General features: G+C 36.0%; 1 long non-coding RNA gene across 2 annotated transcripts; it reads right to left on the bottom strand.

Moving 5' to 3' along the window:
• Positions 1-47,704: 47,704 nt before the first annotated feature.
• LOC107843068 lies at positions 47,705-60,481 on the bottom strand. Of its 2 annotated transcripts, none has more exons than XR_001666250.2 (2): positions 59,614-60,481; positions 47,705-49,453 (listed from the first exon to the last, which is right to left on the bottom strand). It is a non-coding gene; the product is annotated as an uncharacterized LOC107843068 (long non-coding RNA). The 2 variants fall into 2 exon arrangements; XR_007044416.1 differs by lacking the exon at positions 47,705-49,453 and adding an exon at positions 59,021-59,243.
• Positions 60,482-62,135: the final 1,654 nt, after the last annotated feature.

Below are 62,135 nucleotides of genomic sequence, written 5' to 3' on the forward strand. Positions count from 1 at the left end.
CTTATGTCTCCATCCTTGATATTTAAAACATTAAAAACCTTTTGGATTGAGATTCCGATATTTGTTACCTTCAATCCTATGTGGGCACTTTGGAGTGGTCTTCTTTATGGGCTTCTTCTCATTGGACTTGTAGTCCTTGTTCTCGTTCCTACCTATTTACTCTTACTCCAGGTAATGGTAGATGAGTACCCTTTTTTTCTGTAAGTTTCCCTTTCTTTGATATCCCTGTCAATCTCCAAGGCAGCTTGGACGATTTATTCTAGGCTATCAAACTTGTGGATAGTCATGCATGAAGAGATATCTTTGCTCAATCCAACATTGAATCATATGATGTCATGGTTCATTTTCTCTCGATGGTCGATCTTCAAGATCAATTGTTGGAATTCATCATAGTAGGACATAACACTATTGCTACCTTGCCTCAAGTTGTACAACTTGGCAAGTAGCTTATGTCTTTAACTGAAATGATCCGGGACTACCCCATAGTCATAACACGGTTCTTATAGTCCTGAGGGACCACAAGCTAACCCATGAGGTGGTACCTGCTGTGAGAACTAGATAACATGATCATAAATGTGGATGAATACTGATATTCTGTAAGGTTTTAACAATTGAATTTAAAATTGAAATATTAGTTTATAGGAACAACTAACTGAATCTGATAAAACAATGATAATATGGATAACTGACTGTAATATCTGAATATTGTATAACTGACTCTAATGTCTGAAAAGTCTCTAAAACTAACTAACTAAATATGAGTTGATGGGACAGGCCCTAACTAACTACAACTAACTACTAACTAATACATGAATAAAGTAAGCCTATCCTCGAAGTATGAGGACTCACCACTGCTACTACTAATGATCTGATAAGTTTAATCGTGAGCTAGGAACTGAGCGTCAGAGCCTATGATATAATACATTATAGTGCAAAAGAAAAGGTATGCGATAAGTACTTTGAATGTACTGGCATGCTAAATGAGGTAGGCTAATATGCATGGTTTCATAAACAGAACTAATAATTAACTGGGTACGCATGTAAAGCATGGATTACTGAATAAAGAGCATGGAATTTGTAGATACTGAAAATGCATGAAAATCTGTAAATACTGAGAAAGCATGACCAAACATATAACATGAACTGATTAGTATCTATAAAATGAAATACTGAAATAACTGAAATTTGTATGCTTTGGTCAAACAACACTAAGACTAACTAACTAAGCTAGGACTGTAACTAAGACTATATCTGAGACAGTGGGAGATATTATCTAACTGACATTCCCTAATTTAAGCTAATCAGGGTCCAACCTATAACCACAGTTAGAAGGGTGTTAATACTATGAAATGGGTACTAACGATGACTTTTTCGATCCACCAAACTAATATTATGTGCAAAGAACTAAAGGTGTCCAGCATGAACTGACAGGTGACCCCTGCGAGATAGTTAAGCCTAATTTGATGGGTGGACTCTCATAGCCTACGCTGGCAATGTAGCTCTGGAGCATAGGTACTACTACTAATGAGTCTACCTATTTGATGGGGAAGCCTCCATTCCAAAACTCGCTCGGTGCTAAATCCTACTCCGAACTTAAAGACACAAAAATACGAGACTCTTCTGAGTTTAATGACGAATATCTGACTCTTCTAATAATGCTCATAGTATAATGTGAAGACTATTTTATAATGTACTAAGACTAGAATAAATAAATAAATAGCTATGGTTTTTGGGTAATCAATACCCCCAAGACTCAAAAACAATAATAATAAAATGACACTAAAACTTGGAGATTAGAACATGAAGACTTTTATTAAATCAATCACTCTTATAGGAATTTTATCAAACACTTGTAGTTCATGGTTTAAAACAATCATAGGAAGGTCATAAAACATATAGAAATAGCATGAATCCGACATAATAGAGTTAAATCATGGTTTTTTCAATAAATAACAACATTAAAACATGGAGGATTAGATAATAAAAAAATTTCATGGTAACATGGTATAGAATCATAGTTCATGGAGATTCATAGGTGAAACCTATAAGACCCCACAAAAATCCTCGTCATCTAAGTCTTACAAAACATGCCAAAATAGGTCCTATACTCAAAAAAATTCAAGCTAAGTTTTAGGGCTTAGCCTTTTCCTAAGAATTCGAACTTTGAGGATTTCATTGACAACCTTCCTAACCTCGAAAAACTAATTTTTGAGTTAATTCATGATCGGGGAAGTTCATAGTACATATTGGGTGAGTTTTAGGTGTTTCAGACAAGTCTAAGGGTGATTTTGGACGTCCAAAATAGTGATGACTCGCAATAGGTCCGCATAACGAGGGACAATCAACCCAGATAGGGTTCGCGATGTAATGGCTATTTGACTTGATTCTGTGTCATAGGGCCACTTGACCCAAGCAGGGGTAACGACATGAGGGCGGCCCTATTCGACATTATTTTATTCGGGTTTTTAAGGGCAAATGAGTTATTTTCCCCACCCCAATCCACCCAAACACAAGATTAAAGCCTATTCTAACCACATTAGGCTTAGTTTTCAAGATTTGCAAAGTGTTTTGTTTTAAGTTAATGAATTTGTAAGGGATTTAAGACTTGAATTTTATGTTTATCCCACCTATTATGCATTTAATTGAGGATTTATATTATGAATTGCACATCCCTATTATGAGTTGATATTTTCATGTGTTTCATAGATAATTGTTGAGAGTTAAGTTTTAATATGAAATTGCGATCATTTAAGTATATATGCTTTAAAACCTAAGTATGAATATTGATCTTTCATGAAGAGTACATTATTATCATGCTTAAACAAGCAAGCATTCAGATTTTTAAATAAAGTTGATGTTTTGATCCTAAGCTAAGATAGGAATCCACATTATTCTTACAGTTTATGATTTAACGCAAAGAGAAGCATAATTGCTTTTCATTATAGACCCTTGCGCTTATTGAAGGTGGATTTCCTAAATGTACTGAGTTATAAGTATGAGAGTAGTATTTAGCACTGAGTTAGGTATGATTCCAAGGTCTCATTCTGAAGAATTATGTGCCACTGTAGGTTTCTAATTTGCCCATAGTTGCCTAAGATAGTAATCACTAAAGTTAAGATTCTATTACAATGGAAATGGTAGAACAACTCTCCCCAACGTGGGCAAAATGTTGGACTCCATGTCAGCTCACATGGTTTATGTCGGTTAGAAGAAACTCCAAGCCAAGTCCCAAAGTTCTTTAGTCCCTAAGTCCAAAGGTTCTTAAGTCCTAAAAAAGAGATGAACAGAAAAACTTTTTAAAAACTAGGTGTAAAGGCTCACGAGTTTATTCAGATTATGTTTTACAAAAGATATTAACTTTCAAATTTCAAATTGAAAGAGTTGGTCCTTTCTATACATAGAAAGTATGTTTTAAAGAGAAAATTTAAGAACATCTTTTAGAACCAAATGTGACGGCTAACAAGATTTATAAGGTATGAATTGCTCTTATTGTTTTGTATTTTAGTATTTTAGACATTCTAGTTTATGTCAGTCATTTATGTTCAACATGCATTGAGTTTGTAAAGTATGATAATGTTTTTTATACATTGCACCCCTATATACTCAGTGTGTCCTCAAAGTACTGATCCACATATATGTCTATATGCTACATTATCTTATAATGTAGGTGCAGGTGCTCAGTATTAGCAGCGTGAATAGTTCAAGCATTTCTATCTACCCTCCCACTATGGTGAGTCCTCCTGATTCGATGACCTATATCTTCTGATTTCCAACTTTCATAAGTAATTGAGTTATCATTTTCAGTTTAGTCTCAGTCCATTGGGGTCTGTTCCAATGACTCTTTAGTTCTTTAGCAGTAGAGGCTTGCCGAACTATTAGTGGATTTCCATACTATCAGTATTTTGTCATTTAGATATTGTTTTTAGTTATTTTAGTCCAGACTTGCTCAAAGGGTTAGCTTGGGCCTACTTCTATCCATGAGCATCTTGTGACATCTCGAGATGAGATTTTAGGGTGTTACAAAATTTGAATCATAGACTAAGGTTTAAAGAGTCCTAGGGAGTCAGAAAAGTCGCATTACGTAAAGTCTTGATCATGGATGTGAAGCACAATACATAGCCAGAGGCTATGGATTGTTTTAGCAAAATTATCTCTTTATTACATAATCCATCATGCTTACAACTATCTCTGCCTGCTATTAAATCATGCTCTTTCATGAAAGAAAATGCCTCCTTGCAGAGCTAATGCACATAGGAAGGATAACCAGCCACCTCAGCTTATAGATCCCCTGAATGAGCATATGTCTCATGCTGAATTTTGTTCTTCCTTTCATGCACTAAACGAAGTTGTGATCGCTAATGTCAAAGCCAGTAATCAGGCTGCAGTTTCATGTCAGTAAGAAAGTGATTTAGCCATAACCATGCTTTGTGACTTTATGAGGATGAATCTGCCCGAATTCTTTGGGTTGAAGGTAGGTGAGGACCCATAGTTGTATCTTGACGAGGTGAAAAAGATCACCCAAGTTATGCATATTATTGAAGAGGAGAGCGTAGAGTTGGCCTCTTGTCGGTTGAAAGATGTTGCCTATGATTTAGTTGTTGAATGGAAGAAAGGTAGGGGTGAGGATCCAGCTCCTATGAGTCGGCAAGCATTTTAGGATACTTTTATAGATAAGTTCTTTCCGTGTGAGTTGTGGGAAGCCAAGGTTGAGGAGCTGATGAACCTGAGGCAGGGCTAAATGATAGTGAAGGAGTACTACCTTAAGTTCAACAAGTTATCTAAGTATGCTCCTGATTTTATAGCTGACACCAGATCTTTTATGAGTAAGTTTGTTACTAGAGTATTGGGATTGGTAGTCAAGGAGTGTAGGACTGCCATGCTTATTGGAGATATGGACCTTGCTAGGTTGATGACTCATGCCCAGCAAATTAAGGCAAAAAATTTTAAGGGAAAGGATAGAGAGAAATAAGAAGACTAGAATTGGGCAGTTTGAGTATGGCCAAGCTAGATTTCATGGAGGGAATCATTTGCAGTTTCAGAATCGTTCGCCTATGCCAGCGCCATCTTCAGCTAGTGCCCCACACCCAGAACCAAGAAAGAAAAGCAGAGTAAGTCTTCCATGTCTAGTTCCAAAAATAGTATGAGTCTTAAGTGATACAAGATAGACAGGGAAACACAAAACAAAAACGAAAATTAGTCCACTAGCCAAGAAACCAAGGACCTCTTTTGATGACCCCTCTTGGATTAGCTACCAACGAGAAGAATACAAGGAACCATGGTGTAATAACACCAAAGAGGTAGAAACACAACAAGAAAAAGATGAAAAATAGACTAATTTCGGATTCCACATTAACAACACAAACTCACGGTTACAACATCAACACTACAACACGATTACAAAGAAACAAAAGGATAGATTATTAGACAAATTGAAGGTGTAATATTAACAACCCAAAAGACTATTCCACTCTTGGATATTTAACATCACACACATCAAATACCTAACTCTTACATTGGCACAAGAGTGACCCCGATCTCCAAAGCATCCAACGTTTCCAAGGTTGAATCCAACACGTGCGATTCCATACTCAAGTTGATTTCCCTTGTAACAATTTTGGGTTGGTGGTCTTCTCTCCTTAGAGAGGAAATGTTTCAAGTGTTATAAACTCATAATATTCATCAAAATCTAACTAATGAAACCCTACATTATCTATTTATAGGGTATTGAAAATAATAGGTAAAATGACCAAAAGGCCCTTAGTGATGAGGCACCCCTCTAGTGTATGTAGTCAACTGATTTGGCCCGTTTAGTGTATGTAGTGCACTATTTTGGTGTTCATTTAGGTGATCCTTTACACTTCATTGTACACACCAAGCCTTGGGTCTAACGTACACCCTCATAAGTCCATCTACGTGATCGTACTCATATCATCCTCCCCTTCTTGAAAAGGATTCGACCTCGAATCCATACCTTGCAATATCAAAGAGGAAACAAACAAGTACACATCCTCATGGCATGAGGGTTAGGGTTAGCAAAATAAAAAATTAGCACTCTCATACCAAGATGATACACACTTGAAGTGCAAACAAGGATCCTTTGTGTTAATTATGAAAAACTTTTGTACAACATCACAAACAAAAGGGCTCAGATTAACATCAAGAATTAATGGACAAAAATTGAGACTACGCCTCTCATACGATGTATATACAAAAACACCATGAATATCATCATATTCATATAGGTAGTGAAGAAAGCCACCAAAGACACAATTCTTATCTAAGATGTATTCATAAGTAGGAACGCACAATGAGAGAAAGGGACATTGGAAGCACGTAGAACCTCTCTTCTTCCAACCACTTACCGAGGGAAGGCATTCCATCAAGAGAGTCATACCAATAGGGACAATAGGGAAACTACTATGCAAAAATCCAATCCGAGGAAAGTACTTTTCCTAAGAACTCAGCTTCCCTCTACAAATGATGTAAAGCATGCTCCCAAGAGTCCCACAAGATACTTAAACTTGTCCAAGCCCATGAAGGTGACAAGAAGTATTTAAAATCCTTGGAACCTTTCACAAACAAGAATATAACTTGGCATCCTCAAGCTGTGGTTCACATAAATACAAGTGTGTCAAACATGGATGCACGGATATGAGCAACACCCTAAAGAGAAAATGATACATTTTCCCTATGGTCCTCGAGTAGACACAAACCACCATTAACATCAAAGGGATCATAATTCAAGTCTCTATATTTTTCAAGCACGGGTGGGGTGTCATGCCAAGGAGTACAAGCAAAATCCTTTTTCAAAGATATTTCAAGCACATGATTAACCCTATGAGCCAAGAAAATATTAGAATCTTTAAAACAACATAGGCTCACGGGTTCACTCCTTTGTCCTTAACCAACATCTTCAAATTCTTCACTCACTTGAGATTCATTAATCACATCACACATATTCTCATGTGGTAGGCAAGTTATACACACAATTTGATCAACACAATTTTCACATGACGATGTACTTTTATTCAACATAATAGCTTTAACACTAGGTGGACATAAATTAATCTTACTAGAAGAGTCGATTCGGTCATCTATAGGATCAACTAATGCATCCACTCGCACAGTATGTACATCATCCACAAGTGGTAAGCAATCAATATACGCATATGTAGGTAAGATACTACTCACACTCAACGGCTTATTAGTCACATGTTCATCATTCACATGTACAAAAGTATAAGAGTTAGCTATTTTTCCTTGGCGTTCATGAGTATGTTCATCTTTACCTCGGTGTGAAAGTCCTTCACAACTTTTTGGCTGACGGCACGATACGGTTTCATGGAGCTTCACTGCAAATTGACAATAGTCATTTACGCTACCTCTGTGATGTGCTAAGGGTTAAAATGATGGTGTTCAATGACTGAAACTTAAAGTTGCCATAATTTCTTACCAAGTTATCGGATTTAGGCGAATTTTATATCCTTGGAAAGAAAATTCAATTTCCTACGCAATGATCGGCACTAAACTGGAAAATAATGTGTTTCAACAAAACTATGTACAAATACTCATGTATAGGGACTTAGATTATGTTAGGGAAATATGGGGTATTACAATATTTTCCCCTTGGGATCATTCGTCCTCGAATGAAACTAGTTAAGCTGAGGAAAATGATGGACTAAGCTTTCAAAATGAACATGCATAACTGATATATAGAATGCATGATTGAAATTATTTGTATGCACGATTGACATGAACATGATGTGCAACTGAAACTAAGCATGATAGAGAGAAATCATAAGAAAGTTAGTACCTTATACAGAATCTAGATTTGTGGAGAAAAGATGAGGGTACTTGGTCCGCATATCTTTCCCTGCTTCCCAAGTGGCTCCCTCAACGGACCGATTCTTCCAAAGAACTTTGACTATTGCAACTTCTTTGTTCCTTACTCTACGAACTCGATGATCAAGAATTTTGACTGGAACTTACTCAAAAGAAAGACTATTTTGAATAAACACTTTCTAAGGGAATGACTACAGCTGGATCACCAATAGACTTTTTCAACAATGAGACATGGAACACTGGTGACCTGAGACTAAATCTGAAGGCAATTTAAGATTATAAGCTACCTTTGCAAAATGACTGAGAATTCTAAAGGGATCGACGTATCGAGGACTGAGTTTCCCTTTATTTTTGAATTTCTCCACTCCTTTCATGGGAGAGATTTTCAAGTACATGAAATCACCAACCTCAAACTTGGGATCCTTTCTCCTCAAGTATGCATATGATTTCTTTCGGCTCTAGGCATCCCTATGCCTTTCCCTGATTAACTAAACCTTCTCTAAAGCATCAAATACCAAGTCATGCCCTACTACTACAGCCTTACTAACTTCAAACCAACCAATCAGAGATATATATCTCATACTATAGAGAGCCTCAAATAGAGCCATACGAATACTGGAATGATAGCTGTTATTATATGCGAATTCAATCAAAGGCAAATGGTCATCCTAACTACCTTTAAAATCAACTACGAATGCTCTCAGTATATCCTCAAGAGTCTAAATGGTCCTTTTTGCTTAACCGTCTATCTGATGGTGGAACTCTATACTAAGGTCGAGTTGGGTACCAAGACCCTTTCATAATGCTTCCCAGAAATGAGAGGTAAATTAGGTACCTCTGTTTGAGATGATAGATAAGGGAACATTGTGTAACCTAACCAACTCTCTGAGATAGAGTTTGGCATAGTCTTCAGCTAAATAAGAGGTATGGACAGGCAATAAATAAGCTAATTTGGTCATCCTGCTTATGATAACCTAAATAGAATTATGCTGATGATGGTTATGAGGAAAACCTGTCACAAAGTCCATGTTCACTTCTTCCTATTTCCATATGGGAATATTAAACTCTTGAATGGACCCACTAGGCTTCTGGTGCTTAATCTTAACTTGCTGGCATGTAGAGCACTTAGCTACAAACTTTGTGCAATCTCTTTTCATCCCACTCCACCAATAGATCTCTTATAAATTGTGGTATATCTTAGTGGCCCCTTGATGAATAGACTAACGCATACCATTCGCTTCTACAGGAATTCATTGCCTCAAATTATCTACACCAGGCAGAAACAATCTACCCTGACAACGCAAAATATTGTCTTCTCCTTAGGATAAAACCTCCACTTTCTGATCTCTGACTGATTCCTTCAACTTAACTAGATTGGGATCTCTATCCTCCTTTTTCTTCACCTCGAAAACTAGAGATGAATTGGCACTACTCTGCATCCACACACTACTTTATGTTTAAATGACTAAGCAGATACCTAGTCGAGCAATCTGATGATCTTGCTGAGCTAACTTTTTCTTTCCATTCTCAACATGAGGAAAACTGCCCATACACAATATACTGAGAGTATCGACCACTATATTGGCCTTGTCGGGATGATACAGAACACTCATGTCTTAATCATTCAATGACTCTAACCACCTTTTCTAATACAGATTCAAATCTTTTTATAAGAACACATACTGAAGGCATTTGTGATCCATGAACACATCTACATGCACCCATACAAGTAATGACTCCAAATCTTTAAGGCATACATTATAGCTGCTAGCCCAAGATCATGACTTGGATAATTCTTCTCATGGGGTTTAAGTTGCCTGGAGGCATAAGCTACGACCTTTCCTATCTACATGAGGACACAACCCAAACCTACAATAGATGTATCACAGTACACAACAAAACTATCTGAATCATTTGGTAGAGTCAAGACTAGGGCTGAGGTAAGTCGAATCTTCAACTCCAAAAAATCTTTTCGTATGAATCTGACCACTAAAACTTAACTTTTTTCTGAGACAATCTGGCCATGGGGGATGCAATAAAAGAAAACCCTTCAACAAATTGACGCTAATAGCTATCCAAACCTAAGAAACTTCTAATATCTGATGGAGAGATGGGTCTAGGCCAGTTTTTCACCACCTCAATCTTTTGAGGATCGATTCTAATGCTACCACCAGAAATAATATGGCAAAGAAAAGCTACTAATCTTAGCCAGAATTCACACTTACTGAATTTAGCGAATAAATAGTGAGCTCTAAGAGTCTAAAGTACTACTCTAAGGTAGTCTGTATGATCATTTTCTCTATGAGAGTAAACAAGAATATCAACAATAAAGACTATGACGAACATGTCCAACTGCTGCTTGAACACTCGATTCATTAAGTCCATGAAGGCTACTAGGGCATTTGTAAGACCAAAGGACATGACTAGAAATTCGAAGTGGCCATACCAAGTTCAGAAAGATAATTTTAAAATGTCACATTCCCTGACCCTAAGGTGATGATAGCCTGATCTGAGGTCTATCTGAGAAAAATAGCTAGCACCCTGAAGTTGGTCAAACAAGTTGTTGATTCTAGGAAGTGGATATTTATTCTTGATTTTGACCCTGTTCAACTAACGATAGTCAATACACATTCTAAGTGAACTATCTTTCTTATGCACTAATAGAATAGGTGCACCCCATTGGGAGATGCTGGATCTGATGAATTCCTTATCTAAAAGATCCTTCAACTGTTCTTTCAGTTTATCTGGAGCCATTCTATATGGTGGAATAGATATAGGCTGAGTATTTGGGAGAAAGTGTATTCCAAAGTCAATTTCCCTTTTGGAAGGAACTCCGAGGAGATCTTCAGAAAATACATCTGGGAATTCATTTACTACTGGAACTAATTCAAGATTTAAAGTTTCTGAGTTAGAGTCTTTGACTTGAACAACAAGGTAAATGCACCCCTTTGATATCATCTTTCTGGCCCTAAGGTACGAGATCAAAAGACCCCTAAGCGCTATAGTAGTACCCCTCTATTCAAGGACTAGTTCATTTGGGAACTAAAAATGAACTATTTTGTTCCTACTATCAACTGAGCTATAGGATGAGTTGAGCCAATCGATGAGAAGAATAACGTCAACATCTGTCATCTCTAACTCTACGAGATCAACTAAGGTAACTTTCTAAAATATTGTGACCGAACAGTTCCTGTATACCTGTCTAAATACAATGAAAACACCTACTAAGGTACACACTAAAAAGGGGTCTGCTAGCTTTTCAAGAATGACTCTTAAGTTGACGGCTATATATGGAGTTATAAAATAAAGAGAAGCTCCAAGGTATAGTAAATCATAAACATGTAAGTGAAAGACCTACAACGTACTAGTAACTATGTTAGGAGAATTTTCCTAGTCTAGGTGGGACTGAAGAGCATATAATCTGTTCGGACGCTGACCACTGGTATTACTGAAAGTGGCACCCTGCTGAGTCGAATGGAACTGACGACTGATGTGATTGGCCTAGTTGGTACATATCCCTTTCTTTCTGAGCAACTACCCTACACTCCCAAATCTGATGGCCTGATTTGCCACACCCAAAGCATACATCACTACCCGCTCTACACTTACCCTAATAGTGTATTCCATACTTCTGACATAAAGGATTGGTCCAAGCACTGCTAATACTAACCTTGGACTTAGAGCCTGGTGCCCTATCTCTGTTGTCATTTCTAAATTTGGGTACTGAAGCACTAGCTGAAGAGGGTGTTTGGGATGAAAACCTCTGATAAAATTGAGGACGGTTCCCACCTTCTAACTTTGGCTGATTGAAATTTAAACTACCTGTCCTAGCACTCTTATTTCTTCTCTCTCTTAATCTTCTACTTATCTATCTGTTGAGCATGAACTATCAGCCTAGACAAGTTCATCTCACTAGTCAGCACTGTGGTCCTACACTCCTTGACCACACTATCAGATATACTAGACACAAACTTACCCATCTTGGACAAGTTATCAGCTACCAGATGAGTATCATACCTAGCTAACTGAGTAAACTTAAGGGAATACTCCCTCACACTCATGTTGCCTTGACTTAAATTAATGAACTCTAACACTTTGGTCTCTCTCAACTCTAATGGGAAGAATATGTCTAAGAAAGTTGTGGAAAACTCTTTGCATTCTATAGGCCCTGCATCTACATCCCTATAAACTTTCCACTGCTTAAACCAAATATGAGCTATATCCTATAATTGATATACAGCCAACTCAACACTCTGACTAGATGTCACCCCCATAGCATCTGCTACCTTTTGAACCATATCTAAGAAGTCTTGTGGATCCTTTTCAGACTTGGATTCCGTGAACGAAGGAGGATTCATTTGAGTAAAGTCCCGAATTCTAGTAGCAGTATTATTGGCCACTAGGTTGCCCTGAACAGTGATTGGTCATTAATTTTGTGCTTCGATGGGGTTTTCTGGAGTAGTAAACATTGCCCTGATATATTTATGACAGACGTGACAGACGTGCTCTCTAAAGGATATACCTGGATGGGCTAAGGGGCTGGCTGAGTTCCTGTTCTTCTTGGGATGCATGTTCTACAAAAGGAAGAAATTGATTAGACTGAGAGTTTAACTTGAGCTCATGCTCAATCGCCCGACATGAATACTTGAAAAAAGAGAAATTTTCCTAAATGCCTTGTAGCCTCTCATCCATAAGTGTGGCGCATTACACACCCATACACAAAACTCTAATTGACGCGGCTTTCATACTTCCTAGGACACTTTAAAACCTTAGGCTTTGATACAAATTATTTAAAGACCTGAGACTACCCCATAGTCGCCACACGATGCTTACAGTCTCGAGGGACCACAAGTTAACCCATGAGTTGGTACCTTCTGTGAGCACTGGAAAACATAATCATAAATCCAAAAAAATACCGACATGCCATAAAGTTTTAATAACTGAATTTAATATTAAATATGAGTCTATAGGAACAACTAATTGAATCTGATAAAATAATGATAAACTGGATAACTAACTACAATATCTGAATACTGAATAATTGACTCTAATGTCTAAAATGCTTCTAAAACTGACTGACTGAATATGAGTTGATGAGACAAGCCCCTGCTAATGCCAACTAATTACTAACTAAGACATGAAATAAAGTAAGACTATTCTCAAAGTATGATAACTCACCACTGCTACTGCTGAGGATCTAATAAGTGTAATCGCAAATCGGGAACTGAACATCAGAACCTATGATATAATACATCATAGAACAAATGAAAATGTATGCAATCAGTACTTTGAATGTACTGGTGTGCTAAATGAGGTAGGTAGATATGCATGGTTTCATGAATAGAACTGATAATTAACTAGGTGTGCATGTAACCTATAGACTACTGAATAAAGATCACGGAATCTGTAGATAATAAAAATGCATGAAAAAATGAAAATAATAAGGATGCATAACCAAGCATATAATATAAACTTAGTAATATCTGTAAATTAAAATACTAAAATAACTGAAATTTGTATGCGTTGATCAAACAACACTAAGACTGAATAACTGAGGTGGGAATGTAACTGAGACTATATCTAAGGCTGTGGGAGGTATTATCTAATCGACATCCCTAATTTGAGCTAATCGGGGTCAAACCTATAACCCCTATTGAAAGGTTGTTAATACCATGCCACGGGTACTAAAGATAGTTGTGTGGATCTACTAAACTAATATAATGTCCAAAGGACTAAAGGTGTCAATCCTGGACTGACGGGTGACCCCTGCGAGATACTCAAGCCTAATCTAATGGGTGAATTCTCATATTCTATGTTGTCTATGTAGTTCTAGAGTATAGGGCCTACTACTAACGAATCTGCCTATCTGACGGGGAAGCCTCTATCCCTACACTCGCTCGGTACGAAATCCTACTCCCAACTGAAAGACACTACAATACTAGACTTTTCTAAGTTTAATGACTGATATCTGACTCTTCTTATAATGCTCATAGTATAATCTAAAGACTATTCCTTAATGTACTGAGACTAGACTAATAAAAAACTATGGTTTTCGAGTATTCAATACCCCTAGGACTCAAAAAAAAAATTGTAAAATGACACTTAAACTTGGAAATTAGAACATGAAGGCTTTTATTAAATCAATCACTCTTGTAGGTATTTTATCAAACATTTGTAGTTCATGGTTTGAAAAAATCATAGCAACGTCATAAAACATATAGAAATAGCGTGAATCTGACATAACATAGTTAAATCGTGGTCTTGTTCAATAAATAACAACATTAAAACATTAAGGATTAAATAATAACAACAATTTCATGGTAACATGGTATAGAATCATATTTCATAGAGATTCATGGGTGAACCCACAATTTAAAACATAATAACATGAAAAGATCACAATTTTATAATTTAAAAGGGTTGCTTGGACACCATGGATGAAAGGGGATCCTTGGATGAATATCTAACATACCTTAAATCATGGATTTCTTTAAGTTCGTGATGAGTTCTTGAGGAGTGACCTTGAATTTGAGAGTTAGGGTTCTTGATTAGGAGAGAATCTTCTTTGATTTGGGGGAAAAGATTTTAAAATAATGAAATAATGGGTTAATTAGGGTGAATTTCATGTTAAAGGCTAACTGGGGTGAGGGGAAAAGGACAGTAATGCCCTCAGAGTTAAAACTCAGAATTACTGAAAAACTCCTGATTTTGTGAGCTGACGCGATGCGGCGCTATCGGCCGTGTCACTGGAATTGGACACCTGGGATCTGAGGTCTTTGCATGACGTGGAGGAATTGCGGTGCCATTTTAATTCTGGCATTCACCCTTGGCGTGATGTACCATTCTCGTGACAGGACACTGGAAAAGGACAATTGGGATTTTGTATGATGGCGCGATGCGGTGGTTTCGCAGAGCTTCACTATAAATTGACAATCGTCATTTATTCTTACTCTGTGACGCGCTAATATTTAAAATGATGGTGTTCAACGATTGAAACTTAAATTCTCCATAACTTCTTACCTGGTTGTTGGATTTAGGTGAATTTTATATCGTTGGAAAACTAATTCAATTTCTTACATAATGGCAACATACCTTTGTCTTATGAATACCTTCAATGCATCCCATGGAGGGTGTTGTCCTTCATTCAACACATTTCCATATCTCTTGACATAATCCCACCATGTATTGGCATACACTTCAAAATGGGCTATTGCATAGAAATTCTTCTTCTTTTTGGTGATATCATTAGCTTGGAAAATCCTTTCACAAAAGGACTCCCATGAGAGATAATCTTTGAGATCACTTTCGCTTTTCAAAGTTGGAAGACTAAACTTGATTGAATTGATACCGACATCTTGATCCCTATTACCTTGTTGGTTCAATTGATGATAACCTTGAGTTTGGTTTCCTATGTTTCCTCTATGATTAGGTGCTGGACCAAATCTTCCACCTCGACCTTGACATCCTCATTGATCAATTGGTCTACCTCTTATTCACTCTACCAATATGTTAGCTTCATAGAAAGCTCCAAACTCTACTTGTTGTTCTTTCCTTTCTTCCTCATCTATTTGGATGGGTTGGTTTTGGTTAAGGGACGTTTGTAATGGGGGAATTTGGTTAAATGAAGGTTGGGGTATTTGGGTTCGAGATTCATAATGTTATGTTTTGTTGAATTGAGGTTGGAGTGGTCGAATGGGATTTTGGTTTTGTCGTTATGTAGTGTCTTGAGGAACGGAATCATATGTTTGTATTGGTGGATTGATCATTTGGTGACGGTTTTCTGAGGAAATATGAACTGAAGGATTTATAGCGTGCCCACTAGTTGAAGCATTGAACTGTTGAGGTGTGGATAGGGATGTGTTTTGTCGACCTTCCATGACATCCACTCTTCCACCAATGGGGGATACACTCCCTTCAAGAGAATCCACATTAAGATCAAGTGAATTTATCTTGGCGTCCATAGAATAAATTTTACGACTGAGAGTTTCAATAGCCACTAAGATAGAATTTGTTGAGTGGTTATCCATGGCTTGTGGAGTTTTGCCTTATGTAGCCATTGTACCTATGAATAAAGACACTCAAAACAACAAACATGTTAGTGTTAGATAAATTTACCTCACAAACTCTTCACACCTTTGTTTACCTCACATTTGGATCACAAATGTTGAAAGATGATTTATACTTCGTGTTGTAATCAAGGTGTCAAGTTCTATGCTTGATCGGGTTGGATTCTTGTTTGATGGACTCAAATAAAGATATAAGGACTTAGATCAAGAATTATCAATTATATTAATTGAGAAAATCTTGAAATAAATGGGACGATGAATGAATTCTGACTCAAGAACTAAATGTCCAACTTAGTAGGTGGATTACTAGTTGTTGATAGTTTTAAGAATCAAGAGCTTAATTTATGAATCAAGGAATTAAACTAAGAAATCAAACCTGAGTAAATTGGATTTAGAAGTGTTATAAAGAATTTGGAACTTGAATTGGACGTTTGCAAGGCTTGACATGCATTTGGGAGGTGTCACACACCTTAGGCGCACCTCTAGAGCACTTCCAGTGCAGGTGGGGAAGGCTGCTCACTGTTTTGAGCTGTGGTAGCAGTTCTAACGCACCCCCAGCGTAGGTTGGATGTTGAAGAGCCCCTAAAAACTTCGTTGAGGTGCGGAATCAAGCTGGGAGCATCTGCAGCGCACCTTGGATGCAGGTTAAGGTCAAGTTGGCTGCCCCTTGCTTGTTCCAACGCCAAAAATGCCCTTCTTGATGCCCTTTCTGTAATTTTCTCTTGGAATATTCTTGAAATCTTTTTAGATGCTCAAACACAAACACACTTTAACTCTTTTTATTCCTTATTTTATGGATCAAAAACCTTCTTTTGGATGAATTTCAATATGAATATACCAATCTCCTCAAGACCACACCAAGAACATCAATCTTTCTAACTTTTTCTCCAGAGTTTGGAATGAGTTGAAATTTTGAATGTGGGTACTTCTTAGCCTTCTAAACTTATTCCAAACATAAATTTCTCCAAATTCTTCACTAAAATATTCAGATTTTCAATTCACTTCAAATGTATTTAACCAAAGCTTCCAACAAGGATAGAACTCTCAAATAAGCTCCGATTTGACTCAAATTTAGTTTAATGACTCGTATAGTGTTAGGGAATGCAAATCTAACACTAGAAACACAAAAATCAAAAACTCAAAATATGACCTAAGACCTAAAACATGAATAGCAATTTTTTTTGTGATTTTCGATTTTCTAAGATGACTAGACCCAAGATTGACTTCATAGGAACGAAATCAAGCTCGGCCCTGATACCAAATGATAGAAATCGAACTATGAAAACTAAAGACGATACGAAAAATTAAAGATAATCAATAAGATAGTTAATTAGACACAAGAAAGGAAGTAACCAAGAACAAAAGAGTATGTCAAACTCCCGTACCCTCAATTAAAATCTAATCGAACACGTAATTCCTACGGTGACCAAGAGGGAGAAGTATCACGACCCCGTTTGGAGTCATGATGGTACCTACCACATCCTACCGGTAGGTAAGACAATACCGTAACTTAGAGCTATGGCAATGGTTTACCTAGGTAAAAACGTTCAATATGGACTCTATTTATGAACACAATATACAACAACAATATTTCACAACTAAGGACAACTGATATTCAAACATAAATCCCACGACCTGCTAGTATTAATACAAGAGCTTTTAAACTTAGCAAGAGGAATTTACAATCCCAGTATCTAAAATGTCTTAAATAATCTAATACATTTGTCTCAAAACCAAAACACAAATAAGGATAGAGGGGAAAGAGGGCAACTCGATCTCCAAGAGCTCACCCTGTCTTCAAATAGTCAACTCGCACGAACTAGCTCAACGGCGGCAACTAGAACCTAGGTTTGCACCAAAAAGGTACAGAAGTGTAGTATGAGTACCAAAACATGGGTACTCAGTGGGCATCATCGATCGACTGAGCTCAACTATAATGTAAAGATGATATAAGGTAAGACAAAGATCTTAAAGTCAAGGGGGGTAGGATCGGACCTAAATCTTCTTCAATATCACTATATAAATACTAATCAACCATATCAATAGTACGACATTCCATATCTGCATATGTCATAACTTTCATACAACATGAGTAACCATTTCAGAAGCATAAAGCCACATAAATGTACAATAAAAACCATGAATTTGTTGTAATCAACACGAACCATCATTAGAATTTATAGCAAAGGAACTTTCAACGGTGTCCCATACTGCCTGGAAGTACACGCAAAAGAACACAACGAAGAACTCATTACAGTATCCCATACCACCGAAGAGTACACTAAAAGAATAGAATACAATAATTCATCACGGTGTCTCATACCACCGGAGAGTACATCAAAAGATCAAACCATTAATATATAAAGGCATCATTACACATCCACTAACCCAAAACTGTGGGTCCACATTCCCAACATGGCCTCTTACTGAGGTCTATAGTCATCATCAAAACTGTATTTACATACAATGAAACCGAGATCACCATAACATAGCTATATAGTCACTTATTCTCAATTTTATTAATAAACTTCAAGTTTAGTCTATATTAGCTAATCACCAAATCCATGAAGCACCATTTTACAAGTCTTATAGTTTACTAATCATTAAATAAGGAAAAGCTACAAGTTTCCAACATCAGTATTTATTTACCTATCTCAAGGCCATTATCTAGTTAGCAACCTCATTATTTAAGTCATCATTTAAGCCAGCACAGTATCATATATTAGAAGTCAACTTAACTATTCATCATACAATCTTAAAACCAATATCATTAGGCATATTATAAACTTAAGAACTAGTTTCAATATTTTAACCGAGTAAGATCCACCAACTAGTTTACTAGGTTTTTAGCCCACAAGCCATAGCCATTTATTAGAAACAACTTGTTGTCACGTAAGCTACTTTACTAGGAGAAACTCCATAACATAGTCATTTATTCAAGTCAAGAAGATAACTAAGTGAGCCCTAAATTTTACACATGATTATCCTATCAAGTGGAATTAACCCAATTTTAGCATAACTTATCACTAGTTACTAATTAGTGTCAACAACGGTCACACCCCTTATTTAGGGATTAGTGAAAAAGAATGAGTATCAATTACCATGAAAGACATCATGTCTTGAGTACAACAATGGTTAGCCACACACGGCATAACCTCACATATATACACATCCACTTATATGAAGTTGCCCCACACGGCCTCATAACATCATTACCTCTTTCGAATTCACCGGGTATCATCATAACATCATTACCTCTTCCGAATTTATTAGGTATCATCATAACATCAACATTTTCTCCGAATTCATCGGGCATCATCATAGTATTAATAATTTTGTAGGATTCACCGGGCATCATCATAGTATCAATATTTTCTCTGAATTTATTAGGCATCATCATAGTATCAATATTTTCTCCAGATTTATCAGTCATCATTATAGTATCAATATTTCGTTCGAATTCATCGGGTATCATCATAGTATAAATATTTTCCAAAACAACAACATACGCACATATATGGCCTTAATTAATAAACATACATAAGTTCACAATAGTTGAGTAACAGCGATGTGAGATACATAAACCATCACACTTTATTACTAGTCATCATCATGATATATGAGTAGGAGCATAATCATGAATATCTAGATGATATACACAATTACCATCTTTCTATGGCTATCCATAATGTGGCAATAAGACAACCAATCAAGTATATACATTTTCCAACCATCGACCTTATTCATAAACCGGCAACTGAGTTTAACCTTTATAATCTCAATAGCATAATTTAGACGCTCATCAATTATCTAGGTTACAAAGGAGTTTCATAGTTCAATCTTAAGGTGGGTCAAGTCCCACTTCTAACTCCCAATAATACTAAAGTAACTTCTACAAGACTAACTTCTACCCGGATTTAGGCTAGGTTATCTAAGTCACACCATAAGGGCTTATCAATCCTTACTAAGCCTATGAAAGCCTAAACCTAAAAATGTTCAAGAATCCGAAAATGAAGCCTATATAATTAGATTAAATAAGTTCAGGGATGAAATATCAAAATGGAAGAAGTGCAGACATAATTATAGTTTACACCTATGAAAAGATCTAAAACAATAATGAAAAGATGTAAGATAAGAATGAAAAGATCTTTGTCAAGTATTCTTCCTAAGTCAACCCAACACCAAGGCCATTTCATTATTAAGCAGTAACTAGATCAACATACTTTTAAGGTCATTAAACAACATCATTGTCATAGAGAAACTAAAGTTTTTTCATACTATTTATGAAACTATACATAGAACTATCCAAGGTTCTAAGCTAAAGGTCAATAATCATACTTTTACAAGTTTAACAACCTATGAGAATCAACTAATCCCAAGCATCATCATTCAACCATTTATTATCTAAAAAACCTGTCCAATCTCACAAGATATCAATAATTATATTACAACCAAGCTTAATTTAGCTACGGGTAAGCCTAACCTACCTCGAGTCCAATTGCTCACGACCAACAAGCTTTGCCTTCTCTTTATTTGAAGCTTCTTCTTCCATAAGCCAAGCTATCAACAACATAATCTAAGCATCACTAAAAGAACATAAACATCCATTATGGAACAACAATAGCCATTATGGCACCATTATTCCATGTGTCCAAAATGACACCAAACCCCCAAGTGGGTCCTACATTTGAAAAATGAGTTTTCGAGACCAACCCATAGTCTAAATATCATTAGGGAGCTAAAATCCTTAAGAAATTTAAATAAATCAGTCACATTTGTGGCTACAATTGATCCTCAAGGACTTAGGGGTCTTGGGTCTAGAAATCAAGAAATTAATTCCAAATTGGAAGGAATCTTACCTTAGGTTTATAGAAAAAATGTATTACACCTAATCAACGCACAAGACTCATTTTTTAGTCAACAATCTCTCATGGCTGCTAGGGTTCCCAAAGAAATGAATAATGCCCAAAAAATGGGTCTAAACGGCCTTTTATACGAGTTTAAATGGGCCCATAAGGTGAAAACTTATTTTCGACCTCTCTGACTCATTCAGACTCCGTTTTTCGCAAACGAACTATGTAACCCCACTAAATTCGACATTTTGGATGCATTGGTGAAGTTTGATTTTTCATCGTAGGTTATTTAAGCTATTTATGTTTCCCACACCCATATAACCCGATATTTTACTTTTCGACTAATGGGTCAAAATAAGCTCGGGTTCTGTAGGATCCAAACCAAGGGTCTACCTACCCTAAAATCGATATTACATAGTTGCTGGAGCAATCAAAATTTGCATCCAAAATTGTTTTACTAAAGTTTTCGCTCGGCGGTTATTTCGAATTGACGAAGACTTCAAATTGGAAAAGTGTTTCTAAAAACCAAACGAACTGCTAGATAACCGAATTATCGATTCCAGCAAGTCACTAATGACTTGGGATAGCTATGGAAGAGCTCTATCGATGAAGATAAGCAAGAACACGGCTAATGAGTTGAAGGGCCATTACAAGATGATCACCTTCTAAACTAACATTTCTAAACCAAACTTCAACAAAAGTTTTCCAATACTCTAACTCAATGGAGAAGCATTCATCAATTCATCAATATTCAAGAAAAATTAAGAGAATGAGCTAACTCAAAAGTATTTATTGTTTCGGCTAATTATTCCTATTTTAGGGGCCCAAAAGTTACCGACTTGCAAGAAAAGGCCTAGTTGGGACTGTTTTGATCCGATCTTGACATGCTAGAGCGGATCAAAAGTGGATCCAAAGAGTGTTGGGCACAAGTCCTTTCCAAGTGGCTTTCTAGCCCCGTTTTGTTTTCGCTTTCCTCCTCGAACGATCCTTGGACCAATGTGAGTACGATCCTAAAAAAATAACACCCTTTTGATGGTAAGGAGGCTTCTTCAAGTACCTCTCACTTCATGAACAATCCTTGGATTCTTTGAGGCTCTCGGGTTTGACTTCTAGTAAATTGCTGGGAGCTAATCCGGATTGTATCAAAAGCAAATCAAATGATCGTAGAAACAAGTATTTTTTTTTTCTCACAAAAGATCAATACTTTCTTTTAATCAATCTGAACTAAAAGATCATAAAAGATTAATCCTTGATCAATCTAAAGTAAAAGATCAATACTTTTTTATCTCATAAAAGTTTAGAAACAACAACCTCACACTATACTCGGTTCCAGCAAATGAAATGACGAAGGTTGAAGGGGAAGAAAAGAGTGAGAAGATCAGAGACGGAGAGAAATAGGACTTAAGAATTAGTTAAGCAGAGAAAAGGGTATCATGATAAAAAAAAAAATTAAATCAAAGCAAAGAATTAGCTAAGAATTAAATAATTAACGTGTTTGCAAGTTCATTACAGTCTATACATCAATTAATATGGGTATCATGGTAAAGAAATGCGCTACGTTATTATTTTTGTGGGGTATGAAAAAATTGTTGAGGATAAGTAAAAGTGAATGCAGGGAGTACATCTTTCCAACTTTTATGTGAACGGAGGGACTACATTTTCTAATAACCTTGCCACACTAATGTGGGCTCAGATTCCCTCTATATCTCATTGTTCTTGTGCATTTTTACCTGTATTATGCGTGCTATGCTCTCAAGAATAAATAGCATATCCGGCAAGTACTTGTTACCAACGCTTTGCATATAGTAATGGAATTAGGAATTTTAATAAGGAAATACAAGCAATGTTTAAACACAGTAATTATCACTTGTAAAGGGGATTCAATAATGCTAAAATGCAACTTGACTTATAAAGTTTTTACCATCATAGGTTGTGATCAGGTAAGTACTTCTCTATTATCAATTAGAAGTCTCGAATGTCTTTAATAGGAAATGCTTTACCTTAAAAGTAAATCTTTCTAACTAAAATCTCAGATTAATCAAGCCCCCAAATGTGTATCAGACACTGGGGTTAACCAAAAAAACAATTCAAGATGCCAACTAATTCCCATACTTAGGTATGTATACATACATATTTTTCATCGAACTGATATTCCAAACAATTTACATAGACATGTTTGTGTGTTCATAGGAAACACATGGTGCACATTACTTGAGAAACTATAGAGGATTGAAGTGTTTTTCTAGAAGCTTTTGAAACGACGGCCAAGCAAAAATATTTTTCAAATTGATTAGCTGAATGCAAATTGCTACTCTCCAAAAACCTTCTCCGACAAGCACTTACGACAAGGAAATACTTTTCAAAATTAAAATTTTTTGAAGCTTTGCCCAGTATTGTATTAAACTAATAATTCAGCAAGTATTTCACATCCTAAACGAAGCAGCATCAAATAAAAGAGGTGTCCCAAAGCTGCAGAAAAATTGGTTTGCAAATGTATACCTATTATAAAAAAAAATAATTTAATAATTTCAAATTAATTTTTTTTTCAATTTTTTATTTTAATTTTATTTTTTTAACTGTTTTTTTAATTTTTATTTAAATTATAACAACTAATTTTATAATTTCCTATTAAAAAAAATCAAATTCATTATCTGAATTTTAATTGCTACTCACCAAATTATTTAATTATATTTTTAAAAGATTTTTTTTAAAAAAATGATTATCTGAATTTTAATTTCTACTCTCCAGAAAACTTCGAAAATCACTTTTGACAAGGAAATACTTTTCAAAATAAACAAATTCTGAAGCTTAGCCCAATATTGTATTAAACTAATATTTAACATAATTTTGAAAAATTGGCGTGCATGTGTGTGCCTATTATGTAGTCAATACACATTAAAGCATACTACTATTACTATTAATAAGATCGGCAAACAATCCAGTGCGCATAGCCTAGCAAAACTGGACAAAATAGATCAGTAATTATTTCAAGAACTAAATGAAGTAGCACCAAGAAAGAGTATTCAAAATCTGCATAAAATGACCATAAAAACCAAGTTTGTCGGATATCAGTCAACATGCACTCTAAAATATGTTTAGTTTCAAGGTCTAGCTAAATCTTATTATCATCGAAAAGCAAGAAAATCCATCAAACAAACAGAAGCAGTAAAACTACAGAACCACTTTATTCTCAAACTGATAATGGTTCCTTATGTATGAAGTTTCGTTCAACTCTCTTGAGCTTTGTCAAAACAATCAGATCTGAACTAAGATGACCAGCCAAGCGGTCAAGGACTGCATGGCTCATGGAATCATAGGTACGAACATACACTCTCCTCTTGCAAATAGGACAATTTTTGTTGAGCTTGTTCCACTCTGTGATGCAACCAACATTGTATAAGTGTCCACAATCAATTGTTACAATTTCTTGCCCATCAAAATACTCTTCCTACGACACAGGAACAAAAAAAAAAATTAAGAGTTCAGAATGAAAAAAAAAAAAAAAAAGGGGGTTTGGGGTTGGGGGGGTGGGGGGGGGGGGGGGGGGGGGCGGCGGTGTTCTGAAATTTGGTGGCCCTTACCAATCATATGCAACAGTTCTCAATACTTGTTGAATTGGTTGCCTCGTACTTATGCAGATAAATGTTTAGCAAAGGAGCTCTTGCTGTCAATCTAGCATGAAGATTCTCTTGGAGTTCGAATAGGGCCTAAAAGATAAAACACTATGCAGGTGTTATCCATACAGGAAAGATTCACGTATGTTGTATCAAACAATTGTCAATTTTCTGTTGAATGCCTCTCAATGTTGAGAGTCTTGCCATTAGATAGAAAGCATTCAAAGATTACATATCCCTAAAGATCTATTTTCCCATCCCAAAAGATCATCTTTTTTATCCCTCTAAATCCTCTATTCTATCCCACGAAATCTGCTCTACAATAGCAACTATTATTCTCATTAATTACTAAATCAAATCTATGTAATTACAGTAATATACAACAAAATATAGATAAATTAATATATACAATAGTTACATCATACTAAATCCCCCCTCAAATTGATGCTAGTAGATCAAGAAGATCACTAAGCATTAGTTTTGTAAATGCATCAGCTATTTGAAGATCACTAGACACTTGCGGAAGAGTAATGACTCCTTTATCTATAGTTTCTCGTATATAATGACAATATACTTTGATGTGTTTGGTCCGCTCATGATAAATCGGATTAGTAGCAATCTGAAAAGCACTTCTATAGTCAGCATGGAGAGGAGTAGGATTAGATTGAGGAAATCCAATCTCAAGTAATCCACGAAGCCACACAATCTCGAACTCGCTTGATAGTCAACCTCTGTTGAAAATTTTGACACACGTTCTTGCTTCTTACTCTTCCAAGATATCAAAGTCTCTCCAAGAAACATGCACCAACCAGTTACAAAACATCGAGTGTTAGAACATCCTGCCCAATCAGAATCACTACAAGTATTAAGACGAATAGACGAACCATTAGGAAAGAATAATCCACGAGTAGATGTTCCTAGGAGATATCGAATTATGCAATGGACAGCCACCAAATAAAGATGACGGGGAGCTTGCGTGAATTGACTAACTTGTTGAATTGCAAAAGAGTTATCAGGCCTGGTAATAGTAAGGTAATATAAGCTCCCAACTAATTGCTGAAATATAGTTGGATTAGGAAGAGGATCGTTTTCCACCAGGCGATACATTACATTCAATTCTAATGGAGTATCTACAGAGGAGGAATCCTAAAGACCTGTAAAAGAAATCAAATCTTGGGTATATTTGTGTTGATTTAGAAAGACACTTTTTGAATCATAATGAACTTCCGAACCCAAGAAATATATAAGAGTACCAAGATGTTTCATATGAAAAGAATCCTTAAGTTATTGTTACAGGCTAGTGATTAGTGAAGAATCAGTTCCTGTAATAATAATGTCTCTAACATATACCAAAAGAAGAACACAACCTGTGGATGTTTTCCGAAGAAACAAAGACGAGTCATATTTGCTCTGCTTAAAAGAGAATTGTAGCAAAGTAGACTAAAATTTGTCAAACCAAGCTCTGGGAGCTTGTTTTAATCCATACAAAGACCGCAACAATGAGAACAAACCTGGTGGAGGTTTCACATAAATATCCTCTTTGAGATCACCATGAAGAAAAGCATTTTTGACATTCATTCAATGACGAGTCCAGTTTTGTGAAGCAGTAATGGCAATAATAGTTCGCACTGTTGTTCTTTTTGTCTACTGGTTGAAAATTCTATGCATAGTTCACTCCATACTCTTGTTTGTTATATCGATCATGATTTCCATCAGAATGAAGTTTAATTGAATAAACTTATTTACATCCAATTGGATGGACAGTTGGAGGGCATGAAAAATATCCCATGTGTCATTTTCTTTAAGAGCCTAAAGTTATTCCTCCATTGCTTTCTGCCAACATTCATGCTTGTAAGCTTCTAGTAACAAGTTGGAAAACATTTTTAGAAACATGAAATATATTACAACATGGATCATAATAGAAAAAACCTTTCTGTGAATTCCTATAACCTAAAAAAGCAGATTTAGTTGACTGAACCAAAAGTTTATTACGTTGAGAAGGAGGAAGATGCACAAAACAAATACAACCAAATGTATGAAAATTATCATAGCTTGGATTTTTCTAATAAACACAAAAATATGGAGATTCAAGATTTAAGTCTTTAGATGGTAGTCTTTTAATTAAGTAAACAGCGGTAGACAAAGCTTCAACCCAATACTTAGATAGAATAGAGAACTCAACCAATAAAGTACGAGTGACATCTAAAAGATAATGATTTTTATGTTCAGCAACCCCATTTTGTTGTGGTGTATATGGACAAGAGAATTGTGAGATAATTTCTTTTACAAGCAAAATGTTTTTGAACTCATAAGACATATTTTCTCCACCATAATCAAATCTTAATAATTTGATGCAAGTAGAAAATTGAGTCTCAATAAAGGCCAAAACTGACTTGAATATGGAAAATACCTCCGATTTGGAATGAAGAAAATATACCTACATAAATTGACTGTAATCATCTATAAATGTCACAAAGCACTTGAAATGAGCATGAGAAAAAATTGGTGAAATACCCCAGACAGCACGATTAATGACATCAAATCACTTCGTAGAACGACTACCAAAATAAGGAAAAGGATGAATTTTACTCTTGCCTAATTTACAAGTAGAATAATCAAAGGAAGCAATGGAAATTGATTTTTGCTCCCCAATAAACCGGAATTTGATAAATGAGACAACACAATAGAATTTGGATGTTCTAAGCTCTTATGCCATACCTCAGTCTTACTAGGTGTAGAAGTACAAAAAAATAATAGAACACGAGGAATAAAAAAGTGTATAGGAAACAGTTGTCCACCTTTAGGCCCCATCGCAATTATCATCCCCGAAACCTGATCCTGCACAAAACAACCATTATGATAAAAATTCACATCACAATTGTTATCCATCAATTGTCCAACTGAAATAAGACTAGTGGAGAGCTTTGGAGACACAAAAACATTGTTGAAAGTTTTAGTAATATCCCCAACCTTGGTAATGGGTAAATTACTACCATTGGCAACTTGAATTTGTGATGGACCATGATACTTACGAACATTTTTCAGCATACTAGATTAGTTGGTCATATGATTGAAAATGCCAGAATCAACAAGACAAAAATTAGATGCAAGATCATCATCTTGTTGCGCTATAGCTGGAAAGGCTAAAATGATCATTTTTCTTACCATGTTATGAGTAAGAACATGTTTCAAAGATGAGATCTCAGTAATAAAATCATTTGTCACAGCTTGAAAAGCATTAATCTTACAGTTTTGAGGGAGTGTGAGACACTCTTTGATAATGTGTCCTTTTTGTTTGCAATAATTACAAAATTTCCTGCCACAATTGCTAGCTCAAGTATAGCATTGAGTTCTAGTCATAAACCGGTATTTGATAAATGAGACAACACAATAGAATTTGGATGTTCTAAGCTCTTATGCCATACCTCAGTCTTACTAGGTGTAGAAGTACAAAAAAATAATAGAACACGAGGAATAAAAAAGTGTATAGGAAACAGTTGTCCACCTTTAGGCCCCATCGTAATTATCATCCCCGAAACCTGATCCTGCACAAAACAACCATTATGATAAAAATTCACATCACAATTGTTATCCATCAATTGTCCAACTGAAATAAGACTAGTGGAGAGCTTTGGAGACACAAAAACATTGTTGAAAGTTTTAGTAATATCCCCAACCTTGGTAATGGGTAAATTACTACCATTGGCAACTTGAATTTGTGATGGACCATGATACTTACGAACATTTTTCAGCATACTAGATTAGTTGGTCATATGATTGGAAATGCCAGAATCAACAAGACAAAAATTAGATGCAAGATCATCATCTTGTTGTGCTATAGCTGGAAAGGCTAAAATGATCATTTTTCTTACCATGTTATGAGTAAGAACGTGTTTCAAAGATGAGATCTCAGTAATAAAATCATTTGTCACAGCTTGAAAAGCATTAATCTTACAGTTTTGAGTGAGTGTGAGACACTCTTTGATAATGTGTCCTTTTTGTTTGCAATAATTACAAAATTTCCTGCCACAATTGCTAGCTCAAGTATAGCATTGAGTTCTAGTCATATCCCTATCCTTTCCTTTACCTTGGGCAGCAAATGCAACAACAATATCATTAACTTACTTGAAAGCATTTTGTGTGACAAAATGCTGCTCATCACGGAGTACTTCCCTAAAACAATCCAAGGAAGGAGATGGGTCAATTCATCAAGTGGGAGTGAACACTCTCAAACTCAGAGCGTAACTTCATCAAAAGTTGATCTCGCTTGCTTTGCTCATGAACTTGCTGAATTACAAAGAGGGATTCAGTAGGTATTTTGGCATAAACAATATCTATAAATTCAACCCTTAAGTTCTAAAATTCAGAAAAATAATCCTGAACAAAAAGACCTCCTTAAGAGTAACTAGCAATTTCAACTCAACCTCAAAATTTAGCACATGAGGGAAGGATTGTCCAAGTCCATATAAGGAGACCAATTACCCATACCTTTTTCGATGTGGGATACTTAACGTTTCCCCGCACGCCTATACCTCGATAACTAGAGCATGGACAATATAATATGGGGGCCCAACATCGGTTCACAAAGATTTGGGATGGGTCTGTCTCTAAGACCATGTCAATTTTATGTTGAATGCCTCACAATATTTAAAGTATTTCCATTAAATAGAAAGCATTCAAAGACTACATCCCTAACGATCCATTTTCCTATCCCTAAAGATCAGCTTTTCTATCCCTCTAAATTCACTATTCTATCCCACCAAATCTGCTCTACTATAGGCACTATTATTCTCTTTAATTACTAAATCAAATCTATGTAGTTACACGAATATACAACAACATATAGATAAGTTAATATATACAATATTTACATCATGCTAATAACAATAACTTAATTGTTGCCGAAGCATTACCTGTTCAGCTACCCTATATTGGTAAATAAGATCCTGCATATCAATGTCAGCTTCACCCATTTCACCTTCATTTTCCTAAAATGTCAAACTAACTTAGTAGCAAATTCATTGAACACCAGACTTAGTAAAATATTGCATGAAAAATATGCAAGGACAGAAGATTCTAGCCTTAGCTTATGGTTATACCAAAGTGAAAAGGAAATCTATGACAAGCTTTCTTTCTTCTTCTTTTGTGCCATTTTTTAATGAACTACAACCTCTAAATTGTGTAAAATGACCCTTCATACTTGCTCTTGTACTGATACTAACAGAAAATAGACAGTAGAGAATGGAAATTCTCTTACAGAATCAACAGAAAGTAGTTACTCATCGAAGCATATAAAATGGGGATGGTAATCCAACATTAATTCCATAGAAAATTAGTTGAAAAATGTAACTAAATAAAAAGAAATGCATAAGTTTTTAGATGAAATGATCACACTTTTCTACGTGGTATCAAAGGAAGAAGAGGTCCAACTTTAGTGTCACACCGACAACCTTTATCAAAAAGGAAATATCATGCTTGGTCAGCACGTGAAAAATCTACTTTTTTTTAGATATCAAAAATCTAAATTGATATATGAGAACAAGCTAAATGCTTAACATAATATTTTTAGATTTTCAGTCACCTACATTCAAAATAGTTATACATTTAAAATACAAAACTTAATTTAGTTGTTCAACTTTTGCAGGTTCAAATAATATCTAACAATTGGAACTTCAACAATGACATGACATTCAAAAGAGCTGATTGTTCTTTTATTTCAACTTGAATTTACATACTGAACAACATGTAATATTCATTACTCTGCGGTTTTAGTATAAGTCAGATAATTTTCTTATAATTTGGGACTCACGTGCAATGTACGTGTCCAAAACTAGTAGTTGTAAAGTAGCAAGACTTTGAGAATGATCAACTAATTCATATATTGATTATTAATAATGCAAATCAACAAGATATTATTGGACCATAATAACTAAAGTTGTCTGAGTAATTAATTTCTTTAATAAGATAAATATATAAACTACTTAATAGTGTAAGAGTAGTGAGGAAATACTCTGAGAGAAAAATTTGGTCATCTCTAAATCCTTTCCAAAAATAAATATCCACAATCAGTCCAATTTTTTTGGAATATATGGGTAAATAATGTTATGATTCAGAAAGATTAAGCAAACTACAATTAAAAGAAAACAAGAACAATACAGAGATTTACGTGGAAACCCTTGCGGAAAAAACCACGGGCAGAAGCAGAAAAGGTTTCACTATAATTGAGAGAGAGTACAATGTGGAGAAGGCTGAATTCTCTGAATGATTAAAATAACCCACTAAATCGCACCTATATAGTAGTGTGTGCAAATAGGTCCTAGGCCCAAACACATAAAGGTCCATACTGCGGGGGATCCCGATCCCTACTCAACCACCACAGACCCCATTGAAAATCAAACATTCGAAACTTTCAGGGCCAGACCAACAGAATTCGGGCCACAACTCTAACAATCTCAACCATGACATGAATTCTAATTCAAAACTTAAATCGATGTGAAGACAAACTCTCCAGCTCTTCCAAAAAATCCCATAAGGGAACTTCTTAGTAGCTAACACCAACCAAGCCCAAGCAATGCTCAAACTTGGCACTTGGTAATGTCTTGGTCATCATATTAGCAGGGTTATCATGGGTACTAGTCTTTCTTACCACAATATCACCACGAGCAATAATTTCACGCAAAAAGTGATACCAAACATCGATGTTTTTTGTCCTCTCGTGAAACATCTGATCTTTCATAAGGAAGATAGCACTCTGAATATCGTAAATGACCATAGTAATTTGTAAGTCCTTGCTAAGTTCATCAAACAAAACCTTCAAACAAATAGCTTCCTTGAAGGCCTCCATAATAGCCATGTAATCTGCCTCAGTAGTTGACAAAGCATCCGTAGTCTGTAAGGTAGCTTTCCAAGTGATAGCACCATCACCAATGGTTAAAACATAGACTGTAAGGGATCTTCTTTTTCATGGTCTCCTAAAAAATTAGAATCAATATACCCAATTACTCTATATCTATTTTGTCCAAACTATAAACAAGCATCAGCAGATCCATGCAAGTATCTGAAAATACACTAAACTTCTTTCAAATTTTATTTCCAAGGATTTATCATATATCTGCTAACTGCACTGATGGCATATGATAAATCTGGTCGGGAACACCCCATCGCATATATGAGAGACTCGATAACACTAGTGTATGGAACTCGAGACATATAGTCACGCTCATTATCTGCCTTTGAAAATAAAGTGGCCAAGAGTTTGAAGTAATCTGCCAATGGAGTACTAATAGTCTTGGAATTTCGCATATTGAACCTGTGAAGCACTTTCTCAATATGCCTTTTCTGACTCAAATATAACTTATACTTCTCTCTATCCCTCATAATTTCCATGCCAAGAATCTTCTTTGCTACTCCTAAATCCTTCATCTCAAACTCCTTGCTCAGTTGGGCTTTGACTTTTATTATCTCTCTCATATCCTTTGATGCCATCAATATATCATCAATATACAAGAGAAGATATAAGAATAAACCATCACTTACCACCTTCAAGTAGACACGGCTATCATAACTACTCCTCTAAAACATATGAGAATTCATAAAAGAGTCAAACCTCTTATACCACAGTCTGGGGGTCTATTTTAAGCCATAAAGAGACTTTTTCACCAAGCATATGTAGTCCTCCTTTCCTGAGACTACATAAACTTTTGGTTGTTGTATATAGATGTCCTCTTCAATTTCTCCAAGTAAGAATGTAGTTTTGACATCCAACTGCTCAAGCTCAAGATCATGCATGGCCACAATATCAAGCAAAGCTCGAATTAAACTATGCTTTACAACTGGAGAAAACACATCTTTGAAGTCAGCACCTGGAACTTAAATGTAGCCTTTAGAAACTAGTCTTGCTTTGTACCTAGCATCTTCAACTCTCGATATTCCTTCTTTATTTTTAAATACCCACTTTCAATGGACAACATTTTTATCTTTAGGAAATCTTACCAAATCATATGTGTCATTCTTATGAAGTGATTCCATATCCTCCTGCTTAGAAATCATAATTATCACAACTAACCGCCTCTGAGTAAGAAGAAGGTTCTTCACCAGAATTAATACCTTCTGATACATTCAATGCATAAGCAACCAAATCAGCTTCAGCATATTTCTGAGAAGGTCTAATATCTCTCCTAGGATTGTCTTTACCAATAGAATATTATGGTTCCTGGTGGTGAAGAAAAAAAAGAATGCTGAAGTGTTCTGTATCTCTGGGTTAGACTGAGAAGTAGGCACTGGTGTATACTCTTGTAACACCCCGCATTGACGAGCTAAAGTTTAAACCATTGTTCCTATGTATATAGGCGCAAACCCAATGATTCTTTGTTAACAAATGTGTGATGATCAAACCTATAGGGTTTGAATACCTTTGAATTTGAATTGAGGTCAAAAAAATCCCCTAGCTCAAAGGTGAGTGGAAAACTTTTCTATTGCTTATGTTTTAGTAAACGTCTAAAATTGGATCAAATTTCAGCGATCATAACTTCTTGTATATATCAAAATAGAAGGAATACTATATATAAAAAGAAAGTACTTTGAGTTTTCTTTCCAACTCCATTGGTTTTGCCTTAATCCAATATCAGAGTAAAAAGTTATGCCCATTTTACAGAGAGGTGTCAGCCTACCAAATTGCGACGGCCAGACTGATGGACCATTAAGCCAGAGATGGCCCATCAAGTTAGGACATCAAATTGAAACATCAATATCTAAAATTATTTTTTTTGTAATGGTTCGAGTGATGGTCCGTCACCCCAGCCGTCAGTAAGGGTCGAACAATGTTAAAGTGTAGTTTTAAAGGGATATTTTAGTACTTTCCCATCCCAAACTCCTTCTCCATGAATTAAAATCATACCCTAAGCATTATAATCTATCTTTTATCATTTTTACAACATCTCAATCCTTTCTATTCTCAAGAACAAATGAAATAAGGATTTTTCTGCAAGGCAAGAATCCAAGCCTTTCAATCCAAGATTTCCAAGAAAAGGGTCCATATTAGAGTCCCAATCTTCAAAATAAACAACATAAGGTATGTGGACATGGTGAAATCATTTTGATAATGTTTAAAGGTTGTAAAATCATGAATTTGCAACGGGTTTTGGATTTACATTTACAATTGCGCATTCTGAAATCCTTTTTATGATAATGTTTTGGTCTTGAGGCCTTCCCCTAAATTAGATTTGTACTCGTGTATAATTATGTATGCATTTTTGAGTTCTAATGTTGAATTACGAGCATGAAAAATTAAAATTCCTCTCTTGTTGTAAAGCCTCTTGTTGTCATATGTTATGAATTATTAAATTGCATATTGAGAAGCATGATTCAAATGTATTTAATATTGTTCAAGCCTTGATTTTGTATATGAACTGAAGATAGGGAGATTCTTGTTTATATAAATGAAAAGATGTGATTCAAAGGGATTGCATAGTTTGTTACATAATACTTGACTACCACATGTTTGTTGAAATGTTCAAAAGAGAGAGTCCCTGCATAGTTTGAAATATGTTTTGAAATATGAATTCTCTGTTTGAATGATTGGTGGTCCAAACACTTTGTTTTTAATGAAAGTATTGTAACATTATACTATATGTCTTAGACATATGACTTTCAAGTCTTGGTATGACGATACCAAAATTAGACAATGCGATAACAGAATTAGAACAGAATAGAAGTTAGATTTCAAATAAAATTTTAGAATTTGAGTTTTGAAATATGTGTGTTCATAAAGTATTAAAAATGGGCTTAAGAGATGTTAGGTGGCTACCGAAAGAAGGCATGAGTTCATAAAACTCATTTATCAAAATCTTGATTTGCCGATATAGGTTATTATGTCCCCTAGAGGGATTATACACTGGCCTAGTGCCCTTTGGCATATCAGACTCAAACACTCCAACCCTTATGGCAAACTTAGGTTTGGGGCTTACCAGTCGAGTCAATGGCGGATTTCATATAGCCCGTGGAATATCAAACTTGTAGACTGTACCACCTAACTCAGAAGTAAGACAAAGAGTAAGTCGTGGTTTCAAAGAAATGTTTCAAGGTTTTTGAAGTATGCCCATATCACAACCCGAACGAGGGCCTAGCCGTGACGGACATCCTGAACCATAAAGACCCGAAATGCCCTTATTTATTTGGTAATCAAGCACAACATTCATATAATAAAAAAATGCAAAAACATAATATGCTACAGAAACATGGTCAATTCTGAATTTAGCATGAGTATTTAAACTGTAAATCAATGGCATCTAAACAATATCTGGCTTAGTTTGTGAAATCTCTACTACATAAAAATATGACCACTGTCTGAAACTGGGACAAGTCCCCAGTAGACAAAAATGGAAAAACATAACATAATCTGAAAAGACAGGCCTTCTAGAATTAAGAAGGCTTACCAACTGGATACCTGCAACTCTGTCTGATAAACTCTACTACTTTTCTGGACCCCTAGACTGAGCCTTAGAACCTGGAGGGAGGAGGGGACCAATAAAGATGTACTGGTATGCAATGTAATGCAAAATAAAGCTTTTATATAACTAAAATATTTGAAAGAAACTTTTTCAAAACATTATACATGAACTGGTTTTCAAAACACACAGGCGCTTTCTGAAAACCTGAAACCTGTCTGTTAATGCAAATTCTTATCTTTGTATTACATCTGAGTTAGGTGGCACTCCCCTACAAGTCTGATATTCCATGGGCTATATGGAATCCTCCATTGACTCCGCGGGGAAGCCCCCAACCCAATTGTGTCGCAAGGGTTGGAGTGTCTGAGGATGATACTCCACAAGGCTTTAGGCCAACGTAATATATAAGCTCGGATTGGCAAATTATGGTTTTGGGAAATGAGTTATCTAAACTCATGCCTTCTATTTATGCCCAATTTTAGCCTGTTCTGAATATGAGTCATTCTGAAGTCTAAATCATGAAAATCTGATAAAGTCTGATTTCTATATTAGTCTGAGTCTAATATGGCATTGTCTGATTTGGTATCGTCATACCAATACTTGCAAGTCATGTTTTCTGAGCCATAAAGCATTAAGAATGATCTTTCCTCAAAACATAGTTCAGACCACTCAAACATGCAATTTAACAAAGAGAATTCATGTTTCGAAAGGACAACTCAAAACTATGCAACATTCCCATTCTTTTAATAAATAAGTGAAGGTCATGTAATCTTTAACAAACCATGCAACTCATTTCATTATATGATTATGTTCAACATTTATCAATACAAACAACCCTCTCTTTTAAATTCAAGATTTATAGCCAAATCGTTCATAGATCAAGGTTTTTCCTAACAAGCTTCTCAAGATGCATTTCGAACAATTCATATCATTTGAAATATGGAAACAATCACATCAAGAGAGGGATTTCATATGAATCATGCTCTCAATTTCAAATATCAACTCAAATCACATACATATATGTATATAAGTTTTCAAATCACTTTAGGGAAAGACCAAAAGGCCAAAACAACATCATTAAAGATTCTAAAACATGAATACATTGATAATTCGAAACCCTTTTCTTAAAACATGATTTCAATGCCCATGAGTCTTTTAGAAAAACCCCGCATACCTCTATTTTAAAAAGTAATGGATGATTCTTGAAGCTTGCGGATTGGGGATACCAAATCGCTAATTATCTTCTAAAACTCACGGTTGAATCTCGAGCTATTTGGATTTTTATTTTGAGACCCAAGAGAGTGTTCTTGATGATTTTGGGTAAATGTATGAGTAATTTGCTCAATTAGGGTTGAAATTTTGTGTTTGAGCTGATAAGGGTGTGGGAAAATACCCAATATATCCTTAATGAGACGGAGCTTAATTGCTGAAAATTCTCAGGCGTGCAGCAGACCATGCGTCCCATGCTACCCACTGCACTGAAGCATGCGACGCATGCTATATCGTATGCTACCACCGAGTGTTAGACCATGCGAAGCATGCATATCGAATCATGCATATCGAATCATGCCACTATTTTGGGCATCCAAACATGCCCTAAATGACGTCCAAATATTCCAAAACTCATCCAATACGCACTATTAACTTCCCCGATCATGAATCAATATGAAAATCTAAAATCAAAGGTCGGGAAGGTTGAAAATAAATTCCCCGAAGTTTAGAATCTAAAAAAAAGACTAAGTCTCTTTGACACTTAGAATATTTTTAAGTTTTCAACTCTAAGAGTATACTATCAGGAGTTAATACATGCACGACTTTTTAAGGGGCATTACATTATCCCCCTTTGGATTATTCATCCCCGAATGATGATATGGGATACAGTCAAGCACGTTTTCAAGAACACTAAGGCATAGAAGGAATAAGACAAGGATCGTACCTTCCATTTTGTCATTAACCGGATCAAATAAGCTTAGGTATCTATCTCTCATGTCATCTTCTGATTCTGAAGTTGCTTCTTCAACTTTTTGATTTCTCCGCAACACTTTAAGTGAGGCTATATCTTTGCTTCTCAACCTTCTAACTTGGCTATCCAAAATTGCTACAGGTTCTTCTTTATAGGATAAAGAGTCTGTCACTTTAATTTCTTCAACAGGAAATACTAATGAGTGATCCCCAATAAACTTCTTCAGCATGGATATGTGAAATACCAGCAGGACAGAACCCAAACTTACAGGCAACTCTAACTCATACGCAACTCCGCCTATCTATAGCACAATCTGGTATGGTCCTATGTAGCGAGGACTCAGCTTACCCTTCTTCCCGAATCGCATGACTCTCTTCATAGGAGAAACTTTTAGAAATACCCAATCTCCAACTTCAAATTCTAACTCCCTTCTTCTAATGTTGGCATAGGACTTCAGTCTACTCTACACTGTCTTAAGCCACTCCCTAATAAGTTTCACATCTTCCACAACCAGGTGAATAAGATCAGGCCCAAACATCTATGTCTTACCTACCTCATACCACCCTATCGGTGACCTACATCTTCTCTCATACAATGCCTTAAATGGGGCCATCTTAATACTAGAATGGAAATTGTTATTAAATGAGAACTCTATCAGTGGCAAGTGTTATACCCAAATACCTTTAAAATCAATCACACAGGCCCTCAACATATTCTCAAGCGTCTGAATGGTGCGCTCATTCTATCCATTAGTCTGGGGTAAAAAGAAGTGCTTAGGTTCACTTAGGTACCTAACTTTTCTAAAAAGATCTCTAAAACTGAGAAGAAAATTTTGTACCTCGATCGGATATGATGGATACTGGTTCTCTATGCAAACGAACTATTTCTGCAATGAACATCTTAGCATAATCCTCTCCCCAATAGTTAGTTCTGATAGGCAGAAAGTGGGCTGACTTGATCAGTCTATCAACAATTACCCAAATGGAATCATACTAGTTTTGGGACCTCGAAAGACCTATAATGAAGTTCATATTAATTATCTCCCACTTCCACAAGGTTAAAGCTATCTCTTGGGAAGAACCACCAGGCCTCATATGCTCTACTTTCACTGTTGGTAATGCAAACACTTGAAAACAAAGTTAGCCACATCACGCTTCATATTATTCCACCAATACATAGTTTTCAGATCATGGTACATCTTAGTAGAGCCTGGGTGAACAACATACCTCAAAGTGTGAGCTTCGTCAAGGATTCTCTTTCGTAAACCATCAACATCTGGTACACATAACCCTGATACCTCAAAATACCATCGCTACCAATTTCGAAGGACATCACCTTCTGCTGACCCACATCTTTCTTGATCTGCGTCAAGATGGGATCTTCAACCTGCTTCTCTTTAACTTCTGCACAAAGGGAATATTACACTATCTCATGAACAAATACTCCCCCGTCTTTGAAATCTAATAGTCGCACTCCTAGATTTGTAAGCTAGTGAATATCTTTCACCATCTCTCTCTTTCCTTTATTAACATGAGAAAGACTGCCCATAGACAGTCTGCTAAGGGCATTGGCTACAACATTTTCCTTACCCGGATAACAGTGAAGGCTTATGTGATAGTCTTTCAAAAGTTCCATCCAGCACCTCTACCTGAGGTTTAGTTCTTTCTGCGAGAAAACATACTACAAACTCTTATGGTCAGTGAATATATCAACATATACACTGTACACAGCTCGTGTTGCTTTAACTGTCGAGATGCATAAGCTATTACCTTACCATGCTGCATAAGTACACAGCCAAGTCCCACTCAAAATGCATCACAATACACAACAAAACCCTTTGTGCCTTCTGGAAGAGTCAAAACAGGAGCAGTAGTCAACTTGTCTTTCAACTTCTCAAAACTATTCTCAAAAAGTCAGAACACAAAAACTTTACCTTTTTCTGAGTCAATTTGGTAAGGGGTGCAGCTATGGAAGAGAAACTCTCTACGAACCTTCTATAATACCCTGCCAAACCCAAGATGCTCAAGATATCTGTTGGAGTCATTGGTCTGGGCCATTTTCTCATTGCCTCAATCTTTAGGGGATCAGTCTTAATCCCTTCACTAGACACAATATGCCCAAAGAAGGCAATAGAATTAAACCAGAATTCAGACTTGGAGAATTTTGTATACAATTTATGATATTTGAGGGTCTCAAGAATAATTCATAGGTAATTGGTATGGTCCTCCTCACTTTTTGATTAAATCAAGATGTCATCAATAAAATCTATGACAAACAGGTCTAGGAACTGATGGAAGACCCTATTTAATAGTGACCTTATTCAACTTACGATAATCTATGCACATATGCAGGGAACCATCTTTCTTTTGCATGAAGAGTACAGGTGCACCCCCAGGAGAAACACTAGGTCTGATAAAACCTTTTTCTAAGAGATCTGCTAGGTGTTCCTTCAAATTTTTTAGCTTTGCAGAAGCCATTCTATATGGCAGAATCAAAATAGGATGGGTATCTGGCAACACATCAATGCCAAAATCTATCTCCCTATCAGGTTGAATTCGTGAGAGATTATCAGGGAAAACTTCTGGAAATTCATTTACTATAGGAACAGATTAAAGTGGAAGACTTTCGGCGTTAGAATCTTTAACCTGCATAAGATGATACAAAAAACCCTTAGAGATAAGTTTACAGGCTCTGAGATAAGATATAAAGTGCCCTCTAGGTGATAAGGAGTGCCCCTCCCACTCTATTGCTGACTCATTTAGAAAAAAAGGTAACCTTTTGGGTCCTACAGTCTAGTGTGGCATAACACCGATGGAGCCAGTCCATCCGTAGGACAGCATCAAAAGCAACCATGTCAAGTTCTATGAGGTCTTCCATAGTATCCCTACTAAGAATAGACACAACATAATTTTTGTACACCCTCCTAGCCATAAGAGAATCACCTACCAGAGTGGAAATAGAGAAAGGTTCAACAATCATGTTGGGCTCAAACCTAAAATAAATAGCCATATATGGGGTCACATAAAACAAGGTAGACTCGGGATAAAGTAACACATAAAATCATGGAAAAATATTTGTAACGTACTGGTGACTATGTCTGGATAGGATTCTACCTCCTGGAAATTAGTCAACGTATACAACCAGTTGTGATCGCTCCTAGAAGCTAAAGTGGTGCCCTTTTGAGGCGTTGGTGGTGTAGAAGAGTTTCCCTGAGACTTAGCTCCACCAGCTCTCCTCCGAGCGAAGGGAAGAAGTATCCCATCTGACCAAATATATAACAAACCAACGAGCCCAGCTGAGACCTTCCTGGATGATGCCTACCACAAGTCTTGCACTATGGAAAAGTACGATGCTACTGAGCCACGCTACCCTGTGACTGAGTATCCTAAACTTTGGATCTATGACTAGTATAAAAACTCTGAGATCGTCAATCAACTGGGGGTTTGGGCACTGGGGTGCTAGCTAAAGACTGCGTGTTACTCGTAAACTTCTTCTTTTTCTATTTACTACCCTAGTTGCCGCTCTGTGGCTGGCTGTGGTTTTGATTCGCTGTTCTGTCTCTCTTTGTTTTCTTGTCTTTCTTTCTAGATTCAAAATTTTTATTTTTCTTCTCTTCTACCTACTGCATGTGGACTGTCAGCCTAGCAAAGTCCATATCACTATTCAGCATAGCCCCCTGACACTCAAGTACCAGATCATCTGAAAGGACAGAAGTAAACTTTCTCATTTTGGCCTTTATACTACTCATCATCTGAGAAGCATAACAGGTCAACTCATTAAACTTTAAAGTATACTCCTGAATGCTCTTCTTTCCCTACTTAAGGTTCATGAACTCCTCTCATTTAGCTTCTCTCAGCTCTAAAGGAAAGAATCGGTCAAGTAAAGCCCCCATAAACTCGCCCCAAATTATGGGCTTAATAATCTCACCCTTCCCCTCTTCCCACTCATTATACCATTGGTTTGCTACATCTTTAATTTGGTATGCTGCTAACTCAACACTTTCCAACTGATCCACATGCATTACTATAAAAATCTTCTCTATTTCATCCACAAACTCGTGTGGTTCTTCTTCTACCTTAGTGCTAGAAAATTTAGGCGGGTTCATTCTCATAAACTGGGCCACCCTAGTAGCCCCAGAAATGATACATGTAGACCCAGTATCTTTTGGCATCTGAGTCTGTGTGGCTACCAACTATGCAAGCATGTGAATAGACTGCCTAAATTCTGCATTCAATATGTCCCTCTGAGAAGACTGGGGACGATTAACATTGGTCCATGGAGCCTGAGGTGGACTTATCAGGGACGGAGTTACTCCCAGAGTAGTAACAGGTTCTGGAGTATGCGCCCTATTACAGGTCTTCATCCTATGGGTGGGATGGACATTATCATCCTGAGTATCTTGGTTGTTGGAACGACATAGAGGTATGACTATTTCTAAAATACAATAGATCACTGATTAAATGACAATTCTAATTCAGACTCTAAAGTACGAACTAAACCACAAAGAGAGGAGACATTTCCAAAATGCCAAGTAGCCTCCAGCTTGTAAGTATGGCGCACTACACACCAATAAATAAGACTCTACCCGATGCGATTTCGCAGACACCCTGGGACCATAAACCGTGTACTGATACCAATTTTGTCACAACATAAACCAGGGCCAAGCCGTGATGGATATCCTGAACCATAAAGGCCCGGAACGCCCTTCTTGATCTGGAAATCAAGCACAATATTCATATAATTAAAGAATGTGCAGAAACATAATATGCTATGAAAACATGGTCAATTCTGAATTTAGCATGAGTATGTAAACTGTAAATCAATGGCATCTAAATAATATTTGACGCAATCTATGAAATCTCTACTACATGTAAATTTGACCACTGTCGAAAACTAGGACAAACCCCCAGAAGACCAACACGAAAAAAATGACAGAATCTGAAAAGACAAGCCTTCTGGAATAAAGAAGGCTCACCAACTGGACACCTACAACTCTGTCTGATAAACTCTACTACTTTTCTAGACCCCTAGACTGAGCCTCAAAACCTGGAAGAAGGAGGGCGTCAATACTGATGTACTGGTATGGAAAGTAATCCAAAATAAATCTTTTATATAAATAAAAATTTTAAGAGAAACTTTGTCAAACCATTATACATCAAGTGGTTTTCAAAACATACGGGCCCTTTGTAAAAAACTGAAACCTTTCTGTCAATGCAAATTCTGATATTTGTATTACTTCTGAGTTAGGTGGCACTCCCCTACAAGTTTGATATTCTAAAGGCCATATGGAATCTGCCATTGACTTGGAGAGAAAGGCCCCAACACAAGTGTGCCGCAAGGGTTAGAGTATCTGAGTCAGATACGCCATAGGGCTCTAGGCCAGTGTAATATATAAACCAGGATTGGAAAATCACGATTTTGGAAAATGATTTATCTGAACTCATGCCTTATTCAGAGAACCACCTAACATCTCTTTATGCCCAATTTTAGACTGTTCTGTATATGAGTCATTCTGAAATCTAAATCATGAAAATATGATAAAGTCTGATTTCTGTATTAGTCTGGTCTAATATGGCATTATCTGATTTGGTATCGCCATACCAAAACTTGCAAGCCATGTTTTCTGAGCCATAAAGCACTAAGCATGATATTTCTTTAAAACATATTTCAGATCACCTAAACATGCAATTTAACAAAGAGAGTTCATATTCCAAAAACACAAGTCAAAACTATGCAAAATTCCTATCCTTTCAATAAACTAGTGGTGGTCATATAATCTTTAACAGACCATGCAACTCTTTTCATTATATATTTATCTTTAACATTTATCAATACAAACAACCCTCTCTTTTAAATTTAATATTTATAACCAAATCATTCATAGATCAAGGTTTTTCGTAACAAGCTTCTCAAGATGCATTTTGAACAATTCATATCATGTGAAACATGGAAAAAATCATATCAAGAGAGGGATTCCATGTGATTCATACTCTCAGTTTCAAATATCAACTCAAATCACATACATATATGTATACAAGTTTTCAAATCACTTCGGGGAAAGTCCAAATGCCCCAAACAATATCATTAAAGCTTCTAAAACATGAATACATTCATAATTTGAAACCCTTTTCTTAAATTATGATTTCTATGTCCATGAGATTTCTAGAAAAACCCCGTGTACCTCTATTTCGGAAAGTAATGGATGATTCTTGAAGCTTGCGGATTGGGGATTCCGACTCTCTAACTATATTGTAAAACTTACGGTTGAATCTCGAGCTATTTGGATTTTTAGTTTGAAATCCAAGAGAGTGTTCTTGATGATTTTTGGTAAATGTATGAGTAATATGCTCAATTGGGGTTGAAATTCGTGTTTGAGCTGATAAGGGTATGGGAAAAATACCCAATATACCCTTAATGAGACGGAGCTTAATTGCTGAAAATTCCCAGGCATACAGCAGACCATGTGTCGCATACTATATCCCACCACACTGGAGCATGTAACGCATGCTATATCATATGCTGCCACCGTACGTTGGACCATGTGACGCATGCATATCCCATGATGCCACTATTTTGGGTATCCAAACATGCCCTAAATGACGTCCAAACATTCTGAAACTCACCTAATACGCACTATTAAATTCCCCGATCATGAATCGACAATAAAATCTAATATCAAAGGCCGGGATGGTCAAAACTAAATTCCCCAAAGTTTAGAAGCTAAAACCAAAACTATGTCTCTTTGACACTTAGAATATTTTTAAGTTTTCAAGTCTAAGAGTACACTATCAGGAGTTAATACATGCACGAGTTTTTAAGGGGCGTTATAGCCCATGTGTTTTCATATATTATATGTAAAATGTTTATTGAATTTCTCTCACTTATGATATATATAAATACATTCTTTTGGATTTCTTTGCGTATCAGTACATCTGTATTGACCCCATATATTTCAGCATCTTATGCTCAGTCTCAAGGGCCCGCTAAGTCATAGATTGATGGGTCAGATATTTGTAGTTGGTGAGCCTCCCTTATTCTGGAAGGTCTAATATATATGTCATTGTTATTTTATTTTGATTCATGGTCCGAATGGGGGCATTGTCCTAGTCTTCAGACAGAGGTTATTTTTAGTTAGTAGAGATTTCGTAGACTAGTGTTAGATATTTTTTATCTTTATGAACTCATTTTAGTATTGAGTAGTTTGAAATAAAAGTTGACCATGATTCCATTTTGTTTTCTATTTCTACATTTCCTCTTACTATATGAATGGTGTATATGATTGCAGGTTAGAAGTGGCACTCGTGCCCTTATGGTTCGGGATTTCTGTCACAGCCAGGGCCTCAATTTAGGTCGTGAAAAATTTGGTATCAGAGCACTGTTCATGGTCCCAGAGAGTCTGTAAAATTGTTTCTACTAGAGTCTTGCTTATGGGTGTGTTGTGAACCACTCTTCTAATAAGGAGGCTATAGGGCATTTAGGAGTTGATTCTTATTATTTCATACTATAGTTTGTTCTATAGCGTCATCCATAAGAAAGTTATCAAAATTTCTTACTTGCTCTAACTTCATGGGTCATGCCTCATTGTCAAGGCAATACAAGTCTAGGAGTCTAGCTCCCCCACCAATGTGGTTCTCTCTAATTGAGTGGTTATGAGATGGCAGAAGGACTTAAGAGGAGTAAATTAGTGCTTTAAGGTATATTGATTTGAGATTATACCTTTATCCTGATGAAATCATGTTTTTTAGCCTGAGGTACGAAGTTTATTCAATCCCCTTTCAAAATTCTTTTTTAGGATGTCATGAATAAGGGTAATGATATGTAGCAGAATGTTAGAAATATATTTCCACCTGAGTAGTATTAAAGTGCCATGACCTATTAGTAGTGATATGGTCTAAGAAGTTGGTGATATGAAGTCACAAGATTAAAAGTCAGAGTGAGGGTGACTTTTGTATAAATAAATAGTTTTAGTTGTATAACTATTGATTGGGGGATGGTTTTCCACTTTATAGTGATAAACTATTGTGGTAGCAATATTTCTAGATTGTATAGTAGTCTGTGAAGGAAGTGACAGGATATGATTATTATTTATTCAACATAGGGAAGGATCTCAGAATGGATAGGTATGGTAGTTGTAGAAAATATTTATAGATTGTTATTAAAAAAGTGTAGATTAGTCAATAAGTTATGGGTAAAAAAATTCAATGTTGTACGTGGAATGTTGAAGGCAGTAGTGATGTATGCACGGATAAATAAATATGATGTGAGAAATTAGAATATGTTGATATGATTGAAATGGGTTGTATTATAAGATTGAGATTAGTTATCCCAATTATGACTTTACCCCCCTTTTTGATTGTCTTTACTCTAGTAGTTGTAGACTAGTACTTCTTGTGAGAAGATATGTAGTAGATTTTGAGGTGTAGTAGTCATGTCCCTAAAGGTCCTAATTGTAGGTAGTAGTTAAATAAAATGAAATATTTTGAGTTGATTTCCCAATTTGATGGACTAGTATAGTATGTGGCATGCTTCATTGGTGGTACATGATTGATGTTACACTGTAGGCTTGAATGTTATATGTGAAGTTTGGTGATAAGAATAGTATCTTAAGACTAATGATGAGTATTTTCTGGGAACGACCTTGTAGGCTTGATCTGAGGTGTGCAATACCCTAGGTTGAAAACTTGTGGAATAATGAGTGGTCAATTGTGATGTATATGTATATAAGAGAACAAAAGTAAGACGATGAATTGTGGTTGAATCATTAAGTGGATAAAAACATGAGTACATAGGAATTAGTTGAACCCTGAGGTAGCATGTTGTTAGATAAGGCGTCATGTGTACGAGTGTCACGCATACCTAGATTTTGTTCTTGAATATTATAGTATGGAGAAGTCTGAAAGTTGTTGTATGGTGTTCTTTAGATTTGAACTGGGGAGATATAGGTAGGCAGTGTGCACCTTTGGTATAGTTTTAAAAATTCTGTTAAGTTGTAAGTTGTGTGTTTAGAGGTGTAATGCTAGTATTCTAAGGAATTGAAGATGGAGCATTAAGTGTTTAGAAGCGTGGGTGTCTATGACTATGATAATGGTAGTCATAAGTTGATGACCTTAGGGGTTGGATAAAATTACGATTAGTGTCCCTAAAAAGAGGATATGCAAGAATAAATTTAGTATTTTTATAATAATAAAAAAAATTATTGAGGAGAGTTTGTGCTCATATGTATATTAATAACTCCCTTTGTGATAAGGAGTGTGGATGCATATGCTTATGAGAGTGGGAGTTGTAGATTGATGTCTATAGAGGATAGAGAAAGTTAAGAGTAGCATTTTCAAAAAGCGAGGCCTTCGAAGTTTAGTTCATTAGGGAGAGTTTAGACTTTAAGTATATGGTGATGTCTCTTTTGTGTTGAGAGTTGTCGCTACAGATGTTGATGAGAGGTTATGTCTGCAAGTCTAGGAGTGTGTTATGGATCTAAGGGGGAAAGGAGAACATGGACTTTTTTAATATGAAATAGTTAGGAAGGAGATCTATCGAGAAAGTTTATGTGTGAGTAAATGGAATTAGTTGTTCTTAGTGGGGAGATCCATGAAGTGGGTATAGTAATGATAGGCTTGAATGTTATGATTGATGAAAATCCAAATGAATGATCTATACGGTTAGTACACTTTGATTTAAAATTAGAGTTTGTTTGATAGTTGTGATAAACAGAAGTAATGTTCTTAATGGGATATAGAGTACAAGGTCTCATAGCTAAAGCTAGCACCCTTTTTCCTCCGAGTTAGGCTCCAACCTAGATGTACTATGTAGTGAGGTTCAATCTCTAGTAGTTAGATGTGTGATGGGGGATTCTTAATTTGAAAATGATGAAGTATATTGTTTACTATTTGGGGCATAGAGGAGTAGTTTCACTAAGATTAAGTCTATTCGTTGTATCTTGTAAAGTAGAGAATGCTTCTATTTCTTATCTCCCGTGAAACCTTATATCATGATTAGTACCGATGAAAATCAGGCCTATTATCACAAAATTAACTCATGCCTCATGTGACGACGATAATGATTCATAGAACTCATGTGTAAGACGTCACACCCCTTTTTAACCAGAAAAAAAATTATATTTTAAAGTTTGAAAAGGGTTTTTATGATTAAAGTGACAAAAGATGAAAATTTGTTTCGAAAAAAAATTCATCTCAATTGAACTCAAAGTCGCCACTTGGCATAATCTGGGGTGCCATGTGACCTTTGAAAAAAAATTTTCAAAATGATTTGACTCTTTTTAAACTGGTTTGCCAACAGAGATTTCGGCTAAGGAATTTTGTTGACCGAGGGAAAGGTATTAGGCACCCCTCGATCCCGCGATACGACCATGATAGTTTGCTGGAGCATATCAGCTAATTTAATTCTACGAATTTCTAAAGCACATAAACACACAATCATCGAATCAACAAACACAAAAAAAATGAATCCCAAAAATATAATGTCCAGTCCAATTATGCAGTTCAAAATTACAAAATGTGAAATGTAAACCTACACTAACCTACACTAGTCCTAAACTATGCTCCAACATTTTACCCAATGCCTCGGACCTTCATCACGAACATCTTCTGCCAACATAATACGTCGGGGCAGTTCCCGGTGAATAAATACAATGTGTCTCAGGGCATTCCCCGGCTAAATGAATACATTTTCAAAATACGGTAGACAAGACATTCAACAAATATTCAAAACATTCCAACAATCGACCAATTCTAAATTTGCCTACTCGAGCCTACTTTTTCCCTACCCGCTTGACGACATATCACATTCAACATCGACAATGAATCAAAATGCACTAATATTAACTTTTACCAATTTTGATTCATGCCCCAAACTTCATTTTTATCATTCACACCATCAAAATTACTCATATTCGCTCCTCATATCACCGAAATCACATCGTCAAGCATATAATCATAACATCAATAAAATCAAGCAATTACAATTACCCAACACATAATCACCAAATCACGTCATCAAAATAAAGAGAAGAGATAAAGAATTGGACATAAAATTAGGGCTTTCAAACTGTGTTATTCAATTAAAAAGAGTCCACGTCTGGAAACCACGAACCGAACCTCAATTCAAACCCAATCCGACCTCAATCTAACCCTTTTTATTCTATTTTCGCCAATCCGAATCAAAAAATCATGAAGTAAAGATAAACCCACATTCAATTTTTTACCCCACTACTGTTTATGCGAAGAAAGGGAATAGGGGGAGTCGATTCATTTTGCTCTTTTTCATGGATTTTGGGGTTGCCTACTGGGCTTTGATGATGGTGGTCAAAAATGGTTGATTCTGGCGATAGATGGCTGCTTCCGGCGAGAAGTTCACCGAACAACTCAAGCCAGCTGACTAGATCCCTCTGTTCATGGCTTCCACCCCCCTCTCACGTGATTTCTCTATCTCTCATAGATCTTTCTCTTTACCACAACAATCCTCACTCTCTCTTTTGCTCAATTTCTCCCTTGCCTCTCTGTTTTTAACCAAAATCATCCTCAATCCCGTTATTCTCCCTGTTTTGCCTCTATTTTTCATCCAATTCCCACTCCTATATTTTTTCACCTTCCTCCACCTCTATCTGTTCATGGTGGTCTCGATATATAAAGGTACGTTGGTATATGTATGTTGAATTTTCCAGTGAAGGAGTAATGAATCAATATCTGTTAGGGGAGGTTTGTGTATGAATGAATTAAGAGTGGTCCCCTCTCCCTTTTTTTTCATGAGTCGATGTTTCTATCTTCTCCTTTTGTCCTTTTTAATTGGAAAGAAAAATAATGGAATCCAAGTGGGCCCTTTTTTTTCTTTTCCTTTTCTGGTCCCTCGTTATAAGTGGAAATAACGTGTGAATAAAAGAGTAGGTAGGGGGTCATGTGGGTAGGGTGTTAGGGTAGTGAGTGATTAGGATAAACTTTGTTAGGATAGATTAAAATAAGATAAAATTTGTTATGGATTGTTATTTTTTGTATTTTTGTGGTATATAATAACACGAGTGAGGGCACGCAGTAAGACGAGGACAAAATGGTAAAATTGCTTTTGGGAAGGAACAAAATTACGTGTCTACATCATTCTCTTCTGTTCATGTAAACACAAAGAGTTTTCATACGAAGAAGTAGACAATGAGAGAATTTTAACCCGACAATTATTCAAAGCAAGAAACATAAGGCAGAAGGATAGCCGAGTTGGAGAGTCGAGTGAGGTCCCGTCGAGGTTCCGGCCTGCGGCTCTATCATTACATCAAAAATGAAAATTACAAGTTAAAAACATAAATTAAATTACAAAAACTTTATCTATGCAGCTTTCCTTTACTCTTGACTCGCCACTTCATCACTCTATTCTTCAGGCGGGCTCCTCACTCGCTATTTTTTCACCCTGTTCTTCAGGCGGGCTCCTGACTTGCAATTTTATCACTCTGTTTTTTGGGTGAGCTCCCAACTTGCAATTTCATCACTTGTTGCTTGGTTTTAAATTTCTTTACCCTGTTATTGAGGCGGGTTCCTGACTTGCTATTTTTCAATCTGTTGACTTTCAATTTCTTCACCTAGTTGCTTGACTTTCAACTTTTTCTCCATGTTGCTTGAATTTTTATTTATTTTCCCTGCTCTTCAGGTGGGCTCCAGAAAGCAGATCAAAACTAAAAAGAAAATTATCTCAAACAAAGATTATTATAAAGATATTTTATTTGCCAGAAAAGTGAAATTCCAAACACACAAATTAAATTTAGCCCCATTTTATCATGAAAGGACTTTTCTGAAAGTCACATCATTATAGGAATCAAGGAGAATGACTCGACTAAAAGGTATGTCTTATAGGAATCAAAGGGAATGACTCTACTAAAAGGTACGTCATATAGGAATCAAAGGGAATGACTCGACAAAAACGTGTGTTTTATAGGAATCAAGGGGGATAACTCGACTAGGATGTACATCTTCTAGGAATCAAGACTAAAGTTACGAAGTGCATCACCTAAAAATCAAAATTCAAACAATCCAATCAAGGAAGTTCGTCTCCTTACCAATGTTGCTTGAATTATCTAAACAAGGAAGTGCATCTCCTTACCAATTCCACTTAATTACCAAAACAAGGAAGTACATTTCCTTACAAATGCCGCTTGATTTACCAAAATAAGGAAGTGCGTCTCCTTAACAATGCCTCTTGAATTACCAAACGAGGAAATGTGTCTCCTTACCAATGCCGCTTGAATTACAAGGAAGTGCACTCCTTACATTTGTAGCTTGAATTACCCAAACAAGGAAGTGCGTCTCTACAAGGAAGTGCACTCCTTACATTTGTAGCTTGAATTACCCAAACAAGGAAGAGCGTCTCCTTACAAATGTCTCATGAATTAACCAAACAAGGAAGTGTGTCTCCTTACAAATGTTGCTTGATTTACCCAAACAAGGAAGAGCATCTCCTTACAAATTGTTTTATTAATTACCCATTCAAGAAAGTGCGTCTCCTTACAAATGTTGCTTGAATTACCTAAACAAGGAAGTGCGTCTCCTTAAAAATGTTGCTTGAATTACCCAAACAAAGAAGTGCGTCTTCTTACAAATATTACTTAAATTTCCCAAACAAGGAAATGCATCTCCTTACAAATGTTGCTTAAATTACCCAAACAAGGAAGTGCGTCTCCTTACAAATGTTGCTTGAACTACCAAAACAAGGAAGTGCATCGCCATACAAATGTTTCTTGAATTACCCAAACAAGGAAGTGCGTCTCCTTACAAATGTCACTTGAATTGCCCAAACAAGGAAGTGTATCTCCTTACAAATATTGCTTGAATTACCTAAAAAAGAAAGTGCGTCTCCTTACAAATGTTGCCTGAATTACCTAAACAAGGAAGTGTGTCTTCTTAGGATCAACTGGAATGACTCAACTAGAACATGCGACTTCTAGGAGTGAAGGTTCAATTTAGGAGGTGCATTTCCTAGGAGTCAAGTGGAAGGACTCCACTAGAAAGTGAGACTTCTTGGAATGAAGATTCAATTAAGGAAGTGCATCACCAAATAAATAAAACTTGGATTACTCAGATAACGAGGTGCATCTCCTAGGGGTTAAGTGGAAGGACTTAACTAGAAAGTGCGACTTCTAGAAGTGGAGGTTCAATTTAGGTAGTGCATCACCTAATAAATGGACCTGAATCATCCGGACAAGAAAGTGTGTCTCTTCTAGATATATTGGATGATGAGTTTTTACCATGGTTTTGATTACCAAACCTGTGAAACAATATTATCTCCTACATTTGTGGAAGTGTGGCATTGCAGCTTTTGATGTTTAGGCTTTGAAATCCTTGAATCGAAGGTAACATGTGTTTTGTTTCATACAAATAAAACTTGTTAGTTTAAAAACATGTGGCTAGTTTGTGTCTTTGGCTTTCGTGGCAATCGCTCTTGCCCCTGTCAGATTTAATCTTGCTTTCAACTATTAGCATATGTCACTAACTTGTTGCATCATTGACCTGAGCTCAGATTATTAAGAGTGACTCTGAAACAGAAACAGTATCTCTGCTTTGCCATACTTCTTACATAAACCATTTGAACCCTGATATTTCCATGAGTTCCCCGACTTGTCTGTTGACAAAACTATCTGCACGCCTTATTTCGGCTCACAATCATATCTCTTTCATGCATTGACCTTTTGTCTTGCTTTGTGTAATTGAAGAAGCTAGTAGCCAGTTTTGAAATATTTTCTCACTTGTTTTGCCATGGACTTGACTCAAAGACGAGAATAAATGACAATGATTTTTATTTGGAAAATTGAATCAAGAAAACAAAATAAAGATAAAGAGAAGAAAGAAAAGACAATGAATGTCCCCATTTGAAACAAAGAAATGAAAAATTTATCTAGAAATGACAGTCAACTCTAATGATTATGCCATGCATTTTTGATTAAGCTGCCTGATCTTTCCATCAGAACATTCTATCAATTGTTGTTGAGTTAATGGCTCTTAAACTGAGTTACTTGCTTGGACCCATTACATTCAGAAACCCATTTGGCTAGTGGCACCTTGAAGGGTTTCTCCAACAAGCCTCTTTAATTTTATTTCTCTTAACTCACTCTTTCTCTATGGTGTCTGTGAGGGTGTTTCACCATTGATGCTCTATTATTTTTATTTCTCTCAACTCACAGTCATCTTAAAGTGCCCATAATAGTTTTCACCGATAAGATTCTCACATTTGTATCTCTCTCAACTTACCATCACCTTATGATGCCCGTGAGGGTTTTCACCAATAAGACTGTCATTTTTATTTCTCTCTCGATTCATTATGCTGAGAAGACAAGTAGTTCCCAAAATGGGTCATTATATCCTTTGTATGCTTAGCCTTAACATTCTCAAAGATTGATTTGAAGGTCTTTCTTTGGTTGTAACTTACCTTTTGAATAGGGTTTGAAAGAAAGGATGGCACGAGGCCCAAACGACGATTGAAGTGGGGTAGGACTTAAAACTTTTGGAATCGACTCAAACAATAAGGATTAACCTATGCGTAGTTCCGACAGCTTGTTCTTTTGCTTGATTTGATTTCTTTCCTCTTTTTTTCTTTTATTGACTCTTTTCTATTTGGGAATTTTTTTGACTCTATTTTTCTTGGCACTCTTCTCTTTTCTTTCTTTTTGGACACATTTTTTCTTTTCTTTCTTTTTTTTTCTTTTTGACACTTTTGTGACTATTGTTTTACTCGACACCCTTCTTTCGAGCTTTGCTAATTCTACTTGATTGAAAAAAAGGTGTACTAAAGAAGATAAAACTAAGGCTTGAATAGGGTAAACAAAGGATGACATAATATTTAGATAGTAGAATAAAATACCTTCGTCATATCAATCCTTGTAAATGCCAGTACACATCATGCAGTATGAAATGAAAGATAAAGGTCATTTGTGACATTTTCACAATACAAACTTTAATTTAGCATATGCATCACTACTTCTGCGCTTGTTCAGTATACAACTCCATTTTTGTTGTAAATTCCTCACATTAAATGATTCATGATTTTGTGGAGCTGATTTTCTTTCTGTTCACGCAGTCACTATTTGACATAATTGAGACGTGTCTTTCAATTGATGACCAAGTTATTATTGTGATTCTCAAAATAATTGTCTTAATTTTCAAAGAAGGCTTCAACTTGTAACCAAATGTCTCAGCACTCTACCTATTTTTGATATGCTTTTTCTAACTTTAGCCCTCTAATTCAATGTTTCATGATTAAATTGAATTTGAAGATCAGGCTGAAAATTTCGTAGGCATGTCATATCACTAGAATTAACATAAAATGTATTGTATAATGAAAACAAACACACGACACATTAAAACACAAAGGAAAAAGGGGCACTCTATTTAATTAAAATGAAAGATAGAAGGGTTTGAACATAATGACAAAGGGACAAAACAAGATAATTCCTGAATTACAACCCTAGAATAATTCAGATAATAGAAATTAAATAAAACAAACTACCAGACCTCTTTCTAGTAGGGAGAGAGAGGTAACTTCTCAATTGCTCAGCCTCACATCTTAACCACTTGTTTACATATCAGCATGACTAGAGCTTTCCTCACTGTCAATGTTCTGCACCATAATTGATTTATCTTGAATTATCTTTTTAATTTCTCTTTTCAAAGTCGGACAATCTCTAATGTTGTAACCCTGAACATCCGAATGATATGTGCATCATTCATTAGGATCAAAACTTCTTGAATATGGGTCAGGAGTATACCCAAGGAGAGAAGTGATCATGCCCCTCTATACCAATCTCTGTAATAAACTGCCATACGACTCTCCAATTGGTGTGAAGTTATCCCTCAACTTCTACCTTATTTCATTATTTGGCTTGGATAAAAATTGGGCCTAGAAAGGCTTTGGTATGTTTATGGACTTGGAGGATGACTCTGAGGAGTTGGAGCATGCCATTGAGGGTAAGATGGGGTTGAATGTATGGTTATGCATTATACACTGGATATGGAGGTGGGGGGATGGAGTTAATGGATTTTGGGAAATATTCTGTGGAGCTTGGGCATAAACTTGAGTTTAAGCCTATGGATAACGATAGTGTGTTCCTCTCGCCCGTGTCTGTTGTCCAAATACAATGGCTGATGCATCTTCCTCATTCTTCTTTCCTATAATACTTCCCGAACTGTAACATTCCGCATTTCGGGCTAGAATAAAAACCGTTATTTTAGTGCTTGGTGCATCATGGAGGGGGTCTATTTAACAATTATCAAATTTTCGTAGCCTAGTGCGATTATGGCATATCTCGTTGAAGTTATAGGTCCAAACCAATAGGACAATGTGATGGCTCCGCGTCGCGGGGTCCCATAACATCGAGTTCCCAGTTATATTTTTATTCACTCATTAGGGGTATATTGGATATTTTCCACCCCCTTATCAGCTTAAACAAATGATTTTACTCTCAAGTGACCACATTATTCATATTTTCATCAAAACTTCACAAGAACACTCTCTAGTGTTTCAAACTAAATATCCAAATAACTCAAGATTTAACCGTAAGTTTTCAAGATTGATTGAAGATTTGGAATCCCCAAATCATAGGCTTCAAGAATCATCCGATAAATTCCTAAATTGAGGTACGTGGGTTTTTTCTAAAAATCTCATGGGCATAGAAATTATTATTTAAAGAAAAATGGGTTTTAGATTTATGATTTATAATCATGTTTTAGAAGTCCCAATGACATTATTTTGGTCTTTAGGCCTTCCCCCAAATTGATTTGAAATTATATATATATCTATGTGTTTTAAGTTGATATTTGAATAAAGAGCATAACTCATATGAAATCCCTCTCTTGATATGATTTATCCCATTTTTCATATGATATGGATTGTTTTGAAATGCATCTTGAAAAGCATGACACGAAATGTATTGAACTATACTATGACTTGAATATGATTTTGGAATCAAAAGAGAGGGTTATACATGTTGACAAATGTTGAATATGCATATAACAAAGAGTAGCATAGTTTTCCAGAAGAACACATGACCACCAAGTGTTTGAATAATCCCAACATAGTTTTGACTTGTGTTTTCGGAACATAAAATCTTTTATATTGTGTACATGTTTGGGTGGTCTGAACTGTGTTTTAATAAAAGAATTATGCATGATACATTATGGCTCAGAAAAGAGGACTTTCAAGTTTTGGTGTGACGATACCAATTCTGATTATGCTATGGTAATTCAGAACAGAGTAAAATGCATGTTTGAAGTCAAAATTTTTAGATGTCGAAACTAGAATAATGCATGATACAAAATAGTATAAAATTGGGCATAAAGATATGTAAGGTGGTTCCCCGAAGAAGGAACAAGTTCAGACAACTCGTTGCCCGAAACTGTAATTTGTCAATCTGGGTATATTATATTTCGCTGGCCTAGTGTCGTGTAGCGTATCAGAATCAGAAAATCCAACCCTTGCAGCACACTCGGGTTGAGGTCTTCCCTGCCGAGTCAATGACAGATTCTATACCGCCCATGGAATATCAGAATTATAGGGGAGTGCCACCTAACGCAGAAGTAATACAAAGATCAGAACTGCATTACAAGAATGTTTTATAATTACGAAAGAATTGCCTATGTGTTTTAAAATATATCATTTATGATGTTTTATGACCCACTCTCAGTCATTTTATTTAGGTAAAAGTATTATTTTGGATTTCTTCGTGTACCAGTACATTTGTATTGCCCCCCCCCCCCCCCCCTTCCAGGTTCTGAGGCTCAGTCTAGGGGTCCTGATAAATAGTAGATTTCATTAGATAGAAGTGCAGAGTTCAGTTGGTGGGCCTTATATATTTCAGAAGGCCTATTTATTTTTAGAAATTCATCTTTAGTCATGGGTTTGGTCTAATAGGGACCTTGTCCCAGTTTTCAGACAGTTGTTATTTGATCATATAGTAGAAATTTCACAGACGGTTTTCAGATGTTGTCAGATGGTTTTGGATTTTATTTTCCATTGTTGAATTAACATCTGACTTATGACCATGACTCCGTTCATTATGTATTTTCCGCATTTTTCTATTTGTATATGTATGGTGTATATGATTACAAGTTAGAAGGGTTCTTGGGCCTTTATGGTTTAGGATGCCAGTTACGGCCAGGGCCCCGGTTTAGGTCCAGACATGAACCCTTTTGAATTACTTGAGTAGTCGCTTTTAATGTTGCAAAAGTCATAATGCGATCGATCTTAATTCCATCCTCTATCATCTCTCCTATTTTGAGGACCTTAATAAATGGCTTGCCTAATGCAGTTATCAAGTTTTGATAATATGTTTCATCCTGCGCTTGAATGAACACCTTTACAATCTTTCTTTCTTTCATTAGCGATTTAACCCTAGCAGCTTGTTCACGCCATCTAATCACATACTCTCTGAAAGTTTTAGTACTCTTTTTCTTCATATTAGTTAGGGATTTCTCGTCAAGAATCAACTCCATATTGTATTGGAATTGTTGTACGAATTCGTTAGCCAGGTCATCCCAACTATTCCACCTATAAATATCCTGATCAACAAACCATTCTGAGGCTAGACCTGAAAGACTCTCACCAAAATATGCCATGAATAATTCTTACTTCCCTCCAGCACCCCTTAGTTGGTTGCAACAACGCCTCAAATATGCTACAGGATCTCAATTTTCTTGTCATTTCCTCTTGTGCTTATATTATAATAGGCTTCTCAGTGTTAAGAGAAAATTCAGGTGGTAAGTGTAGCCATAAAGACCAGTAGACTTAATTGTGGGCTCAATAGCATGACATTAATCAGCAGAAATATTCAATACAGGCTCTCTCGCAGAGTGGAGAGGTACAACTGATGGATAAACCTCAAAATTAGGAGCGTCGGGTGGGGGTGGTGCTGCAAAAGCATGAACTACAGGTGGAGCCGAGTATGTGGTAGTTCTATATTGAAGAGTTTGGAGAGGAATATTGGAAGTGTTAAGATAGTGTTGCCCTTGAGTAGTCTTTGGTAAATTTTGTAGCGTGTCAACAAAAATGGGAATTTGTGCATTCGACATGTGAGGCAAGCTAGAAAGATATTCCAAATTATCGGTGGGAAATGGAGGAGGTGGCAACCCGTTAGCCGAAGCTCAATGCATTTCTATCATTTGCTGCCTTAATTTCTGATCTCTTTATTAACTCCTAAATTCTCATTCCCCGAACTCCCTATCTGATTAGTGACAACAAACTCGGTATCTTTGTTGTCCAAAACTTTCTCTGTGAATTAGTGCAATATGGAGGACCAGTCAAGATGCCACAAACCAACCACCTTAAACTAATTGAACAAGAGATAACAAATGTGTTAAAATGCAACACTTTTTCAAAATTCTTTTTCTGCTTTTCTTTTGGAAAGATCACCGAACCGAAGAAAGGCACCTACATATCTCACTCCCGAAAGAGGAGAATCAGGTGTGCGTAGTTCGTGAAGTCTTTCCAGAAAGGCCAATTAAACTCTTTTTCCTTTCTTTTTTCTTTTTCTTAAAACTTTAAAAGAAAAGAAAACAACAAATTGTTAAAATAATTGAAAGAAAATCTTTTTGAATTTTCATCTCTAACTTCCTATATGAAATGAAACCTATGATTACCAAAGAAAATCTTGAGGTTTTTGATTTTTAATTTTATACGAAAATGAAACTTGAAACAAGTAAAGGAAAATCTCTTTTTAGTTTTCTTTTAAAGATTTATATGACACCTACTCTAATAAAGAGTGAAGAAAATGATTAGGATTTTTCGAAATAAGATCAACCAAAAATGAAACTTATAACTATTAAGGAACATCTTTTTCTATTTTTTTGAAATAAGATCCCAAAACCAACAATAGGCTGCCTACATATCTCACTCCCGAGAGAGGAGAATCAGGGGTGCGTAGTTCATCCAGATTGGACAATTAAGCATTAAAACAAACTAAGACTTGACCTGAGAGACGGGATTACAGACGAACAATGAAAATAAAATCTTTTTGGGTTTCTAATTTGACACTTCACACAAAAATGACACCAACAACTATGCAAGAAATTTGTTTTTGGTATTTTTGTCATCTGAAATGTACAAAACTCCTACCATTTTTGAATTTTCATTTAATAAACGCTCCTATTAAAAAAAATCTTTTTGGATTTTTTGAATTGTGAATATTTACTAAAGAAACAAAAGGTAAATCTTTTTGACGTTTTTTGTTTTTGAAAAATGTGAGTGCAAACATAAAAAAAAAAATCTTTTTTGAATTTTTGAATTGCGGAAAAACCAAAGTCATAAAGAACTCTAAAACTACAAAAATCTTTTTTTATTTTTGACTCACTTTTTTTTCCGATATTTCTTGCTTACACACCTTCTTTAATTCTAGCACATGTTATTTCCACAAATCAGTTCATCAAATGACCTCATAACCCTCAAAGATGCAACATTTAGCAAGTAGGGATGCATTAGAGGTGAGTCTCCTTCAAAGGACCAAATGGGCCCCACTAAGTCTTAAAATGATGCACATAAGTATGATCTAAACGCTGATCTACACTGGGGTTTACTAACAAGGTTGTTCGGGGGAGCATATGATCGATACTGACTGCTTAGCTTTCTATCTACTCCATACCAACTGATGGCTCCCTCTCCTAAATAAGGGTGACTCAACGATAGGTTGTGTACACAGCGTGTACTACAAAACTTGTTGCAGAAAAAATTGACTCGGGTTATGCACATAATGTCATATATAAAGCAGTAACACATAAGGAAAAATCATAAACAAAGAGCACGTAAGAACGCGAAAGTGATAAAATAATTACAAACAATGTCTATATAACCATAATGCCAAACTAAGCCGATATAGCTCTAAAGATAAGCTCGAATTCTGAAAATATCCCAAACAGAATTGTCAGAGTTGTCACACCTCTTTTTTAATCAGAAAAATATTATTATTAAAGTGACAAAAGATGAAAATTTATTTCGAAAAAGAATTCATTTCAATTGAACTTAGAGTTGCAACTTGGCATAATATGGTGTGCCAAGTCACCTTTGAAAAATCCTTTTCAAAATAATTTCACTCTTTTTAAACTTGTTTGCAAACAGAGATTCCAGCTAAGGAATTTTGTTGACCGAGAGGAAGGTGTTAGGTAGCCCTCGATCCCGTGGTTTGACCACGGTCATTTGGTGGAACATTGGCTAATTTAACACTACGAATTTATAAAGCACATAAACACAAAATAATTGAACAAAAAAATACAAAAAAAAATGAATCCAAAAAATATAATGTTTGGTCCAATTATACAATCCAAAAATAAAAAATGTGAAATGTAAACCTACACAAACCAACACTAGTCCTAAACTATGCTCCAATACTTTACCCGATGCCTCGGGCATTCATCACGAACCTCTTCCACCAACAAAATACGTCGGAGCATTCCTCAGTGAGTAAATACAATGGCTCTCAAGGCATTCTCCAGCTAAATGAATACATTTTCCAAATACGGTAAACAAGACAGTCAATAAATATTCCAAACATTCTAACAATCCACCAATTCTAAATTTGCCTACCCGAGCCTATTTTTTGCCTACCCGCTCGATGACATATCACATTCAACATCGATAATGAATCAAAATGCGATAATATTCACTTTACCAATATTAATTTGCGCCCCAACTTCTTTTTTATCAATCACACCATCAAAATTACTCCAATTCACTCGTCATATCACCGAAACACATTGTCAAGTACATAATCATAACATCAAAAAAATCAAGCAACCATAATTACCCAACACATAATCACCAAATCACGTCATCAAAATAAAGAGAAGAGATGAAGAATTTGACCTGAAATTGGGGCTTTCAAACTGTGTTATTCAATTAAAGAGAGTCCACGTCCGGATATCTCGAACCGAACCTCAATTTGAACCCAATCCGACCTCAATCTAACCCTTTTTATTTTATTTTTGCCAACCTAAATCAAAAAATCACAAAGTAAAGATAAACCCACATTCAATTTCGTACCCCGCTACTGTTTCGTCGAAGAACGGGAAAAGAGGAGTCGATTTATTTTGCTCTTTCTGATGGATTTTGGGGTTTCCTACTGGGCTTTGATGATGTTGGTCAAAAATGGTTGAGTCCTACGATAGATGACTGCTTCCCGCAAGAAGTTCGCTGGACAACTCAAGCCAGCCAACTAGATCCCCCTGTTCACGGTTTCCACCCCCATCTCACATGATTTCTCTCTCTCATAGATCTCTCTTGACCATAGCAGTCCTTACTCTCTCCTTCGCTCAATTTCTCTCTCACCTCTCTATTTTTATCCAATTATCCGCAATCCCATTTTTCTCTCTGTTTTACCTCTGTTTTCCATTCAATTCCTACTCCCCATATTTTTTCTCCTTCCTCCAGCTTGATCTGTTCATGGTGGTCTCGATATATAAGGGTATATGGGTATATGTATGTTGAATTTTCCAGAGAAGGAGTAATGAATCAATATCTATGAGGGGAGGTTTATGTATGAATGAATTGAGAGTGGTCCCCTCTCCTTTTTTATATGAGTCGGTGCATCTATCTTCTCCTTTTGTCCTTTTCAATTGAAAAGAAAAATAATGGAATCTAAGTGGGACACTTTTTTTAATTTTCCTTTTATGGTCCCTCGTTATAAGTGGAAATAGCATGTGAATAAAATAGTAGGTAGGGGTCACGTGGTAGGGTATGGGGTAGTGAGTGATTAGGATAAAGTTTGTTATGATAGACTAAAATAAAATAAAATTTGTTAGAGATTTTATTATGGATAGTTATTTTTTGTATTTTTATGGAATATAATCACACGAGTGAGGGGAGAAATTAAATTACGTGTCTACATAAGATTATCCCTATGTAAAGTTACATTACCTCATGCTTCGTGCTTACGCATTTCACTAGAGGTTATCATGAAGCTCTTTTGATGCCTTTGCATATTTTTTTGTGTAAAAATATTCAATGGGAGGTTATGTTCCTTATTTCATACCTTTAGAGCTTCAACTAGTCCCTACCAATCATTCGGGGATGAATGATCCCGAGAAGGAGATAATGTAACACCCCGTACTTTTGGGCTAAAGATTAAATCGTCTTTCCTATGCTTATAGACCCAAACCCAATGATTATATGTTGAAAAATGTGTGATGATCAATCCTATAGGGTGTGAATACCTTTGAATGTGAATTAAGGTCACAAAAATCCCCTAGATCAAAGTGAGTTGAAAACTTTCCTATCTTTTAAGTTTTAGTGGACGTCTAAACTTGGATCAAATTCCATCAATCTTAACTTCTTGTATATACTGAATTGGAGGGCCTAATATATATCAAATGAAATTTCTTTGAATCTTATTTCCAATGCCACTGGTTTTGCCTTAATCCGAAATTGGAGTAAATAGTTATGCCCATTTTACAGAGAGGTGTCAGTCTACCAAATTGCGACGGCTGGACTGACGGACCATCAAGCCAGTGACGGCCCGTCAAGTTAGGCTATCAAATTGAAATAGAAAGCTTGAAACCTGATTTTTTGTGATGGTTTGAGTTACGACTAGTCAAGAGAGTGACGGTCCGTCATCCAAGCCATCGATAAGGGCCAAACAACATTAAAATGTCGTTTTAAAGGGATATTTTGGTACTTTCCCATCCCAAACTCCTTCCCTATGAATTTAGATCATACCTTAAGAGTTATAATCTATATTTTATCAGTTTTACAACATCTCAATCCTTTCTACTCTCAAGAACAAAAGAATTTAGGTTTTTCCTTCAATGCAAGAATCCAAGCCTTTCAATCCAAGATTTCCAAAGAAAAGTGTCAATATTAGAGTCCCAATCTTTAAACTAAATAACATAAGGTACGTGGGGTTTTCCTAAACTTCATGGTCATGGTGAAATCATTTTTGATAATGTTTAAAGGTTGAGAAATCATGAATTTGCAATGGATTTTGAATTTACATTTACAATTGTGCATTGTGAAATCCTTTTTAGGATAATGTTTTGGTCTCGAGGCCTTCCCCTAAATTAAATTTATACTCGTATATAAGTGTGTATGCATTTTTGAGTTCTAATGTTGAATTGAGAGCAAGAAAAATGAAAATCTCTCTCTTGTTGTAAAGCCTCTTGTTTTCATATGTTATGAATTATTAAATTGCATATTGAGAAACATGATTCAAATGTCTTTACTATTGTTTAAGGTTTCTTTTGGATATGAATTGAAGAGCGGGTGATTCTTGTTAATGTAAACACCTAATTTTTTACCAAACCTAAGTGTTTTTGCCATTTAGTGTTCAATTTCGTTTTAGGGTCCAAATTAGATATTCTAAATTTAACTTATTTTTTACTAAATTTATTTTT

The sequence above is a fragment of the Capsicum annuum genome, chromosome 9 (assembly GCF_002878395.1).
Source record: "Capsicum annuum cultivar UCD-10X-F1 chromosome 9, UCD10Xv1.1, whole genome shotgun sequence".
NCBI classification, from domain to species: domain Eukaryota; kingdom Viridiplantae; phylum Streptophyta; class Magnoliopsida; order Solanales; family Solanaceae; genus Capsicum; species Capsicum annuum.